Below are 72089 nucleotides of genomic sequence, written 5' to 3'. Positions count from 1 at the left end.
TGATTTTTTTTCTGTTTTTTAAATCTTTATTTTATTTATTTCCTCCATAATCTTTATTATTTCTTTCCTTCTGCTAACTTTAGGTTTTGTTTGTTCTCTTTTTTCCTAATGCTTTTAGATGGTAAGTTAAGCTGTGTGTCTGAAGTTTTTCTTGTGTGGTTTTTTTTTTTGTTGTTATTGTTTGTTTGTTTGTAAGGCCTGTACCACTATGAACTTCCTGCTTAGGACTGCTTTTGCTGCATCCCACAGATTTTGTATGGTTATGTTTCATTGTTGTTTATCTCAAGGTACTTAAAAATTTTCTCTTTGATTTCATCATAGACCCATTGGTTTTTTAGTAGCATGTGGTTTAGTCTCCATAGAGCCCCCCCCTCCCCTTTTTTTTCTCTTTCATTTTTTTTTCTCATTTTTTTTTTCTTCTGGGCTTGAATTCTAGTGTCATGCTGCTGTGGTCAGAAAAGATGCTTGAAATAATTTTTATCTTCTTAAATTTTTGAGGCTTTATTTCTGTCCTAGTATGTCATCTATTCTAAAGAATGTTCCATGTGCACTTGAAAAGAATGTATATTCTGTTATTTTTTTTAGCTGCAGCGACCTCAGTATATCAATTAAGTCTAACTGGTCTATTGCATCATTTAGGATCTCCATTGCTTTGTTGATTCTCTGTCAGAAAAATCTGTCCATTGAGGTTAGTGGGATGTTAAAATCTCATACTATTATTGTATTCCCATCAATTTCTTCCTTTATGTGTGTTGGTATTTGTTTTGTGTATTTAGATGCTAATATATTGCGTGCGTATATGTTAATAAGTGTAATATCCTCTTCTTATATTGCTCCTTTGATCATTAAATTGTGTCCTCCTTTATTTTTCTTTACGGCTTTTGTTTTAAAGGCTACTTTGTCTGATATGAGTATTGTTTCCTCTGCTTTCTTGTTATTTCCACTTGCATGAAATATCTTTCTCCATCTCTTCACTTTCAATCTATGTGTGTCTTTCACCCTAAAAGTAGGTCTCTGGAAGGCAGCGTTTTGTAGATTCATTTTATTACCCAGTCTACTACTCTATTTCTTTTTATTGGAACATTTATTCCATGGACATTTATGGTAATTATTAATAAATATGTTTCTAATGCCATTTTAAGCCTTATTTTCCAGTTGATTTTGTATTTCTTCTTTATTCCTTTCTTGTACTTTCTGTTTTACCTTTTGTGGTTTGCTAATTTTTTTTTTTTGTATTATGCTTGAGTTCCTTTCTTTTTGATTTTTGTGAATCTATTGTAAGATTTTAATTTATTGTTACCCTGTTTTTCAAGTATATTAACACTTTATTGTAGTTACTTGAGTGATAATCACATAGGCATAAACTCATTTTTAGATGAGGAAAAAATCTACATTTTCCACTCCTTTCCTTCACATTTTATGATTTTGATGTCTTCTTTTACATCTTCATGTTTATTATTTTGTTCTTCATTATAGTTATTATTACATGTCCAATTGCGGTTTTCTTTTTTCTATAGATTCTTGAGTCTTTTCTATTTAAAAAAGATCTTTTAATATTTCTTTTAGGATAGGTTTAGTATTGTTGTATTCCTTCAGTTTTTGTTTGAGAAAATCTTTATGTCTTCTTTTATTCTCCACGTTAACCTTGCTGGGCAGAGTATCCTAGGCTGCAAGATTTTCCCATTCAGGACTTTGACTATATCTTGCCAGGACCTTATAGCCTGCAACATTTCTGTAGAGAAATCAGCTAATAGCCTTATGGGGGTTCCTTTGTAACTAACTTTTTGTTTCTCTCTTATTGCCTTTAGAATCCTCTCTGTATCTTTAACTCTTAAAATTTTGATTATAATATGTTTTAGTTTAGGTCTCTTTGGGTTCATCTTGTTTGCGGCCCTCTGTGCTTCCTGTACCTGGATATTCGTTTCCATTCGTAGGTTTGGGAAACTTTCAGCCATAATTTCTTCGGATACATTTTCAATCCCCTTTTCTCTTTCTTCTCTTTCTAGGACCCCCATTATGTGTAGATTGGCATGGATTTTATTATCCCATAGGTCTCATATTGCTTTCATTTTTAAAATTTCTCTTTCTATCTGCTGTTCTGATTGGGTGATTCCCATTATTCTATCTTCCTGATAACTCATTCATTGTTCTGCTTTATTTAGTTTGATATTTATTGTCTTAGCTTGACTTTTGTCTCAGCAAATAAGTTTTTTTTTAATTGGTTCCTCTTTATAGTTTCTAATTCCTTCTTACAGTGATCTGCATTTCTATTGATAATCTTTCTTACTTCCATCAATATTTTCATTACCTTCTTTTTAAACCCTGGATGTGGTATACTGGAGAGGTCCGTTTCATTGTTTGTTCATTCAGGGAATTTCTCTGGTTCTTTAATTGGGAGTGATTCCTCTACTTTTTGTTTTACTTACATTTCTCTGACTCTATGAATTTAGGAGTAACAGTTATTGACTGTGTTCTTGAAAGCTGCTTTTATGTGGGAGTACTCCTGTACAGCCTGAGTCTAATGTTTTTGTTGCTAGGGTGGTTTTTAGTATGAATGCCTGCCATATCTTTCCTCCATGTGTGTTGGTTATTATCCCCTTGATAGAGGGTGTGATTGGTGTTGTGTTGACCAGAGCCTGCACTGGATGTTGAGTGGGACCTCTTCTTTACTCTATGGTTTTCACACCCCTGTGAAACGCAGGCAATCTGCCCAAGTGTCCTCAGGCACTGTGCTCATAAAGCCACCAGGGCAGATCCAGTGGAGTCAAGCACCAGGACCTGCCGTATTCATGTGTAGTCATTCACCTGGACCTCCTGTGAAAGCTACAGAGTCAACCCAAACACCTGCCCCACCTTTGCATGCACATGCCTGCTGCTAATGCTGGACTTGCCCCAGCCATGCACCAGTATCCTGCTTGGATATCTCACAGGTGGTGAACTGAAAGGCACTGGCAGCATAAATTGGCCAAAGCTCCCTGGGACATGACTCAGATTTCAGCCCTGCTTCTGAAGTCATGCAGCCCCGAGAATGGACTCATACTTTAGCCCCATCTTTGCTTGTTGGCAACCTGCCAGTGCTTTTGTGTTTTCAGAGCTCATAGAGGCAGAGCCGTACTGGCTGTGAGCAGGCTGAGAAGGAAGTCGCTATGACAGGACCCTGTTCACCCCTTTCACACATGTTAACAATGGAACTTTCTATGGAGGACTCAGGCTCCATTGCACACACTCCAGGTGTGCTTGTACCATGCTCCAGCCCCTTCAGGCTGTCTCCATGCAGCCAACCCCAGTCCTCTTCCCAAGGTCTGTCCTCTAAAGCTTAAGTTTCAGCACCCAGCCCCTGCATGCACTGGCAGACATGTGTCTTGAGCTGGGGAGTGTAATGAGGTAACAGGGACCCTCTGTCAGCACATCCTCTATTTCTTTCTGTTTCACCTGCTGCAAACTGGCTGCTGGGCTCTCCTCTGGAATCTGAAACTCCCTATCTGTCCTGGCTGATCTCTTTGCTGGTAAAAGGTGCTTCTAGGGTAAAGGAATTTTTCTTCTTTCACAGCTCCTTCCCAGGGGCACAGGTCCCACTCTGATTACTTTTTTCCCAGCCTATCCAGTTATGCAGTGATTTTTCTTGTAGTTTTGTTTAAGACCTTCTGCTAGAGTTCAGTAGGTTTACTGTGAAAATTATTCCACATGAAGATGTACTTTTGATGTTCTTGTGAGAGCAGGTGTGCCCCACATCCTTCTGTCCCATCATCTTGAAGGCTCCTTGAATGCTATTTTATTTTAATAAGTGTCATTAGCTTTCACTCAGTATGACTTGGGAAATGTCATATGGAGTCAGTGAATCTTTACTGGGACTTTCCTACCCCTAAAATGTATATAAATGCATCAATTATTCCTAATTGAAACAACACTTTTCAATATACATCCCTGAGGTCAAATTATCATCTTAGAGTTAATTGGTGGTATTTTGGAAATACATATGCATAAATGCAGCTGCCGGGTGTGTTGATTTTGTTTTTCTTTTTCAGAAATGCAGTCTTGCTAATCACTACTTCAGGACTAAAATGTAAAAGGGACTTTTGATGTCAATTATCTTATTATTTGACCACTAGGTAAACTCTCTTAGATTATGTCCATTTTCAGCTAGCAATATAATTTATTGTTTTATTACCATCTGATCATTTTAAGCTGAGCACCTTACATAAGTGATACCTAAGGCTCCTAGAAGGAAAGCTGGCATGAAGATTTTATGAATAAAGTGAATATTCATTAATTCAGCTGAACCATTTTATCCTATTGCTTAAAACAACCCTATGATTTTTGAAGCACCTGCTCAATCTTTATTCAGTTTACTTAATACATTAGAGTTCTTTAAAAATATTTTATATACTGGATGAAATAAAGAAAAAGTCTACTGTAAGTTTTAAATTTTATGTCAAGAATTAATATAAGTACATTTTTATTATGACAGCTATTTCTATTTAGAATTATTACCTGCTCTCAAGTACAGTATTAACATTTCCATAAACTAACAAGAGGGCTGGCTAATATCCCTGGGGTTTTTCAGCTTTCATTACATGACTGGAACAGATTTCTTTAGGGGGAAAAAAACCTCCATTTTAAGATGACTATTACCCATTGTGGCAAACTATTTCTTACTCTGCTATTATTGGTACGAGTTAGTGAATAACCTTATTGCTCTACAGGTACAAATTTTGATAAAATAAGTTAGATCAGTGATTTATAAGTATGACTGTGCATCAAAATAACCTGTGAGTTTTGTTTAATTCTGAATTTTAGATATATAAAATGGAATCTCTAGCTCCCAGAGAGGTTCTCACACAGTAATCCCAGTATTAATCCACAAACAGATAAGTGCTTAAGAACCCTGATCAACTTAAACCCATCTCATTAGTATTTCCCACAAAAAGGATTCAATTATACTTTCAGGAAGCCATGCTGCTGAAACAGTCAGCATAGTCTAGTGGTCAAGGGCAAGTAGGCTGAAACGAGATGACCTGGAATCTAACTTGAGCACTGTCTTTCTCTAGCTGTGGCAAATAACTTAACCACCTTCCTTTTGCCTTGTGCCTTACCTTTCTTGTCAGAAAAATGGGTTTACGTGCAGACTGAATGAGTTAATATACCTGGTATTAGTTTAAGGTTACATAAATGTTTGTTAGACAGCAAATCTAGCAAGTTCATTTACAAAGATGCAGAAATACATTATTTTTAATGGCATACTTTGACCTCTTTAGAGAATATAGCCTTATACCAACAACTTCTGTTTCTAGTGACAAAATGGCACACACTGATGAAGAGTTGGTCAGCCAGAAACGGAGCTAGTATTTTTTCTTATTTGCATTGATACAACAATCACACACCAATTATAAAAAGACACACTGGTATAGGTGCCAAATACAAGAATAAGGAACACTTTCTATATTCAAGAAATAAATAATTTAGTTGGGGTGCTGGCATGTAAATGAATAATTTCAGTATGATAGGACAAGTGAGGATAATGGGTACAAAAAGGTGGCAATCAAGAAACATAGAAACATTTGAGTTGAGTTTTGAAAGACTTGAAAGAACCCCAGAAGAGCAGTGTGTGGAAGTCATTGCTGCTAGCCATATATACATAGTTTTTTCTTCCTCTTTGGGACATACTTTCCCCCTCCTTCTGTCTATTAGGGCAGACAGGGATTGGACCAGTTCTGCCCAGTAAGCTGATCTCTTCCTTTTCTCTTTGGCTCTGTGACCAGTAACACTCAAAATGGCGGCTACTCTGCCTGCTCATTCCCTGATACCCACGCCCTAATGTAGTGAATGTGGATTGTACACAAGAAATGAGACCTTGCTGGATGAACTCCATAAGATATTAGAGTTTTTTTTTTTTAATTATTTACCATAGAATAATTCAGCACAGAAAGATAGAGATAAATGGTGGGATGGAAGTGTGATCCAGGGTATCTGAGGAAATTATTTAATAGTTTGTTGGAGTAGAGGATGAATTGTGAATGCTGGGGTTCATGCAGGACCAGCTCATTAATAAGTTCTTTAGAGAATTTATACATTAGGAAATGAGATTTCAAAAAATGGTTTTCATTTGTGGAACAAAACCTGAGATTGTACCACTGATAATTATTTTAATCTTAATTTAACCTTCTAATAATTCTTTAGAATAAGAAACTGTACTAAAGCCATAGAAAAATATCAAATAAAAAACCTAATAGCTTGAGAGTAATATGTGCAAAAGTTATTATTCATAAATTAATTTTAAGCTGCTTTTAAGTTATCTATGCTTTTGTTTTCAAACTGTTATGGATGCAAACCCATTAAATCTGTTCAGATAAGTTGCAATTATCACTCTAGTTTAGCACACATGTTGTCAAAAGATCACAGGACTGGGAGTCAGACTACCAATTTATATGCAAATCTTACCTTTACAGCTGTGTTTCTTAGCCCAAGATGTGCATTAGAATCACCTAGGAACTTCTAAAAACCACTGATGCCCAGGACCTGCACTAGAATTTCTAGATCAGGCTCAGACAATGATAATTTTTCAGAATTCTCCCTATGAATCTACTGCACAGCCAGAATGGAGAATATCTGTTCCATGGCAGACTGGTAAATGCCAATGAATAACTGTCAATACAGCTAACTTTTTTTTTTTTTTTAGTGTGAATTTTACCTGTCTAAAAATAGGAATAATTATCTCTACTTAACTGACTATTAAAAAAAATTAAATATTCATTCTTCAAAACTTAGCACCACTTTAAATATATATATAATGTGTCTATCACAGTGCCTTATTTTCCCATAATCAACTGGTTACTTGCCTCAGTAGCATTTACAAATAAGACCAAAAAAATTGCTGTTTGGTCGATAAGTGGTTTAGAAATGATGATGAATATGAGAACCTGTTAATGCATTGCCTATTCAACAATGAAGTGGTTTGAAGCCAAATCTTAGGTGGAGATAAAAGGAACCTCACTTAGGGAGGCTATCTGCAGGTCTTACTTTATTTTAAACTGCATATTTTGATATAACTTCAAATTCACAGAAAAGTTGCCAAAGCGGTCCGCGAAATCCCTGCATATGCTCTTCACAGACTCCGTCATTGTTCGTGCGCTGTCGCATTTGCTTTAGAACTGATCATACATTTGTATTTTTTTCTGACACCTTTTAAAGTAAGCTGAGGGTATTGTAGCCTTTTACCATTAAATATTCAAGCTTGTATATTCTGAAAACAGGGACATTCTCTTACAGAACCATCTAAATCAAGACATTATCTAAATCAAGAAATTTAAGGGGGGGGTATAGCTCAAGTCGTAGAGTGCACGCTTAGCGAGCATGAGGTCCCGGGTTCCATCCCCAGTGCCTTCTCTAAAAAGAATAAATAAATAAATAAATAAATAAATAAATAAATAAATAAATAACCTAATTACCTCCCCCACCAAAAAAAAAAAAAAAAAAAAAAAGAAAGAAAAAAGAAATTTAATATTTATAAAAAGGAATAGCTAATCAATATTCAAATTTCATCAACTGTGCCAATATTAGGTCCATTTTAAAATGCTTTCTAGCTACGAATTTTCCTTGACAGTGCATTTCGGCATATATAAAATGGGGTCATGAAATATAGTGCCCTTAAAAGTTATGATCGTCCCCCAAGTTAATGAGGCTTCTCTGGGACATAAACAGGATCAGAAAGGACGTCTGTCTGTGTCCAAACAAACTTCTGTGCTTTAGTCCGCTTCCTCCAAAAACTTGGGTGGTTCTAGATCTTCCGTCTGACCAAGCGCAGCTGAGTGCCTACAGCAACTTTATCCTGCGTGTGGGCCACTGGCACAGAGAGTCTCAGCAATTGCTTGTCAGTAGAATAAGTGGAAAAAGGAAAAAGCCGTATCTTCCACTATCAGTAACGACCCCCTCCCTCCTCTCTATACATTCAAAATATATTTCTCTGTTGATTTGCTAATTACTTTTAAATAATTCATTCAGCAAATAGCTATTACATTCTGTGACAAACTGTGGAGTAAGGGTTAGGAATACAATAGTAAAGACAGATAAATGCTTGAGTCTCATGCTTTTTATTCTAGCGAAGGGCAAGTTGTGCCTCTGTGGGTTTTCTTTTCCTGGCCACGCATTTGGATATTGGCATTTGAATATCTACGTTTCAGCGTCTCACACTGTTGGCTTTATCACACATCTCTCATTGGTCTGTTTGTGTATTTTGTCTTTAGGGAGTTGATACAGCGTAGTGGTGAAAAGTCCAAGGTTTCAGGCCTTGTAGCCTGGGAATAGGTCCTGCTCTGTTACTTTCTACGTGTGACATAGAGAACATGTTTCTTTATCATTACAAGCTTCCCAGGAGTAGCAGCAGGGGACCAATGTCATAGGGTTAAGAGGGTGATTCTTGCAAAGCACTCAGCAGAGTGGCAACCACGTAGTGAACATTCATTAACTATTGTTAAGATTAACTATAAAGTCTGAGGTCCAGAATTTCCACTAATACTATTTTTTTTAATGTCCCATAACAATTAGAATGGTGCTGGGTTCACAGTAAGGTAATAGTAAGTTCCCTTGGAAAACATAATAATGACTTAAACATGCACAAATCAAGTTGAAAGTGATTTTGTGAGAAGATTTGCATTTGCTTGTCTGCTTACTAAGAGCATGATGAGGGAAGCAGGGCAGGATACTCAGGCTCAGAGCAATTCTATCAGAGGAAGTGATAAATGAAGGGGAGAGGGTAGCTGAAAACAAAGGTCCCAAAGTAAAGCCACACTCTACACTTAGCTACTTTACCATCTGCTAATGGTCAGTCTTAAGTGGAGGATTCCACATAATTTTTTAAAGTATTTTCAGAATTGAAACTCTGTATTGATGGCTCTTCCTCTCCCTGGGGGAAGCCAGAGAAAAGGAGATAGAGAATGGGGTCTCTTTGAAAAGTGTTTCTCTCTTCCTTGAAATGGCAGTTTTCAGACCCAATAGGGCAATGTGTTGGAGAGGCAAGTAAATTGTGGCCCAAAGATGTTGCGTACCCTGCTTCACTAACAAGCCAGGGGCCTAGAAATGACTGCTTGGGTTTCCTGATCTATCCAGAAAGTCTGATGGGTTACTCTGAAGGCCAATAACCATTCACTCTATGATAACAGAGATCTGAGTTCAGTTGCGGCAAACTCAAAGAGGAGTCGATTATTCCCTTGGAAGGTTGGGGCTCTCACCTAGGGTGAGCAGCCTGTCTGGGATTGTAACTCTGGGGAGATGTGACAATGACGGGGCAGCCCTCCTTGTTGGGTCTGAGTGATGTCTTGCACTTTGTACACTCTTGCAGTCAGCAAGACGCTTAGCCAGGAACAGAGAATCCTCCTTGTACCAAGTTTCTCTTTTCTTCATACTCTTCTCTTTAGAGTGTTCTGAGCTGCACTGGACTGATGGAGATTTGCTGTTTATCGCATCAGACAGCCTTCTCTCTAGACACAGGTCTTCTGGGAGTTTGACTGATTTTAGATGGAAGTCTTCATGTGCCACAGCCAAATTGGGGATGAAAAATTGAGGGACGTGATCAGGAATCATCCCTTCTTGGAAAATGTCCTTGACCTTCCTTGTTAGTCTTCTTTTTGCTGTGGGCTTTCTCAGTCAGAAGCCAGTCCAAGCAAACATGGTTTCAATAGCATGCTTCATGGTAAGTTAAGATGATTTCAACATGAGAGTGGATTAAGTCCCAGACTGTGAGCTGATTGAAATCTCTCTCCTCAAATACCGAAGGGGACTGTCTTTTCTTAAACCAGACAATGTCTATTACGTCGTGTCATGGTAAGACATCATTGGCAAGGCAAGAGAAGATAAACAACCTGCTAAACTCCAGCTCAGACTCATCCAGTGACTCGTGGCAGCTCCATTACCTTAATGTAGCTCAAAGTATTTTGTATAAAAAAGATTTCTTAAATCTCACCTGAGTGCCAATTTGAAAAAGAAAATGGAATAATGTAAAATTATTCAGTAAATTTATTATGAAAAATGCATTTATTCTGATGTGCAAAGTCTGCTGCTAAAATATGAACAGGATTGGCAAAAAAAGTTTGTCAATGTATCAAACATGCGCAAAAGGATTTAGATATGGTTGGATTCACTAGAGGGGGCTTTGTGTGTAATTTACAGTGTCTTTTTATTGATGACATTTATGTTTATTCATGTTTAGAGCAAAGCCTTTTCCACTTCCAGAAGCAGCTTGAAAATGCCACGTGATATTTATAAAAGGGTAAGGAACAGATAATTTTATAGGGCAAGAGAACAAATTTATGTATAGTTTGTGCATATGCAATGCTTGATAACACATGAATCTGTCACTTTATATTAAGTATGTCCTAGTGACCTAGTCACATGCTAATTCACCTGGAAGAACTGATAAAACGTAAACCCGTACCTGCAGGAACATACCCTGTGGGTACATTTTCTCCAAAAAATGGCATAGTGGAAGAACAGTATAAATTAAAACTCACTTTGTGTCATTTAGATGATATTTGTGATTCTTAGAAGTATGTGGTGTAGACATTAAGGAAACTGGATAATATAACATGAAAATTCATTTTTAGGAGAAAAAGAGGAAGAGGGCATGGAGCGTAGCATGGGAGCAAGGGGGAGAACCCACCTTGGCTCATGCGCAACTGTCAGTTTGGACCACTAAGGAGGGGGACAGTGAGTAAGGAGGTAGGAGCAGACACCTGGACAGCTCTTGAAAGATGAAAAGAGAATGATAAAAATGAATATGCTAGGAAATCAGGAGATACCATTGCACGGAGAATGTAATTGCAGGTCAAAGACTCCACACCGCCTTTCCATGCACTTGATGAATCCTGCACTCGAGTTCATGAGACTGAAGCTTTCTGTTTTGGAGCCAGTTGCTGCTTTGCACGTCCCAGGATGTTTGAAGTCTTGCCCAGTCATCACTAACTATTCTGCCATCATTTGCTGTATTCAGCTGCCCTAGATCCCGGGGTTCTATCAACCTATCTGGTTTCCATGACTACAGATCTACTGGAACAGCTGAAGGTGTGCTTCAGTGGGACGGAGGTGTCTTCAGTCCTCCCTACCCAACAAACAAAATGAGACTTGGCAGAATCTGCTTTGCTTTTCATTCATTTGCATGGTAATAAAGCAAAACCGTATCTTTGGAGGAGGCTATAATTTTGATCTGCTTGTATCCCAGGAGGCTTTGTTATATTACTTTTATCACTTACCACTGGAGGCAGCCGGCTGAGTGAGGGCCAGTCTCTGCAGCCTGCTGCTGGTCTTGCTAACAAACTGGGGAGCTGTGGTGCAGTGGGAAGCTAAACGGCCACTGATGCAGGAGACCCCATTGTCTTCATGATGTGGATCTGCCTGAGGGCAACTCTTTTGGAGGTCTGACTCCTGTCATCAGGTGAAATAGAACAACTTCTATAAAATATGTTATAGTCACAAAAGGCTAAATATTTGCTTATCAATAAAGAAACTCACATGTCTCTGCAAATCCACAATTAAATATCTCCCTAGGACTCATGCTTACCTTTGGGGATACCAAGATAAAAGGATTGATATGTTTCTCCCTCTCATGGAATTTCTAACCTGGTAAATTAGGGATTTGGGTGATGGGGAAAATGTCATTGAACTAGGAAGAAAGAGGAAGAACATGACAGATGCTAGGCTAAAAAGAACGGAAACAATAATTAGTACATACATGTAAACTAAAAAAAATGCAGTATACTGCATATACGTATTTACATGTAATATAATGTGCATGTGCAGCTGAACTGTAAGAATTCTACCTAATAAAAGGGAAAAAGGGGTGAAAAAAAAACCCGGGATTTAGGTACCTTAACTAAACTGGAGATTATAATTTTTCTACATGGAATAAAATGCAGCAGGGCCTACATTTTCTTGTTCATGGTCTCTTATTTCCTTTTCTCTAACACCAGCCCTGGTCATGCCATACAAGACCTGCTGAAATTCTATCACTGTCTGTTCCTTATCATATCCCAGAAGAGGCAGACACACTACCTGTCCTTAGAAACTCCATTTGCTGTTCTGGCAACTTTGGAATCTTCTCAGGATGTTGGATTGGGGGGAAAAAAGGGATTCAGATATCAGGAAAGAACAAAGAAACAGAGAGGAGGAATTAAGGCAACAAGAAAAGAAAAGAAAAAATAAAAGTGAAAAAGAAAAGGAAAAGAAAGTGAAAAAGGAAGAAAGAAAAAGTAAACATGGGGCTGGAGGAAAAAAAATGACTAAAATCTTGGCATTCTTGTGTCCTTTGTCTTTAACAGCTCCCAGTAATATTTTCATTCTTTTAGCTTTTGTTGTACTTTGTATCACTATCACGAAATACAGCATTCAGTCATAGTCATTTATCCAGTTATGACTACAGTTATTAGAAACAAACCTGATTTGAATTAAATTAAGCTAATACTAAAAATAGTGATAGTGATTTATTCTGATCTGCAAAGTTGGCACGCAGAACTAAAAGGCAGAGTTATAGCCGGGTTCAGGAGAATAAAAGCAGAAAATGCAAACTATTGTAACTCTCTTTTTGACTCCTGGGTTTGCCTCTCCCTGCATAATTGTTTTAATTGTTTTTTCTTTTCTTTTCTTTTTTTTTTTTTTTAGCTTTTCCTACATAGCAACTCTCTGTTGTAGACTTCGTTTCTGGGATGCAGATGATGAAATTTATCTGGGGATGCAAGATATTTATCAGCAGTCATTACGAAGGAAAGGGGGAGAAAACAGAATTGGGTAGAGGAAAAGGCAAATCATGGTGCATGCCAGACCAGCCCTCCACTAACTTGGCAGAACCCTGGAGTGAGGATTGCCTGTTAGGGCTGTACCCTACTGGGCTGAAGAGGGGGCAGACTTATATCTTTGGGATGCCTCTTGTCAGACACAGGATTTGGGTTGCCTTGGAAGAGGTGAGGAGAACATGACTTCAGGGAAAGCGGGGTCTGGCTGCATGGAGCTTAGCAGGGGCTGACAGGACACTGTCTGCTGACTACACTTCTCACAACTGGGAGCTAAGCTTCCCTCAAAGGTGATCTAAGTGGTGCATCTCCATGTTGATCACACTTTGACGCTCTTGTTCTCATGGTGTTACCGAGTCCAAACTCATTCTGCTCGCTGCACGACAGGCCAGTAAATTGGGAGACGAGGTGTTGGGGTAAGGAATAGTGAATTTATTTGGAAAGCTGGCAGACCAATGTTTTGGAGAACCATCATGCTCCAGTCAGAAAACAAGCTCCTTTTATACAAAAAAAAAAAAAAAAAAAAAAAAAAAAAGAGAGAGAGCGAGCGCGAGTGGGTGGGGTTCATTGTTGCAAACTTCTTGCTGCAGGAATTCTTTGTTCTTGCAGCTGTCCATGTGGGTCAGGCCTTGGTGTCCCTGTAAACCTCCAACAAAACAAAGGTTATTCTCTATTTTGCAACTTGCCATCTCTGCAGAAGTGCTGACATCCTTAAAGGTCAGGGCCGGGAGAATAGGCTCTCCTGTCTATTTCAGGCCAAAGGCAACATTGTTTCCCAAAAGGTGCAGGGCTGGCAAGACTGAGCCTGGGAAACAGGGCACAGTGGTCAAAACTAAAGGAACAGACCAATATGGAGTCAGATTTGTTCTCTGTTGCAATTGAAGTGCGGTCATGTCATTCCACTGTGGCTGAGTTTCATTCAGTTGGTTTCTGTCCAACCAACACATTTTAAAAGGCAGCAATGTCCTTTTCCACTTGTGAATTCCCCACACGAGCCTGAGTAATTAGAAATGAGACACCCAGGTCACCACCCACTACAAGAGGTACTATGCTCAGAAAGCTCCAGTGAGATTCTTGGTTGGTTTCTGAGGAGGACAAACATAGACAAAATTAGAAATTTTTATAGTTTGGTGGGACAGAAAGAAAGGATTCTGGTGAGATGAAATAATAGAACTGAGGAACTGTGTGCAACTTCTTTTCCTAGAGAATATTAATAGCATTTTAATAGTATTTTTAAAATAGTATTTAAAAAATAGTACATAGTATTTTAAAAATATGTATAAGAGTTAGTGTTGGCAACTTTAGTTTCTGCCTTAATTTTATTACTAATTATATATTGACATTGTCCAAGGCACTTAGATTTTTCTGAGATCCTGTTTTTTAACCTGTTAAATGAAGGGTTTTGATGAGATGCAACTTTTATTATACTATGCAATCTATAAGAACATAGCTGGTGACGTGCTGGGTCATCCTGGGTGTTTGAGCTATTTTCCACTGAAGAAATAGATGTCTGTCTCAAGGATTACTTGTTTTATTTTTCCTAATTTAGGACTTTTCTAATATAAAATGAAGGCTCAGAGGATAAATGAATAAAGAAAGAATAGAAAGAAGAGGACACAACATGGAGAAGACAAGATGAAATAGGGCAATTTATGGTTGGCATGGATCACCACAATAGAAGCGTTGTTTGAATAGAGCAACTTTTGCAACAGATAAACTTGAGTTGGAATTGATCTTCTGTCACTGATTAGCTCAGTGACTGTGATTAGACCACTTAAACTCACTGAACCATTTCCTATGCCATTTATAAGAGATATGAATAATATCTAACATATGCACCTCAAGAAAATATTGCAAGGTTATAATCAGATAATACATGGGGAAAGGTGCTTTTTAAAATGCAAAGATTTATACATACTTTAGTAATGTAGCTATAATTCCTTCATCTTAGATAACAGATGTGATAGTTTAAAGAAGGTTAACCATGAGCAGCTCCAAGTGGGTGAATTTAAAATACTATTTTTACTGTATAGCACAGGGAAATATGTTCAAGATCTTGTAGTAGCTCATGGAGAAAAAGAATATGAAAATGAATAAATGTATATTCATGTGTGACTGAAAAGTTGCACTGCACACCAGAAATTGACACAACATTGCAACTGACTATAACTCAATAAAAAAATACTACTTTTCATAATGGTGTGGAAATTTGGGATAATTTGAGGCATTAAACAACTGAACAAGAGATGGGGATGATAAAAGTAGAGTAGGAGTTAGGGTGGAACGTATAAACTGACTTCCAGTATTTCTGTGATCTAGCATGTCATCTGACTTGACATGTCGTCTCTGTCCCAAGTCTGTCATTTCTTACTACTTCTTGATAGAGATATTTCCTCATTAAGATAAAATGTAACTCATGAGACAAATGAAGGAAAGTTTGGCTCTTAAAAAGAAATAGTCAGCCATAAAACGAAAGCCCTCCTCAAACCATAAACTTCATTGAAGACAGTCCTTTCAATTAAAACTCGCTTGAAGCGTCCGTGATGTTTTCTCAGTCAGCAAGCTTTTCCATGGAGCAGGCAGGCATAAAGTTAGCAACTGGATAAATTGTCCTGTGATTAATAAAAGACTTGTGAAATCATTATTTTTAGTCACTGTAGTTTTATGCATAGGAAATCGTACAATAATGGTAATGATAATGTTTACAATCTCCTCACTTCCTACTTGCCCAATACTGACCAATTTTGTCTCATTATAGTAGACTATGTGTGAATAAAATTGATATAAATAAGCATTTATGAGCATGCTTTCTCAAGGAAATCCTTTGTAAAACAAACAATAATTTTGTGAAGTGAAGGATTGGTTCATAGCTATGTGTCTTTGGATAATCAGCTCTCAGGATTTTTAGAAATTAATTATTTCTCAGTCCCTATCAATAGCCAATCACTTAACTCTGGCAAGAATAGTTTAAATTACCTTGCCTAACCTTTTAAAATTTTTTTTGGAGCATACATTTAAGACCCTGGAAATTGAGGAAATCTGCCCCAAACTCACAGCCCTTTATTAGCAGAGCCTGAGCCTGAACTCACACTTCTGATGCCAAGACTTGCACAAAGACGTTGTGACCCGAGCCCTCCAAGCCCTTGGCGTGAGCCGTCATTTCCAAGGGTTTCTGGATTCACCAAAATTGATCATTGTTTCCACTGGAAGTCATCTTCTTAGTTCTTGGTCCTCCAATATTAGTGACTGGTGCAGGACGTCTGTATTGGGTACACGTAACTCCAGAGATAGACTCCAAGAATCATAGTAAAAGGAGACTTTAGAAAACATTTATTACTCTTTATTCCATGTGTGACTCCTTCAAAGTGGCCATATAATCCCTGCAGAAGCACATCCAAAGACAGAAACTTAACTGCTTTATGTCTCATTGTAGACCATTTTAAGCATTAGTCATCTGTTTAAAACTATAATAGTCTGGCTCAAATGTGAAGATATTTGAGGTAGCCATTTTTCTTCATATATGTTCTCCTTTCCAGGTAAACATAAAGCATTAAACCATGTGCTGACACATCATTGTATCTACTAAAACTCTCTAATCCCAAAATTGAATAGGTCATTCAATCATTCCACAAACATTTAAGAACTTAAAAATGCATGGCATCAGAGGTGAGATAAATCAATTTATAAATTATATTATCATAATGAGCTCATAGGCCGGTGGAGGGAAAAGTTAGGCAACTAAATACTTGCAAAACTCTTATTTAACCACAATATACATTATACAATGTAACTTAAGAGCATAAATGTTTGAGGAACTGTGCCTAGAAAATGGGGAGAGGCAGAGACTTCTAAGGGGCATGGACATTTTTGTGCTTGTGGAATTAACTCAAGGACCAGAAACAGAAGTGACAATAAAGATGAATTCCAATTTGCTAATTTTAGGGATGGAGAAATCCCAAAGAAGTGAGTTATCTAATGTTCTATAGATTTGCTGAGAAACTGGAATTTTTAACATTGTCATAAAGGACCCAGAGGGAATTCGATGAGAGGCAAAGGGTGGAAGGGCACTTTAAAGCAGCTAAGTGTGAGGTTTGAAGGTAAGACACCACAGGAGTTGCCAGGGTCTCAGCAAGCAGTTCAACATGGTGAAGCCACTGTAACACCAGGGAGGAACAAGAGAGAGAAAACATACTGTTTTTGGCATTTAAAATTTAAAAATTTCCAATGCTTTTTTTTTTTTTTTGTTATCCAGTTCCAATTTTTCCCAACCTCCACTGTCAGAGAATTATTTCCTCTTAATAACCTCTTTCACTTGTTATTATCAGTTCGAATTATAGAAAATAAGTGGATATAACTGCTCTTTGTTCATTGTTTTAGCTCAAACAAATGGTTCTTCAAATTTGTCTGACAGTTGTCCTAACTCATTCATGTAAGAAATTAGGGGAGTAGATTTCTTATGATCACTTACTTGATTTTACTTTAATCTCGACACAAGAGAAACTGGGCCAAGACATTGCAGAACCTTCCTCATCTCTTTCTCAGCCCTTTTATATGCTTGCCTTTGCTTTCCATCCATCTACCTTACTCCACTGACGTGATGGAACTACTCTTCACATCACGTAGCTGTCCCTTCTGTGGGCTTTGTTTCTTTACAGAAACTAACCTCAGGGGCTGGGATCTAAGAAGGCAGGCTTATGTAAGTCAGCATTATTAGGCTTCTTGGGCTAATGTGTACCTGATATTCGATAGAACATAAATAAATGCTACCCTCTGCTGCTTTCTATCTGTACATATGAATGAACTCAGAAAAAAATAAAAGTGAAATCCTGTCTGCTTAAAAACAAAATAGCTATATAAAGCCTTAAAAGCCTGCAATTTACCCAGGAGCTGAAACATCTGTCCTCTCCAAACAACCAAAACAAAGAAATAATCTATCTAAAAGCCATGAGCATTGCAGACTCTTAGCTTCAAATTATACCCTCCACTAAGGAGGGGAGACAGCTCTTGGGTGTGTTGTACAGATAAACAATAAATGTGTGTTTGTGTATCCTCTGGACACTTCGAGGTTGTTGTGACCTATGATTCACCGTGAGGAAGGGCAGATTCCCTCACAGAAAATGGAGATGTTGATTTCTGAGTTGACAGTTGCATCATTAGCTACAGAAAAATACATGGATTCTGGATGGGAGTAACTTGCATGTGAACCAAATGTTCATTACAGCAAGATGAGAAAATTTTTCAAGTCATATTCTGAAATAAAGAATTTGGATATTCAGATACCCTGGGGGTAAAATGTCTTTGTGGATCACTTCTCCCTTCTCCTGTGGAACCACAACCACCATCTACACACACACACACACACACACAACATAACACTATGGATTTGGGGAAGTAAATTCATAAGACAAGCCTCTCTCCCTCCAGTCTCTAATATTAAACACTAAGAGTTATAACTGTCTCCTAAGGACATTCTAGGATAACACTCTATAAACCTTGGAACTTAGGGTTTTAAAAATGAATTTATTGGTTAAATCAAGTTCCACCGTGTGTCGCAACTCGTTATCTAGAATAGCTTACAGGCTACAGGAGGAGACAGACGTGTACACAAACACTGACGAACACAGCAGAGTTGTAAATGCCGTCGTTGGGTAATTCCGGGAGGTATAGATGCGGAAGTAAGAGGAAGCTCTTCACAGAAGGCTCCCTCGCCCTTTGGGTTCTCAACCTCACCATTATTTTTCTAGCTTTGTGGCCTGCTGGCATTTTCTTCATCAGATTCCCACTGCCTCTTACTGTCCCCATCCCCAACACCACCTCCATCAGAATCTCAAAATCTGATTTATAATCTGTGCACACTGAGATATAACTGTGGAGAAGGATGCACAGGGAGAGAGGGGGCATATAAAACTCTAGGAGTATAATTTCAGGCATAATCCAATGACTAAAGAGTGTTTATGCAAGAAATATAGTGAGAGGAGGGAGGAGCAGGCACCAGGCCCTTGTCTAGGACCCTAGACAATGTGCAAAACCAGTACTGGAAGCACATAGCATGTGGCCATTCCTACTTGCGGCAAGCACAAATGGCTTTGCTGATGCAAAACCCAGTTCCTTGCCATCTTCCTCTTTCCTGAAGACTTCTCGGAGTAGTGCAAATAGTAGCTCGCGTACGCTCCAGAATCAATCACATCTGATGCTATATTTCTCCTCCACTGTTTCTGCTTTCTCTTGCTGTGAATCTTGGGGTCTCACGGATTTTCAGGAATTTCAGAAGCTAATGATGCTTCCCATAGGTTATTCTTTAATTGATGTTTATTCCATTAGGATCTAGAAAGAGATTTAAGAATCCGTCTTCATCTGTTCGGATAAAATAACCATAATTTGCAAACCAAAACATGGGATTAACAAATTTCCTCCAATAAATCATGTATTCATATTCTTATGCTTTTATTTAAAAAATTCACATTTACTTATATGATTATAGTATTAAATACTAATACAGTTACATTAAACTGATTTTTAAAATATTTACTTTAATCAATTACTGTGGCTGATACTTATAGCTTGTTGAAAACTCAATTTGGACAACAAGCATTTTTTTTGAGAGAAATGATTCAGTTTGATTCTAGTGATCATTATATTGGAATTTTCAGGGCATTTCTATGGTATATGAGGAAAAGGTAAAGATATTTGAAAATGGCAAAAACCAAACCAAACAAACAAACAAGCAAACAAACAAAAACTCCCTTACCCTAAAGTTTTCTACAGGAAGGAGGTAAGCAGAGTTGCAATGATTTCCACAGTAATAATGATCATTTAATTATTTTGTTTTGAGGTTAAGTTATTTTAGGTTAGGAAATAAACCCATTTTGCATTCCTGCTGGTATGAAACTCTAGTTAGGCAAATTTCTGCTTAATTAAACAATAGGAAAACATTTTGAAAAGTTAATCATAGTTGTTTTATTTCATTTGGGTTTTTTTGCACTGGTTTATGTGGACTTTAATATTTTATAGGTAGATTTTGATACTTACTGATTCTGCATGCAAAACTGTGTGTGTATATTTTCAGGCATTTTTCTTAGGTTTGTTAATTTTAATAAATTCTCTAAAAAACAACTCAAAAGTTACAAATCTCTATGGTATATTCTCTGATTTTTTTAAAATAATTAATATAACATTCTTGATAATCTCATTTTTCTTTACATAGAATATCTCTGTTCTCATTCTGTAACACCTCACAATAAAATTTAAATTCTTTAAGCTGTAATTCAAAGCTCTCAAAGATACAGCTTCATCATGTTCTCACCTTATTAGAGTCATATATGAGTATCTATAATTAAAGTTCTATTTAGCAATGGGAAATGATAGTATTTCAACAAATGGTGCTGAATCAATTGATTAGCTATTTCCAGATAAATGAAATTTAATCCTTAACTCATATCATACACAAAATTTAGCTCAAAGTGGAATATAGATCAATATGTGAGAGTTAAAATTCTAAATTTTTTTAGAAACAAAGGAGAATTAAATAGGGGAAATATTTTAATAGACACTTTCCAAAGAAGATATTTGGGTGGCAAATGTGCATATGAAAAGATGTTCAGCATCACTGGTCACTAGGTGCATGCACATTAAAACCACAACTAGAAGCTAGATATACTATAGTGACACTCGAATGACAGAAATAAAACATACTGGTGACACTAAGTGTTGGGGAAAATGTGGAGTAACTGAGACATTCTTATACTGCTGGTGGGAATGTAAAATGAGTCAATGATTTTGGAGAAGTTTTATAATTTCTTACAAGTAAAACATAAATCTTAAGTATGACTCAGCCATTTCATTATTAGGTATTAGCCTGAGATAAAAGAAACAATGTGTCCAAACAAAGACTTGAAAAAGAATATTCATCGCATCTCTATTTATAATATCATTAAACTGGAAGCAACTCAAATGATTATCAACAGGTGAATGGATAAGCAAATATCCATATAATGAAATACTACTCAATAATAAAAAGGAATAAAACATAGATATATACAGCGATGCGCTAGATTTGGCTATCAATGGCCCACAAGTTCTGATAATGTGCATCTGTTTTGTCACTGAGCAAATTTGATTTTGAGTTCAGTGACATCAGGATGGTAGCTTGAAATTAGTCATGGTGATAAATATTTACACCATGCGAATCAGCAAATTCTTCAACTGCCCTCTGCCACCAGAGAGATGATTGTTATTTACCAGCATGTCATTGGATGCACACAAAAAATACGGATGAATATAAAAGTCATTATAGTAAATGCAAGAAACCAGCCCATAAAAAAGTATGATTCTATTTATATAAAATTCCAGAAAATACAAACTAATCCATAGTTTTGCAAAATACATTGTGAATGAAAAAATGTTGCCTGCCATATCAGCCAACAAATGGTGCTGTGGCCATCAAGCCATCAGCCACTACTGCCACTTCTATGGTGAGCCTGAGGGAGCTCAGGATGGAGGGAAACCAGCCGCCCACTGCCAAGACTTCAGCCACTGCCACCCCTGATGCTGCAACCTGGGGGGCTCAGGTTGGGAAAGAGGAGGATACTGGCTCTGGAGAGCTAAGGTGCATCTCAAATGAGTATTTTTGATAAGCCCAAACTCTTGCATCTTCCCATATCTAGAAAATTTCTAAATTCATTAACTTGAGATATCTGGGTTTCTTTAATTAGCAGTAAACTTTTGATGTTGCAAACATCAAACATCTTTGTTGCAAAACTCCTATATATCCTGGCTTCCCTCTTACCCCTTTGGAGCAGTCCCTCAGAGCTATCTGAGAGGCTGCCTTGCAGGCTTGAAGTTCTCAGAAAGTCCACCGAATAACATAATTCTCAACTTTTACGTTGTGTATTTTTTTTTTTCAGTTGACAATATCACTGGCTGCATAGGGACTAGGAGAGGAGTGGATTAACAAAGCCATGAAGAAACTTTTGGAGTCAATGAATATGTTCATTACATTGATGGTGGCGATGATTTCACAGGCGTGTACAAAAGCAAAACTCATCAAATGAGTTTATTATTATGTATTTGTTTATGATTTATTGTGTGCAATTTATTGAATGTTAACAATCTCAATAATGATGAAAAATTCATTGGAGCACAAAATTATCTACTATTTATTGCCAGATTATATATTATTGCCATCATCAGCATTTTTTGTTAACTCTATTTTTTTATTCCTGGATTCTTGTCTCCCTCTCAATTTTTCTCAACATGTCCATATAAAGTCTTTTTTTTTTTTTTTTTTTTGGTGCAAAGTTGCTTTGTCACAGCAGTGGAATGTCTTCATCCAACTCTGCACCTCTGTAGTCTTGCTGCACTGCCCACACTATCTTTCAGAATCTTAATTTATCCAACCTTGCAACTATTATTAGTTTAATTTGTTGCCTAAATGTCAGTCATGATATTCAAAGAATAATAATCAGAAAACTTTGTATGGTTGTATCAAAAGAGTTTGTGTAAAAAAGTTTGGATTCATTTCCCCAGCAAAAGGGTCAGAGGATGAAATATGGCCACCCATCAGATGCAACTCTTTTTTTATTTTTTAAAAATGAAGTACGGTCAGTTACAATGGTGTACAGCACAATGCTCCAGTCATGCACATACATACATATATTTATTTTCATATTTTTTTCATTAAGGGTTATTACAAGATATTGAACATAGTTTCCTCTGATATACAGAAGAAACTTTTTAATACCTATTTTTATATATAGTGGCTAATATTTGCAAATCTCAAACTCCAAAATTTACCCCTTCCAACCCGATTTCCTAGGTAACCGTAAGACTGTTTACTAAGTCTGCGAGTGTATTTCTGTTTTGTAGGTGAGTCATAGTGTCTTTTTTTTTTTTTAATTCCACATGTGAGTGATACCATATGGTACTTTTCTTTCCCTCTGGCTTACTACACTTAGAATGTCTATCTCTAGGTCCATCCATGTTGCTGCAAATGGCATCATTTTATTCTTTTTTGTGTCTTAGTAGTATTCCATTGTATAAATATACCACAGCTTCTTTATCCAGTCATCTGTCAATGGACATTTAGGCTGCTTCCATGTCTTGGCTATTGTAAATTGTGTTGCTATGAACATTGGAGTGCCTATATCTTTTAAACTTTTCAATATAATCTCCAGATATATGCCCAGGAGTGGGATTGTTGGATCAAAGGGTAAGTCTATTTTAAGTTTTTTAAGGAAACTCCATACAGTTTTCCATAATGGCTGCACCAAACTACATTCTCACCAACAGTCTAAAAGGGTTCACTTTTCTGCACACCCCTCCAACATTTATATGAATGGTGTTTTAAAGTTTCACTCACACTTGTTTGCTGTGCCTATATCAAAATACAACTGAAGTGTTTATATTAACCTTATTACCAAATATTAACTAATGGTACCTATTAATGCTAGTCACGTATCTTTCAATTCTTCTGTATTTTCTACATATAGAACAATGTTGCCCACTTCTGAGTTTATTTTTTCATTTATTCCTGCACCGGGTAGGGCTACTAAGTTACTTTTGAGCTGCACTGGTGACAGCAGACACTTTAATTTTGTTCCTAATCTCTAAGATAAGCGTTTACCTAGTCTCAGTAGATTTAATGATCTCTAATTTTTAAGACTTTTTTTTTATTAGATTAAGACTGTTCTGTTCTATTTTTAATCAAAGCCTATGGGATTTTTTAAAATAATGACTAACTGTTGAATTTAATTAGAATTTTACATGTATTGAGATGTTTATATTATTATTATTAATGTGATGATTCACATTGTTTTTAAAGATTGATGGACTTTTTAAAAATTGAAATAGGGATTATTCAGATATTCTAATTTCTTCTTGTATCAGATTTTTAAAGTTACGTGATCTTTGAGCAAATTTTAATTATACCAAAAGAAATTTCATATTTATTGTCATATAGGTATTTATATTCTATGCTTATCTATTAAAGTTTTTAAGAATCTATAGTGATGTACACTTTTTGAGATTTTCTTTTGCACCTTGTTTTTTATGCAATAGATTTTTGTTCTTTTGTTTATTTTTCCTTCCTTCTACTTTTATTTGTGCTGTATTTGTTATATTTTTAAAAAGTTTCTTTAGGTAAATCCTTATAATTTTCAAATAGATCTTTGAAACAATAATTTCTCTGGAAGTAATTCATTAACTGCATGCCACAAGTTTTGATATATCTCATTTTCTGTATTAATCATAAATTAATATTTAACATATTTTCTAATTTTATTTGCTTTTCTTTACCATCAGAGTATTTAGAATTGTGTTTTCTTTTTTAAACATTTAGAAATTTTAATTTTCAAACATTTATTTTTAGTTTCTATTTTGATTAATTACAATGAAAATATTCTGCATATTTTAATTTGCTTTATACTTTATTTGCTTTATGATCCAGCACATTGTCCATTATTGTAAAAGCTCCATGGTTAATTAAAATGTACTCTGCATTTTTTGATTTAACTAGCTCATTTTGATAATAGTGTTTTTCAGTTCTCTATAAGTCTACTGATTTCTTGTCAGTTGTCTACCAGTTTGTAAAGACAGCTTTTTTTTTTTAATTAAAACACTTTAATGATTACTGTTTAGACATTAACAGTGTGGATGTGTCCCGATGAGCTGAGGCACACTGATCGCACACTACTGAATGTTACAGTTTCTGTACTGAAATACGTAAAGCCGTTCGCAAACTAGTACTTGGGGAGACAACACATTTACAAACATACACATTCTAGATCGGATAAGGTAAGTGTAAACAGAGGCCGTAACCCCTTCCAAACAGAAAACCCACAAGACGCATTAGGACCAACTGTCTCCCTATAATATGAATGTGCAAAATTAAAGCATGGTGAACTGATATTTACATAAATATCAAACCAACAATTCGTTTCTACATTGTCAGTGACCTTCTCAGATGTGTCACAAGTGGTTTTTCAATCCCCTCAATGAAGAATGTGGTTCGGAGGCTAAATTCCAACACTTTAAAATGACACACACAACAGTCCTTATCTGTCCGACCACTGCCTCAAGGGCATGAGACATGATTTTATGATCAGCAGTCTTATTTTTAAATAAGCAGTTCTAAACAAATCTTTATGGCTTCTAAGTAAGAAAGAAAAAAAATTACAGGTGCTATTATATTTACACTGAACAAATGATCCAGTTCCCCAGTTCTCCTGTGCTGTAGCTGTCTGTTTAATTTTACCTTAAAGTTTTCTAAGGTTCCTTCCCCTCCCTTTATTCATTTTGGTAAGCTAGGCACATTTTAAAAGGAAGTTTGTGTTAAAACAGATTAGCAGGACAGAAAGTAGCCCAAAATTGGACCCTGGCAACCAGTTTACCAGCACTCATCTATGGGACTCTGTCGAACAGTAAATATTCAATCCTCTCTCTTGAAAAGTATGTATCTTCTCTCACAAGTGGAAAGCAGGACGGCCTCTGTTTTCCATATAAACACTTAGCACTTCTGAAATTTAAAGCAGCCTACTCAACCCACACACTTCCTAAAATCTTGAAGACAAAGAATATACATTTAAGTTCCATCGAGACGGCTTTAGAACCTCCCCCCACCTTGCTTTTTACATTAATAATAGTGGCACTCAAAATAAAAAAAAAAGACCTGTTAAAAAGTTAAACTGTTCCACTAGATTTGAGACTGCCTGATATAAAGCCAATATTACAAAACCAAAGGTGCCGACTTCACACGTACAAGTCACTTGACATTATGGGTCACAAGGTAGTTTTGTAAATCACGGTCTTTGGTTTTTCTGGATGGAGCTATTGAGAAAGGAATGAAAACCTGAAATATACCCTAATTGAAACTAATAAGCTTTGGGCCCTACTTTTTAAATTTTAAGGCCATGTGTGTTTCTCTACTGTAACATTATACAAATTTACAACCACATGAATGATCTACAGGTTGGAAAAAAAAAAGTGATTTGGATTACAGTGTTCTTCAGTTGTGAATCACAATTCAGCACCCATCATGTTACAACGGATAAAGCAACAGCAGTGTCCGGTACTACGATAACACTGCCTCCAGTCTAGCGCTGGGGTCGGGGAGACACCACTTAAAAATCTTCTGCCCGCTTGGGTGATCTGCCCACGTTTCCTAGGGGTTTGGAGCTGATGGAAGAGGTCCCACGCGAGTCACGCTATGGAGGCCGGCTAGTGACAGCAGCTGTGAACGAGCAACGGGCACAAGTCGGGCTGTGCTTACCATCCGACCACGTGGTTCCGTCTGGGTTCTGCGCTGGGACCTCAGTCCTTCCGCTGCCTCCTCGGCTTCACTTTGTTTTCCAGGGAAGAAAAGCTGCCGCTGTGGCCGTTCACGGTGGCCACGAGCCGTTCTGGTGGTCCCGCTGCGCTCTCCTCCGTAAGTCCCCCTTCTTCTTGTAGGTCTGAACGTAGAAGTTTGTGAAGAGGGCAATCGGAGAAATCATGCATCCGATCTGGAAATACAGCCACCCAAAAGGGAAGCTCACGGCCAGAGGACCCCGCAGCTGGTCTGGGTGACAGGCGGCACAGACTGAAGCAGCGGCCCCTGAGTGAGGGCCTTCATCCCGCAGAGGCACGGCCGCGTGGACGGACGGACGGCAGGACGTAGTGCCAGTGCAAGAGGATGTGGATGAGCTGTTAAGGGCAGCACCAAAATAGGAGTGGCCACGGGGCCCCCAGTTCACCGCGAACCCCAGATGCTGAGCTGGTGGCGTGCTGGTAGATGTGCAGGCCGGCGATCTGGTGGGGGTTCTTGCGCAGGATGGAGAAGAAGGTGTCCATGAACTCAGGGAGCTTGGAGAAGCCCCCCCACCAGAGCACGCCGATGGTCTTCGTAACTGCTTCTCCCGCGCTGTGTGTGCGCTGACGGAAGAAGTTACATTTGCCTTCCCACACTCCTGTCACGGACTCACAGAACATACGGAGAGACAGCAGTGTGAGTCCGAGGTCGCACAGCCCCCGCAAGAGAGCTGGCTGCCTGTTCTTAATGGGTTTTGGTCCCAGCCATACAATCAGCAAGTACAGGATGGAGCAGACTTTGGTAGGGATGTAACTGTCTAGGAGAAACCATCCTTTTACTCTGGGACCTCGGGCCTAGCCATGCCTTGAAATAGGTACTGAGTGAAGCATCCAAGTGTTGCATGTTAACACCTCTTAGCCGGAGGGCGGCGGCGGCGGCGGCGGCGGCGGCGGCGGCGGCGGCGGCGGCGGCGGCGGCGGCGGCGGCGGCGGCGGCGGCGGCGGCGGCGGCGGCGGCGGCGGCGGCGGCGGCGGCGGCGGCGGCGGCTCCCAGAGCAGCCAAGCAGGCAGAAGAAAGACAGCTGTTTTTAAGCCTTTCACTGTGACTTAGAATTTTCTATTTATCCTTTTATTTCTGTCATTCTTTTATATTTTGAGAACATACAAATTTATGATAATAATATCTTTCCCATTGAATCACTTATTATTGTTAAATGTTCCTCCTTATCTCTGGTGATAATTCTTGTCTGTTTAGTCAATACGTTTAGCTACACAAGTTTCAGTTATTATTTGCATGGGATATGTTTTTGATTGTTTTAATTTTAATCTTTTGTATCATTGTATTTAAGATGTGCTCTCTGAAGAATCAAATATTGTTTGTTTCTTTTTGGTCTGTTGGAGTGTTTATTTTTATTCAGTCTGATAATCTCTGTGCTTTAATTGGACTACTTAAGTTTATTTCTACTAAATTTAATCACTGATATATTTGGGCTTATGTCTGTAATCTTTCTGTTTGTTTTTTTTTTAATCCCATCACTTTGTTTTCTGCTTATTTCTTCCATTGGCTTAATTTATATCTGTATAATTGCCTTATTTGGTTTATATTATTTAGCCTAATATTTATGCGTTCAATTTCTCTTTTTGACTTTTAAATTTTATCCTATGGCTTATCTTAGTTTACTGGATTCTTCATAAAATTAATACTTTTAGTATTTCATGAATAATACAAGGGTATTATAATACTTTAAATTCATTTACTTCCCTACTAACTGCTGCTGTATATTTTGATTCCAAATATATTTTAAACACACAGGACATTGTAAGCAGTCAATATTCATTTAGAGTTTCCTTTACATTTACCACTGTTCTTCATTAAACCTACACTACCATGGCTCACGTATGATCATTATCAATCTACCTAAAACACACATTTATGATTAATTTTAGTACTTGTATGCTGGCAAAAAAAAAAAAAACCTCTCAGTCACTATTAATTAATTAATCAATTTAATTTTTGAGTGACACATTAGCTGGCTAAAAAAATTCTATGTTTTGAGTTTCAGCATTTCAATTATTCCATGCCTATTTCTGGTTTACCTCTTTTCTATTGAAAAGTCAGCTTTCAGTATCTAGTTTCTCCTTTGAAAGTAATGTACTGTTCGGCAGCTTTCAAGATTTCTTTTTGTTTCTGTTAGCAGATTTTCTATGATGTAACTAAGTATAGGTTTCTTATTTTTTTTAAACTTTGTTTATTTCTTAGAGTTTCATACAATTCTTAAATATTTGGCTTGTACTTTTCCCCTCAGTCTTGGAAAATTCATATCCAGCATTGCTTTAAATACTGGTCCTGCCCGCTTCCTCTTCCTTTTCATCTGTGATTCTGCAAAGACAAAGTTTGGGTTGAATCAAGTTCACAGCTTAAAGTCTAAAGTGCTTACCTGGGCCTCTTTTTGGGTGGGAACTTGAATCTAATTTTTAATCTTCCCGGAACAAGACTGCAGCATTCTCTGCTTAGGTCTTAAGTTCTTTAGAAGCTACTTGCTGTTGGATTTCACTGTGCTTTGTCCTGTGTGCTTGGGTTAGAAATCAGCAAATGCCTTGAAAGATCCATGTGCACAGAATTTTGGGCTCTGAAGCTCTCTTTTCCCACGAAATGTTGACCCCTCGTGTTCTGATTGCTAAATAGCCCTGAACTCTATTTTTGTGGGACTGCTCTATTGATCTTTTTACCTTCAGGAAATTGACAAATGTCCAAAGAAGCAGCAGCAACAGAGAATTCAAGATTAATTTCAGTCTTTTCCCGTCTTCGTGGGATCTTAGTTTTATCAGTTCTGAATGTGTTGGTTGTTCCCCAGTGCTTTTGAGAAGGTGTTGTATATCTACAGTGTCCAGCTTTTATAATTACTCTCAGTGGGATAGTCTAATGCCAGCTATTCTGGTACAGCCAGCAACAGAAGTCACCTCTCTTCTTTTATAAAAGTAACATCAGTTGACAAAAATATAGTGCTTTGCATTTCAATATATTGAGGAAATATCTCAGCAAAAGTGTCACAAAGAAGGATATTCCTCTAAATGCCATGAACTGTTGGGATGATAATTTAATCATAATTATCACTTTTCACAGGAATTGATAATATGATAGAAGCAATTAATGTTATATCTTTTTCTACTGCTTACATTTTAACCAATAATTGACTTTATCACCATTTTTTTTTTTTGCCTGCCACAATTAAAGGAGCAAAATAGAAATATATTTGGACTCTAATATATGAGTAACCAAGATCCATTTTTGGGTAACAATCATTGAATTCAACAGAACGTGCAAAATTGGCCCAAGCAAATGATGTGGGCTCAAGGATTATGGATCACTATGTTACTTACCATCAGAGCAGAAATCTCTGCTAACTTTTTCTGGGGTTACCTCTGGGAGATGTTCCATAGCTGTTCCATCAATAAAACATGAAGAAAGCAATCAAATGGGGAATCGATGTGAATCTCTTCAAGCCATCAAAAACGGAATTCTTTTTATTGATGTATCTTTCACTTTCCTAAAATAGGTGTCTCCCTCTTCCTTACTTGCACATGACAATCTGTTATTTTAGTTTTGGATGAAAGTATAAAAAGAGAAACAATTCCATGAGGTCTAGAGGGGAAAATACAGTTTAGATACTGTTTTGGGGTCGGGGAAACGACAGCCTGCCCACTAAATATTGCCCATTTCTGTTAAGTTTTCTGGCACACAGCCACATTCCTTCATTTATATATTGTGTAGGGCTGCTTTCAAACTGTAACTGGAAGATTGAATAGTTGTGGTAGAGAGAGTGCGTAGCATGCAAAGCCAAAATATTTCTTATCAGGTCCTTCACAGAGAAAGTTGGCTGACTCCTAGTTTAGATACTAATATTGGTCCTTAATCCTATAATTTAAATATAAGAATGGACACCCCATGGCAAAGTTAGGAGACGGAATTCCTAGGTTCAAGAGGAACAGTTGAACACAAAAACACAAAAATAGAAGAAGAATCTGCTTCCTCATGATTGTTTTTCGAATATGTAATCCAACCCACAGTGCAAGTTGTATGGCTTACCATCCCCAAGACTTAACAGCCTCAACTATAAATGGGAAGAATGATACCATTTGCTTCATGGGGTTATTGTGATGATTAAGAAAACTATTACCTGTAAGACACGTAGCCCAGTGTCTAGCAGAGCAAATGCTCAATAACTTCGTATTTTCTCTTATTTTTCAAAATCTTCTCAGAGGACACAAAGGAAACTTTCCTAGGGAGAGAGATAATAAATGATTTTAATTAGTTAAATTTGACTTAGAGACAAACTCTCTTCTAGCATCCCGTCAAAACCCTTTGCTTCCTAAGCCCTGCTTTAAGGTTCTTACTGATTAGTAGATAAGGATTCATCTCTTTCATTCTTCAGGTCAAGCAGGAAAAAAAAAAAGTTATGTTGCAAAAGGATTTGTCCTAAAACACATAATCAGTTCTAAATATAATTTAATCAGAAGGATTTAATATTTTAAATATCACGGAATTTTACAATTCTCCATAATTGAGTGAACATTCAGAAATCTCCTCCATTTAATTCTACAAGTGAAAAAAACTGAGACCCAGAGGCTATGAGTGATTTTTGTCATAGATCGTGAGGGAGTTGGGGTAATAACTGGGCATGTGACCCAAATCTCATGATTCTTGGGCCCTTATTTACTCTTCTGACTCTGCTGTATTTCAAATGCAGCAAAATTCTCAAGATTTCTTCTTGGCTTTGTTTTAAAAAATTAATTTTTTTCTGATGTAGTCTTACCAATTACCCTTGGGATTCATGAGGATTTTGTTTAGAAACAAACCATCACATTTTGATTGCTATTTGTTTGTTTGAATTCAATAATGCTTTCAAAATAAGTCTTTCAAAATTCAACTTTTCCATTTCAATTGGTTTAGTTCATCACTGAGTACAGTTATTCATTTTTATTGAGAGAAACTAAAATAAGAGATGTGATTACATTCTCCACTGCAATGTCATGGCATTTATTTGATTATTCCTAAGTGGTTTTTTTTTTTTTCTCTCTTCTATGTAGGATTCTTACTGGGCCACTGTGAGAATTACTGATAAACTGGATCACAGGATGGCTGAGGGCTGGGGAGAAAATTGCCATATATGTGTAAAACATTACTAGCTTTCTGCTCTGATGCTTGTTAACTGAGTTTTTACAAGTCTCTCAGCAGAGCAAGTCAGTTTAGTCTTCTAGTGGGTCATTGGTTGCTCTCACTGTCCTGCAGGTCACAGGGCGCTGTCCTTCTAGAATGGAGCTAGCATCTTGCCTACTCTTGCTTTTGTACCCGGAGGGTCATAGTAGAAGCTGCTCATTAGGGTGGGGACACACCAAAGGAGCAGACAAAGAGCAACTGCAATTCAAAATGAGCAGGGTGCAGTTTTGTACTCTTATCCTGTGTCTCCAACCCATTAGTCAGAAGCATGTTATACAGAGGTCCCTCGTGGGCTCTGAAGTCAACAGCCTACGTTCTAGACCCAGCTACTCCTAGCTGGATGAGAGGCAGTGGGGAAATCACTAGAGGGGGAGCTTCTCTCATGGATACATCAGTAACTGCCTAAGAGAGACTCATCAAGACTGAGTAGGAAACAGATGTAAAGCCCTCAGCCAGACCTTGGCCTACGGTCATCACTCAGGGCATGTTAGTTATAATAATGATGATGAAGATAATTGTCATTATCACTGTTAATAATGATACGTCCACTTTGGTCATCTTTTCTGCCACAGAATCATACAGTGGGGAAAGACCTTTAGAGTCAAGCACACACTCAGTAAGCAGATAGGGGTAGACACTTGGCTAGACACCATGAATATACAGATGATGACACATGACGGCCAAGACACATCAACTTTATCAATACAGAACAGCCTTCTGAGGCATTTGAGACAGACAGACATTTAGTCTCAGCCTGCAAGCCTCTGGTGATGGGGAAATGACAATCTCCTGACCTAGCATAACTTATTACTGAACAGATTTTACTTTAAAATTTCAAACCCATTTCGCCTAAGCAGTTATAACAGCAGCAACAGGAATGATTACGACAGTGAACACCAGCAAGCAAAGAAACAGCAATCCCACGCGGCCGAAATTGATGGTAGTTCCAGTTATTATCACCACATGCAGACTACCCGAGACGTAGCGATTTAGAACAACGTTTGTTAGGTTATGGATCCTTTGGTTCAAACATTAAGGGAGAAAATGCAGAAGATGTGGCTTTTCTCTTTACAATGTCTGGGAACTCAACTTGGAAGGCTTAATGGCTAGAGACGAATGACTGCAGGCTTGAGTCATCTGAAGGTTAATTCACTGCAGTGTCTGGTTAATTGTTACTCATTGTTGGCTGAGGCCTGAGCGAAGCCTGTTGGGGGGAACACCTACACGTGGCCTCATCCTGCGGCTATGTGAACTTCATCACAGCATGACAGTTGGTTTTTAAGAGAACATATTAAGAAAATCTGATGGAAACTGTATCACCTTTTACGACCTCCCCTTGAAACTCACATAAGATGGTTTTTACTGTGAACAAAGCCCACCAGAAAGAACCAAGGGCAGGGGCGGTAGACCCTGCTTCGCAATGAGAAACTGCCAAAGTCACATTTTAAGAAAAGTAGGTGGGATGAGAAATATTGCTGCAACTGGTTTTGAAAAATGCAATCTGTCTTAATGGTGAGGAAATGCCATTAATATGATCGTAAACTGTGAACAGGTTTTGGAGTTAATCTAATCCAGTATGCTGATGAAGACACAGGCTAGAGAGATAAAGTGATGGTATTTGATCAGAAAATCTTGATATTGTTCACATTTGGAAATTGTTCTTTAACCCTTTCCCCACTTATTCTATTCAGCCTGCCACAGCAAAATGCTACAGAGTGAGTAGCTTAAACAACAGAAATTTATTTCTTACAATTCTAGAGGTTGGGAAGTTTAAGAGCAAAGTGCCAATAAGGTGAACTTCATTCTGAGGTCTCTTCCCCTGACTTGTAGACAGGTACCATCTCATGGTACCCGCGTATGACATCTTTGTGTGTTCCTCCAGAAAGTGAATTCTCTGTTCTCTCTTTTTATAAGGACACAATTCTTATTCAATCAGGGACACACCTAACCTTCCTTAAGGACCTATGTTCAAATATACCCTGGGGATTAGGGCTTCAGCATAAAAATTTAGAGGTGTGCAGTCATTCACTCCATCCGTCCTTCAAAAATGTTATTAGCAGAAGCCAGTGATATTTGTAAAGTTATCTTTTATGTTCAAAGTTACCCTGTAGTCATTTCTAGAAAAGCCTCCACTAATCCTAATTATTCCCCCCACCCTGGCCTGTTATTTCCCAGGAATTTTGTTTTTCCAGGACTTCAGCTGACGACACAGTTTTTGATATCAGCAGGCTATCATCACTTCTGCTGTTAATATATATCTACTATAATTGACTTTATCCCTGTCTACTTGTCACATTTCTATAATTAATACTAAAGATCTGAACAAACTGAATATTTTTAAGCACAAAAACTGGCTATTTTTAACTGTCAAAGCCCATGCCAGACATGATTAACATAAAATATAACATTGCGTATGAACAAGAAATTAAAATCAAAACTGAAAAAATAAAAATATCTTAAATGTCAAAGCATAAAGACTACAGGAGGTTTTCCTTTTTATAAACTTGACTGTATAACTGTATAATTGAGACTTAAGGTTGATTGTATAATTCTTTTGAAATATTGGAAACAGAATCTATGAGATGGGCCTAGAATGGTCAATTTTAAGACAGTTGAAAGTACCAACTTGTTATCTGAATTAAAGGAATGCTACATTCTCATTTTAAAGTTCATTCATTGCTAGTTGAAGTTCATTTCCTTATCTACTGGGGGAAAAGCCCATCACACTGGTCTCATTGCCTAGTACAAAAATAAACATTAATTACCAACAAGTCTTAGGAGCACAAAAGCTATGAAACGACTGCATTCATGACGACCCTTTATGTAATCTGAGTGTGTACTCAGCTTTACTCTTTATCAAGCTTGCTCTCAAGCTGACATGGGGATCTTGGTGAGGAGTTTTTGACATTTAAGAAAATAAACTGGGCCTCTCAATATAGGAGGAAAAAAAAATCTTCATGTAAGTCATTAATCTAAGATCTATCTCCAAGGCCTGACTTGGCATGGCCAGGGGATTATTTTCATTGAGCACCTGTGTTTCCTTTTGTTGCTACTGATGGGCTGGGGGACGCTCTAACCACATAGTCACCACTTCCAGTGATTAGAAAGCATGAAGATTTCTGAATCATTTCCAACCTATTAAGTACAGAAGGATTCAGACCAGCAGGGGAAATTTGCATCTTAGAGTGGGCCAGGAATGTTCAATCTCTGAGTGGAAATGTATAATTTATAACCCAGGAGTAGTGTTTCCTCCTTCTATATGAGTCTTTTTGCTCCCTTTTTCCTCACCAAGATCAAATCCAATTTCATTTCAGTTATTTGACTGTGCAGGGCCGAGTGCCAAATGCAATGAGGCATAATGAGGTTTATAGGGAAACAGTGTGTGATGGGACGGAGCTTGATGCCTAGAGTAGAAAGTAGTCAAGTGCCTAAATATAAAGGGCAGAACATGGTAAGCTCCACAAAGAAGTAAAAGCCACATTTCCCATTTCGGGAGCTTAAAGAAGATGTGATGCTTGAGACTAAAGGATGGTGCACTTTCAATATGAAGAAATGTCAAAGGGGGCATATGAAGTAGGTGGAAGTTCATGAACAAAGTACGGAGGTGCAGAAAGATGTTTTTGTCTGAAGATGCTCCTTATGCCTACAACTATACCACGGCTTTGAATTTCTATTCTGCCTTCATCAATGCCTATTATTTTTAAAACAAAGATTACAATGGTTCATTATGCCTTCAGTTATGCTTTTATGTATGTCCAGATACGAATTATGCAGACCTAAGTAAAAGAAAGGAAGCACACATAATTTATGCCTTTGGCTGAAGATGGGTGAGAATTCCTTGGGAAGGCAAAGTCACATGAGCTCTGCTGGGCTACCCAAGGGCAACGTGGAGTCCTCTGGGCCAAGGAAAGCGGGGAGTGCCAAAAGGGGAACGCCACCAGGCACGAGGGAGAGGAAGGGCAATCAAGAAACTATACAGACTTCCATCACAAAGTGAAAATGACTTGATTGAAGTAATTTGTTGAACCAAACTTCCAAGCTTCATCTGTCTTTTCAATCTTCCTAATTGTGTGCCCTGCTGACTTTTAAGTCCCTTCACATCCAACTCTCTGGGTTTCTGCAAACGAGGAATGTGGTCAGTCTCGTAGCACATATTTATTCCCTGATTCTTTGTCCTGAAATGGTTGGCACATACTTTCTTCCATCCAAGTACTAACCAGGCTCGACCCTGCGTAGCTTCCGAGATCACATGAGATCGGGCGCGCACAGGGTGGTGTGGTTGTAGACTGGCACATACTTGCTAACTTAGAAAACTTACTAATTTTCCAAACTCAACTCACAACTTAATTTTCCTGTGAAATACTCTCTACTCTCTTTCATTATAGTCTATCATTATTTATTTAGAGTTAACTTAATCCACTCTGCCTAGGATCTCTTAAATAAATTGGAACATTAAATTACAGTTACTTGTCTATATCCCTGTCTCCCTCACCATACTTGGCTTTGTGAGTTTAGAAGCTGAGCCTATTTATTTTTCCACTTCTGTGATCCAGCACACAGTAAACCACACGAATATTTTCTACTCTATAAAACGTGGGGGATGAATAAACAAGAATACACAAAAGTGCAGATGACTGTCACATTTTGATAAACGTGACTTCAGCAATATACCATCCTTTCTGCTATTTCTCACTCTTTTTCTCCCTCCCTCTCTTAGGTTATTTCTATTCACTAAATAACTTGCAATAAGGTGTACCAATTTTATTTTGATTGTCCTTTGCTTTCAAAGTCTATCACTACAGTCTAGGCAAAGCTACAGTAAATAGGACTTACTGTAAACACTTAGCAAACCATTAAGGCATGCCTAATTCCAGAAGAATCAAGTCTGGCCTCTATCAATTGTATCATTTCCATTGTTTGTAGGCATAAGAGGCATGGGTGAGAATGGACTTTTTCTGTGACTTAGTGGTTATTTCAATCAATCATTTAACAGCTATTCCAGGAACAGTGAAGACATGTTGGCCAATACTCATTTGTCCTTTTAAAATGCACCCCATAACAATTTGGATCATTGGCCATCCTGGCTGATTCAGAGCCTGGTGGAATAACCTCACTCCCCAGCATAACTATTCAGATTTCTCAGGATAGGTGGGCATGTGTGATTCCCTGCACTCATAGCCCTTACTCTCAAATTAAGGATTTTAATCAAGGAATGTATCGTTATCAGCAGATAGATGCATTAGATGCATTACTTCACCTAGGATATACAACACCGTGGGAGCTATTCAGGAAATCTTACATGGAACAAACAAATCTAGTTGGCTTCTCTGAATGTTGTCTTCTTTCCTTCTTCCTTCCATCGTTCCTTCTCTCTCTCCCACCTTTCCTCCTTTCTTGTAAAGTTTCAGACGCTCACATTGAGCACAGTTCATTCTAAGCCTTTTAGTTTCTAGGAGTTTAAGAAAAATAAGTCTGTTGCTTTAGTGTCCTAAAATTAGTATTTTTTCATTGACAGATTAAATTGTTCAGATAATTTTAAGGTTTAATTTAAATTTCTCATCTTGCTGTAGCCCACTGTCATTCTTTTTTATGATAAACGTATAGAAACTGAGATCGCTATTTGGCAATGCACCATCGGCTATAAGGATCATCAGTTTTGTCTCCTGTATATTAATAGTTTTCACATTTATTCCTTGAATATGTATCAGAAACATTTAGTGTGTTTTACATACTGTATGAAATATCAGACATCTAAAAAGTGCTGGGATGATTTAATGCAGCTGGCTGGGTTCACGCATTAGTGACTTACACACAGGAAGAAATGAAATATAAAATGCTGAGGTAAGATTACACATTTCTTTGGGGATACCGGAGACAGAAAATGGAGACCATAAAAGAAAAGATTGATATATTTAGTTAAAAAATAAAAGTACTCTACACACACACACACACAAAATGTCAATTTATGAACTGAGAAAAATTTATAAGGAAAACAATCATCAATATTTTTTTATATATTAAGAAATACTGTAAATCTTTTAGAAATAAGTATGGACACTATTCTATGTCTGCAGAATACATCAATGAATAAAAAGGACAAAGATCTATGCCCTAACTGCACTTAAGGTCTAGCAGAGGGGAGAAGACAAAATGCATTTAAAAAATAAGTTAATTCTATGATGGTCTTATCTTCTGAATGTGGTCTGGATCTTCTTAAACTACAGTATTGAAATAAGGCTGTCACTTGCTCAGAGCAGGAGATTTTAGTTAGGGTAGGGAAGTGGAACAGAGAGGTGAGAGTTATTTTGTTGCAGAAAGATAGAAAATGACTATCTTTGTCCTAAAGAACATTAACCATAGCTAATGGTCTGAGAGATAGGTACTCATTATATCTGTATTGTGTCAGTTTCTAATTCTTTGAAAAATGGCAGTCTGCAAATGATATTACACAGTAAGTTTCAGTTAACCAAACCCAAAATTTTGTGGATAAATGAGCGATGAAAATAACGTTTTGTGCCTCAATCTGTTTAGTTCAACAGCTAAAACACACAGTCTCAGTAGGTCCTTGTTGTTTACCTACTTTATATATTGTAGCGTGTGTCTGTTAATCCCAAATTCCAAATTTATCCTGCCAATCTGTCACTGTTGATTTGCACATTTTTCTATGTATTTGTGCATTAATCTCATCAGAGAAGCCTATCTAAATCTCTTGACTTCATAAAGGTGTTTCTTTGCCTTGTACATTGCTGTACGAAAATAAGGCAGGGATTTTAAAGAAGATAAAGGCTTTCTATAGTTCCTGACTGAGATATTATGCATTTGCTTAATAGGTTATTATTTTTTACATATTTTATCAATTTATATATATTTTAGAATATTTTGCATTGTCTTTTTCAAGTACACCATTTATAGTAAACTAAATATTATATTTGGGGCTAGGAATAAACCCTGATATGATTCCTTAAAGAAACACACACACACACACACACACACACACACACACACACACACACACACACACACACACAATCTCCACCAAAGCAAAAATTCTCTTGACCCAAAAATGAAATTCCAAGTTTAAAAAAAAAGATGCAAATGATGTCATTTTTGTTATGCTATGTCAATATTTTACTAAATCAGTGCCATCTAAGGAATCTATATAACAGGCTGGCTGGGAACACTTCACTGTAGCTATGCCAAGCAAAAGCAGATATGGGAAAGATCTGTCTCAGCCTGAAACTTAAATAACCATTGCAAGAATGTAGAATCCAACTCTATGATATTTCTAAGGTGGCAATATGGAATCTTTTTATAAAATGACTGATCAATATTTCAAAGCAAATTTCTTCTCTTGAAATCTGAGCAGAGTCCTTTGAGGCTTTTCACAAGTACAGCATATGAAATATTAATACTCTTCCAACAACTCTGTGTTTTACTCCAGTCAGATGCAGACATTTTCATTTCAGCGGCATCAGCCAAGTTTTAAAGACAAGCAGGTGATTTTCTTTTTGACATATTTAGGTTGATTCAAAGTCCTCTCCTCACTGCTAGGTGAAATAGATGTTAGAATCTTTTTCATACGAACATCAGATTCAGTTCTAAACACCCTCTGGCAAAGCTCAGAGTCCAGAAATGTGTTGAATTTATCAATGTTTATAACTATGATAATATTTTAATGGGGTAAGAAAATATGATGAGTCTACTTCCATTTGGTTAACACACATTTCTGCAGAAAAGAACCAAGGCTTCTAGAAGTATGCCTTTTTTTTTCTACTTTTTTATTGAAAAGTAATGGAATAGGATCGAATGGAATAGAATACAACACAAAGAACAGAATAGAATGGAAGAGAACAGAATAGATCAGAACTGATCATACAAACAGAGGTCACATGATATACGTATGTGTGATATAGATGTGACATGATAGAGATATAAAATATGTGTGGCGGGGAATGACACATAGATTCCTAACTGTTTTCAGGAGACAAGTATTTATTAAAAAGTGATGGATACAAGCTTAAGAACAAGTTTATTTCTATATACTCCAAGACACAGTAGTATTTTATTTTTAATTTATTTTTTATTGAAGTCTAGTTGATTTGCAATATTAAATTAGTTTCAAGTACACAACATAGTGATTTAGTATTTTTATAGATGATACACTGTTTAAAGTTATTAAAATAATGACTACATTCCCCTGTGCTGTATAATATGTCACTGTTACCAAGTTTTTTTTGATATGTATGTATTTTTATTAAAGTATAGTTAGTTTAAAATATTGTGTCAATTTCTGGTGTACAGCACAATGCTTCAGCCATACATGAACATACATATATTCATTTTCATGTCCTTTTTCACCATGAGTAACTACAAGATACTGAATATAGTTCCCTGTGCTGTACCATATGAGCTTGCTGTTTGTCTATTTTATATATATCTCAAACTCCTAATTTATCCCTTCCCAACCCTTTTCCTCCACCGGTAACCATACGTTTATTTTCTATGTCTGTGAGCCTGTTTTTGTTTTGTAAATAAGTTCATTTGTCTTTTTTTCATTCCACATACAAGTCATATCACATGGTATTTTTCTTTCTCTTTCTGGCTAACTTCACTTAGAATGACAGTCTCCAGGTCTATCCATGTTACTGCAAATGGTGTTATTTTATTCCTTTTTATAGCTGAGTAGTATTTAATTATATAAACATACCACAAATTCAAATTCTTATCAAAGATGGAATCTCCTTGAAATTTGCAGTATTTGCTTCCATAACATACTCCCTTTTACCTTTCCCTGAATATATCCCAAATATGTTCTGCTTCCTTAATAGCTGCCTGGAAAAAAAAAAATCTAACATGTTCTTAAGATCACATTAAATCTATTCTATCAGAAAACCTTTGCCTCGTCTTCCCAGTGAAATTAGTGACTGCTCATCATGTTTCTTTAGCACTTGTCTGTTTCTTCCAATGCAAGATCATGAATAGGATTCAAAGTTTCTTTGGTAGAAACTAACTTATATTCACAATTCTGTGTGTATATGTATTTTCAGTTGTAAATATTTCATCAGTATCTTAAAAATTCCGTGACTTCAAAAGTGGGTAAGACTCAATGATCTATGAGAGAATTTACTTGCATGGCTCCGTTCAAATTACTTGACTGTATTTTTGTTCAGATCAGAATCTCCTAGACAACAAAATCTGAGTCTGTTATCTTTGTAGTCACTTCAGAATTTGGCTTAAAGTGTAAGAATGATCTGGAAGCAAATGGGAATTGAGTTAGTCTATAAAATATTATTTGCAATGTATGGCTTAAATAATATGTAACTTCTCTCTAGATAGAGATTATGTATGTACAAGAATGAGGTGGCCAGGCCAAGTGAGCAATGTCATACAGGATTTTTTTTTTAAAGAAATAATAAGTTAAGTAAACTTAGAGACTTTTTTTCCAGGAACAAGCAGCTGACTATAAAAATAATAGTGGAATTCAGCATCAAAAGGGTAAGAATTCTTAAGGAAACAAAGGACTCTGTCGGGTGAGAAGAAATATGAGAGTATTTTATTTTCCTGTCTGTATTTCTCTAACACATAATCCAGTTCCTTGAGGTGATTTTTACTTAATATAAATTTATGGATTGTATGATTAACCAAGTAAATGAGAAGTATGTAAGTGAAACATATACACAGAGTGGAAGTAAGCCACTGAGACTGGCAACCTGGTGAGTTTATCTTATCTGTCATAAAAGGAGCTGTGCCTTAGTAAAGAAACATTTGGAAATGATTTCCCTCGGCCCCCAGCACATAAGAAATCAGTGAGAGAAAGAGTGTATACAGATTGTGAACTATTGCAGTGAAAAGTACTGGAAAAAAAATTAGTAATATCCCAGATGTATTAATGGCTGAAGTTCAAGTCCATTTGATATCAGTTTATCCGGGCTGTATTACTCGTGGGTTGTCATATAGCATAGGTGGCAATTGTGGGTAAAAATCAGACAAGAATGTGAGAAATGACCTTTCAATCAATGTTTGATTTCTAACCTAATGTGACCTTCTAATTCTTCCAACATTCTTCAATTGATAAAGCAAAAGAAGAAGAGTGTTGTGAGCTTAAATTTCTCACAATGATTCTGAATGTTAACCTAATGTCAGAATAGGTAAAAGCAAGTTTTATGACAATGCTGGGTGTCCAGGATAACTGCTTACCATTGTTCACGTTTCTAGGTGAAAACAGTAAAACAGTACAATTAACAGGGTATTTTGAATTGGAGCTTTGAAACTGCAGTCTTCCACCAACAGACACCATGATGAGGGAATGAGAACATGAAAATTTCCAAAGCTAAAAAGTGTTCATCACACATTTCTTGTTCTTCAAATGTGCACAGTACTTCCAGTGTTTGAGTTGCCCATAAGCTTATCGCTGCTGAGTAGAAATGAGTCCAGGATCCCACCAGGAGGAGAAGCATCTTAAAGAACGTTCTAAAGAGGAGAAAAACCACTCTGGATTCTTGGTTTGGTGCGACATTTGGCATAGTTTCAGAGCAAATAATCTGCTAACTGCTCTAGAACATTTCTTACAGAGGTGAAGTTGGAGAGTTTCATGCAGCCACAGGGGAACACCTTTGTCCTAGTGAGAGCGGTCATCTGATTACAGGAACGGCAGGAAGATGGTTTCCAACAGGGCTTGTGATGTTAATTTTCAAAAGGCCAGAGAACCCTGAGGGTCCAGTAGCCTGCAATTGATCATTCCAAACAAGGCAGGCTCTGCTCAGACCCAGGGCCTGTTAATATCTGCCATCATTCCACCCTTTCAGATGTTTGAGACAAGTAATTCCTCTCATTTGCAGTGGGATAAATAACTATTTTTCCCCTAGTCCTTTATGATTGTCTTGAGATGCAGTATAGGCAGATGTTCACGGTTGCTGTTAAAAGTATTTTGTGTTTGGTTGTTTCTACCTAAATTTGCCATAAATTGACATTTTCTCTGAGGTACAGTGCACTATGGAAACCTTCAGTGCTGCAGGGAAAGAGCATGGGTCTGGGTAAAGGCAGCATTTGTCAAACATGAGCACGTGTCAGAGTCACCTGGGGATGACTTATGAGAACAGATGTTACTGGACCCCACCACCAGTGTATCGGCTTCACAGGATTTGGAGTAGGGCCTGGAGTAGGAACAGGCGAGCCCAACCCTGCTTGTCCAGGGACCACACTTCTAAGAACCACTAATGTGTGGGAGTATGGATCATGCTTAAAGAAGACAGTACAATTGTGAGGAAACTCATGCCATTTCTAAGGTATCATGTTAGTTTTTATACATCAAGTTCATGATGTTTTCCACAGATGTGCTTTTGTGTTCTCTTCTCCATCTGTGTGGGTTTATCTTCCACGAGAGGAATAGGGTTTTTGTTTTTGTTTTGTTTTGTTTTTAATGTAGCCACTCTCTTCATCCCTCCTTTTCCTGCCCGTGGCAGTGGTTAAGAATCGTCTAAAATGCAATCAACTGCTTTGCCTGAAACTGATTCAGGGGGAACAAGAACTTAGTGAAGAATGTTTTCCACTATTTTCAACTCAAGGTGATACAAAGTATGAATGTTTTATCCTCTTATATTTTAAAAGAGACTAGTGATCATTTTCCTGTTTCTCCTTTTCTTTCTTTTATTTTAACATTTGGATTGACAAGTTCAGCATTTCAGAATGTAGAATAGATAAACAGGATTATACTGTATAGCGCAGGGAAATATGTACAAGATCTTGTGGTAGCTCACAGCAAAAAAAAAAAGTGACAATGAATATATATATATGTTCATGTATAACTGAAAAATTGTGCTCTACACTGGAATTTGACACAACATTGTAAAATGACTATAACTCAATAAAAAATTGTTAAAAAAAAGGTCTTCATTACCTTTCTTAGCATTTGTCCATAGGTAGCACTCTGTGAGATATATTCCTAGATCACGGTCTTAGGGTAAATAATAGAAGGACTTCAACTTTAGGCTAGCCATGTGAATAACAATATACACACACGCACACACACACACGCACATACACAAATGCCTGTGCGTGCATATACACAGAGTCACTGAAAATCACCCTCAAAGAGAAAAACAGAAATTTAATCTGTCTAATGCTTAAGTAAACATAACTCCATTTTTCAGTTCACATTTAATTAGCATGTTCCTTTGGGGAAGACACCATTTATTTTGGTTAAATCTTATGTTCTGTCACTTGCATGACTCCAGAGAGTTCAGGTTAGCATCTCAAGCTCTTGAAACTTATTACTACTTAATTAAGGCTATGCCAACTTAGGGTAAAGTTACAGTGACCATGTATGTTTATAGCCTACTCCTGAAGAAATATAGTACTGTTTACTTCCTTTGCCTTCAGACTCTCCTTTCTGAAACTACTAAAAAAATAACAGCACACACCTGCATACATATCAAATATATTTTTCCTGAAATAGATTATTTCTTACTTGTTCCATTTAAAATTCTTTTTGACAAAGAAATTATTTTCTCTGGAGGGGAAAGTTATTTCCACCTGGAGTTTACGCGGACGCTGGATTGGCCTCTGATGGTTAGGATTGCCAGTTTATTAATGAAGCATGCAGGCTGGAACAAGACAAGCTGGGTCAAGCATTTGAAGATGCTTTTGAAGTACTGAGGCAAAATTCACCTGGAGATCTTCAGTACTCCTCAGATTACAAAAATTACCTGGCTTTCATCAACCACCGTTCTCATGTCAAAGGAAACTTCAGCAGCTGTGGTGTGCTGCCTACAGAGGAACCCATCTATAATTGGAGAATAGTAATAGAAGGAAGAATCTCCGACTGTTTGAACACCTTCATGAATCCCTGTGAAATCCTGAGATGGCGTCTTGTGTTCAGTGGACAGATGAAACCAAAGGCATCTTTCAGTTTGTATCAAAAAACAAAGAAAAACTTGCCCTACTTTGGGGGAAAAGGAAAGGCAACCGGAAGACCATGACTTACGAGAAAATGGCCAGAGCCCTGAGGAATGATGGAAGAACTGGGGAAATCATCAAAGTCCAGAGAAAGTTAATTTACCAATTCAGTGAGGCCATTCTCCAGAGACTTTCTCCATCTTATTTCTTGGAAAAAGATATCTTCTACTCACAGTATGTTCAACCCGATCAAGGGTGTCTCAGTTTAAATAACTGGAATACAAATTATAATTATACATATGCAAATTACCCTGAGCTAAGTCACCCTGATTGCTAAATGCACTCTTATATTTCAATTTTCTAGCATTGGAAATTCCTACAAATTTTAGGATTTTTCACTTAAAGCAAATACTGAAGAAAAAACTAACTTTATTATTGCTGACTTTTGTGAACTAGTGTGTAATCTCTACTAATTTGAGAAATTTTGTCAGTGAACAACTTTAAAATGATCAAGTCCCATTTGAAAGTATAGACTAAATGTCCTTCCTCTAACCATTGTCTTTGCAATGCTTCCTTCTAGATTAATAATGCCAGTAGAGATTATTTGATTTATATATTGATTTAAACATTGTTTTCCTGTCATAAACTCAGACAAACAAATCACTGTAATACATATAACCAACAGCTTTAGCAACAAAACAAAAAATGATTGCCTGTGATAGTGTTCGGGCTAAATAACATTCATAGCTTTAAAAACTTCAGTGGCTAAAAATAGAGCTGCCATATCCAGCAATTCCATTTCTGGGTATAAATCCAAAGAAAATGAAAACACTAATTCAAAAAGATAATGCACCCCAATGTTCATAGCAGCATTATTTATAATAGCCAAGATATGGAAGCAACCTAAGTGCCCATTGACAGATGAATGGATAAAGAAGATGTAATATATTAAATATAAGAAGATATTATATATGGATTATTATTTAGCCATAAAAAAGAATGAAATTTTCCTTTTGCAATAATGTGATGGACCTAGAAAGTATTATACTTAGTGAAATAAGTCAGATGGAGAAAGACAAATATTGTACATTATCACTTATATGTGGAATCAAAAAATGGAAACAAATGAATATAGCAAATAAATGAATATAGCAAGATAGAAACAGACTCAAAGACAGAGAACAAGCTAGTTACTTGTGGGGAGGGGGGAAAGGGAGGGCAAGATAGGGGTAGAGGATTAAGAGGTACTGGCCACTATGTATAAAATAAATAAAATACAAGAATGCAACGTACCTCATAGGGAATATAGTCAATATTTTATGATAGTTTTAAATGGAGCATAATATAGAAAAATATTGAATCACTATGTAGTATACCTGAAACTAACATAATATTGTACATCTGGAACTAATATTGTAAATTGACTATATTTTTAAAAACTAAATAAATAAACATTTTTAAATGAAAAAAAAGAAATTATTTTCTCTCATTTACTTGGCTTATTCAGTTGAGCTAGGATAAATTTAAACATATTCCTTTTAATAAGATTAAGGTTCACATTTGCTTAGTATGCATAGATAATAATTTGTAAATCTCAGTATGCAGCAAAAAAATGTATTCTTAAAAAAATGTTGTAGAAGAACACATTTTTAATATGGACAGGAAATGAATGTGGGCAAGGTTTTACTTTTTTTCTTATAAATAATTTACATTTTAGAGGTTTAATGTGGTGGATTATAAAATTTGGATTATCCAATTTGGCATGTGTATTCTGCATGTTAAGTAATTGCATTTTGACTTATAATATTCCAACTGAATTGCTGTAGGCACAGAAAAATTTTTTAAATTTAAAAACCTTTTTTATTTGTTAGGATCCAAAACAAAAACAAAAACAAAAACAAAATACTTAATGGGTATGAATGCGTTAATAGTCTGGTATCAAGAACTAACATAATTTAAAGTATAGAAAGTCTTTGGGCCAATTGTGCTGAGAGCTAGAGCTGTAAGTCACAGTGAACAAAGAACTAAATTGGAAAACCCCAAAAGGATGAACATAAAATGTTAACAGTGGTTTTGTTGTGGTTTTTTTGTTTATTTTGGGGGGTAACAGAATTATTTTTTTGTTTCACTTCACTTTACCTACTTGTATTTGATAAATATAATACAGGGGATACATGTTGCATTTATAGCCTTTTTTAAGGAAAGTCAATGATTAAAAACATCCTGATTATAAAGATTATTGAGTATACTGACATTGAATTTTTACCTTTATTGAAACTATTAGTAGAGACTGGGGTATTTTTGGCTTTGGAGGTCAAAATGTAACTTTCTTCCAGAAAGTAAGAATGGCAACATTTTTTTTGTAGATCTGGGATCTATGTCTCTATTATTAAAACAGACGAGACACACAACAGGTGCCTGTTAACTTGTTGGTTTAGCAACCTTAGATTTATCAATTTTGGGTCAAGCTGGGTTTAAAAGATGTCAGATAACTGTTAATGGCTGTTAATTAACTCCTTGAATTGGCAGGACTCTAGCGTATTCTGTAGATATACTTCCAAATTCTTCCTGACTCCTGTTTCTAAATTAGGGTCAATCATGACATATTTGTAAAGATGATAATGTATTTATGACAGTGTCCTTTTTACTTTCCATGCTCATCTATCTTTTCACACATATGCTTCCATTTCCCCACTATCATTTCCCTTACTTCTCTTGTTTGAAGACAATATTTATAGCTTCCTTACTGGTCACCCCCCTTACTCAGTTTTTTATCCTTTTTAATCAATTCTACACATTGAAACCATATTAAATATATGAAAGAATGAATTTCTAGCTTAGACTTCAAAATACTCTATGAATTACCCTTAAGTGTTTTCAAATTAATCTACTGCTAAATCTCTTTCATGTACTTTGGCTGAGTCTAAATATTCTTCCTTTCCCTAAGCATCCTTTCATCTGCACTTGTGTATGTATAGGAAAAGCGCTTTTTACAAGGTGGCCCAGAGAAGATGCTCAGAAAATGCTATCCTTTTTTCCTCTTTAGTGGTCCCTATTCTCTTTATACCTACCATGATCAACAGTCCTGAAAAAATGCCACTGCACTCATGCATGCTTCCCGAAAGTAACCTTACTGAAACTCACCTGCACCACCAGATGGCTTTGATAACTGTGACATATGACAATTACCTTTTCTCCCCTGTGGCGTAGAAATTTCTGTATTTCCCTTTATTGAACTAAATGCCCCTCAAGTTAGTATGGTTTCAGTCTCACCAGGATCACCTCCTGTAAACTTCCACATAGTAGGTGCTCAGTAAATATCTGTTTAATTATGAAATAAAACCTGCAGCCCCTTGGAGAGCCTTAGTGGGTTCTCTTATTGAACTGAATAGCAATCCTTTTTCCTGATGTTTTCTTGCAAAAATTCACAGCTCATTCTTCTGAAATGGTGGTCTCAGGAAAGGTAATTTAAAACTCACCACCAAAAAGCAAAAAGCCTGACCTTAGGGGGAAAATTCTGTTATATCTCGGTACATATAAATATGTATATAATATAAATAAATAATATATGTACCGAAATATGAACAACTTTCTTCATATTCTCTATATAATGACCACTGTGAAAGGGTCTGGTCTGGCAGGAAGAGAAATGAAAGGTAATTGAGATGTAAATTTCAGGGAAATACACCAAAAGGGTAAGTTCCTTGGACTGCTGTGGAAAGCTTTCAGTACGGCCTTCAGAATATGCCAAAATATTCCATTCCCAGAAAAACAAATTTAACCACATTTCTACCTTCCAATACTTGGTTTCATTCACTTCCCAAGAATGACCTGGCAAATGTAATATATTTGGGGAAGTGAAGTGCTGATTAAATTTCCTCAGAAGGGTTTTTACTGAGAAACTAATTGTTGTAATTTTTACATTCACATAGTCTTAGTTTCTTGACTATGCCAACTATGTATTAACAAGTCTTTTATATAAGTTAATATTTTGGAAAAAATCATACTTTAGCTTTTAAAAAATTAATATGAACATTAAAGCCAAAGGTTCCTATTTGATTATAATTAGCAATAGTGCTGTTTTTCTTAAGAAAATGCTTTCATTGGTTAATAACTATTTACCGTTTTGTATTTTCCAAATCCCCACCTCCATCTTCCGCTCTGAAACTCATACGTCATGCATCACTGTCCTAAAACTAGGTTTGGAAAATTAAAACTATTTAAAATTAGTCTTTTATTGTTTCTCCAATGGAGCACTGAGCCACTTCATCATATCACTAAAGTCCTTATTTTATAAGCAAAATTCTAAGCAGTGGACCTATGAAAACCCAGACCCACAGAATTTGAGGTAGTGGAGATTGTGATTCTATATTTTAATAAGCTCCAGAGGGTTTTTTTTCCAAGCCAGATCCTGAGAATTGCAGATTTAATGGATAATTTCTCTTGAAGAAGAGTGACCTTTTAAAAGCTATTTTAAAATTACCAGCTCTCCTTTTTTGAGGTAAGACTAAAATTAGTACATAAGTGTATATAAATTTCAGGTGTACAACATTGTAATCAGGCATCTGTATGTGTTGCAAACTGATACAACTTCTAAATGAAGCGTTAAGGCCGCCAACATTAGCTTAAGCCTCGAGTGTTCTGAAAGGGTCACGTGCTGGTTCTCAGGGGCTGACCTGTTCCTTACAGACACTAACCCTGCCCCTTCCACTCTGGAAAGGCACCTTCTGTTCTCTAGCCATGTGGGACTCCTAGAGGGAGAATTCAGGAGTCTGGAGATAAGTTAAAATAAAAATTTGATTATTCCTTGGCTGTAGAAAAATAGCTGGAGCCAGAAAGTCTGCTTGCTCCTTGGGGAGAATTAACAGTGGAAGACAAGTAGGTAGACATGAAGAGGAACTCAGAAAAGTAAAATAAAAGGCACAAGATGATATTTGCTTGTGCCATTTTATTTCATGTGCCCAAGTGGTTTCCAACTACATAATTTGATCCTTCATTCATTAAACCTGTTTTTTAATGATGCCATTATATGTTCTTAGATTAACAAAATAACAAGCTTACGGTAGTTCCTTAAGGGGTCTCTGAGAACAATGAAAAGGCAAGGAAGCTATGCAAAATTTATGTTATTCACATTGACCTCCCATGCCATAACATAAAGGGAAGTTTATGCCATTTTGCTCAGTTGAGAGAAGAGCAATTTCCAGGTGCTAACAAAGAGAAAATGATGATCCAAATTTGAGCAAGCTAGTAGAGAATCCCTGTGCCTTGGATTCCTCTGATCATCATTGCCAGCGGTTCACTGCACACCAGCACACTGATAGGTGTTGGGCATGTCCTAAGTGTCACGGACAGGAGTAGTCAACAAAGATATTACAGTAAATAGGTGAGCGAGCAAATGGATTCTACAAGCTGCAGCAGTAATAAACAGGGAACGGACAGGTATGAACAGTGATAATAGTAAAAAATGAATTCAGAGTGTGGTCAGAAAAGACCTTTTTAAAATTTTTGTATTGTTATTTTTTTCTTTTTCTTTTCTTTTCTTTTATTGAATTATAGTCAGTTTACAATGTTTTGTCAGTTTCCAGTGTAGAGCAGACTTTTTCAGTCATACACGAACATACATATATTCATTGTCGCATTCTTTTTCTCTGTGAGCTACCATAGATCTTGTATATATTTCCCTGTGCTGTACAGTATAATACTGTTTACCTATTCTATATATGCCTGTCAGTATCTACAAATTTTGAACTCCCGGTCTGTCCCTTCCCACCCTCCTCCCCCTGGCAACCGCAAGTTTATATTCTATGTCTATGAGTGTTTTTCTATTTTGTATTTGTGTTCATTTGTCTTTTTCTTGTCTTGTCTTTTCTTTTTTTTAGATTCCACATGTGAGCGATCTCATATGGTATTTTTCTTTCTCTTTCTGGCTTACTTCACTTAGAATGACATTCTGCAGGGACTCCATGTTGCTGCAAATGGCATTATGTTGTCATTTTTACAGCTGAATAGTATTCCATTGTATAAATATACCACATCTTCTTTATCCAGTCATCTGTCAATGGACACAGAAAAGACCTTTCTGACAAGATGACATCTCCAGTTTAAACAGTGGAGAGTAGAATATATACTTTGTTGTTTTTATATATCTATGTGCTCTTAGATTAGCACATACATTTATATACTTTATTTACTTGTATATCACTTTTTTGGGGAAATATTAAGTTGATACAATGGATACAGTTTTCCAGAAATTCATTATTGCTGACATTTGAAACCCAAAGCACGGTAACATGATATATAGAGATGGCTCTTTTTTATGAGATCTCTAATTTCTCCTCTGCTATGATATTATTCAGTACCCTTCTCCCATGTCCTAGTGACCCTTGCATTTCCCAACCGTGTTCCTTCATGTCTATGTGCCTTTGTAGGTCTGTTAACTTTACATGGAGGGATGGCCCTTCGTGATCTTGGTCACCCCTACCCTAGGCCATCTGGCTAACTTGTATTTGTCCCATAATTCTCTGCTAAAATGTCTCCTTCTTTATGCCTCCCTCTTTTGTATGAAATTTATTTCTTTTCCATAATGCCCCATTCAAGTCTCCACTTCAACAGTGTTTTACATGCATTATGATTAATTGTTGCTTTTCTTTTTTGCTTCTCTTACAAAAATGTGACCCCCTGAAAAGAAGTACTGTACATTTGAGAGAGGTGACTAGGCAGGCTTACTGATCCTGGCTGATTAACCACAAGGGAAAGAAAGTGCCAGGCTGTTAAAAAACAGATTGCTTCTCTTATCCTGCAACTGGCTTCTTGATTCCACTGACGTAGCCATACAATAAGACATTTTATGTCCCACAACTGCTGCATTGATCCCAATGACATAGCCCAGGACCTTTTTCTTTGTTCCTTTTTTTCCCCACAGAAGTTTCTGCTTTAGGGCTGGACTCCACAGGAGGAAAGAGCCAGGAATAGAAGGAGACTGGCACCAGAATGAAGATAACAGTGGCAGAGTCTTCCATTAGATACCTGGCTGGGAGCTGGGGCCATCTCAACCAGCAATCTGGCCAACAGCTCCCTGTCCCAGTTTTTGTTTCCTTCTCTCTCTGAGTAATAAAGCAGCATTATTTTTCACATTGTCCCTCTGCCTCTATTGAGAATTCTTTCTCAGTTGGTGGGCAGGGATCCACACATCTGGGGTGGGTGGGGGGCTTGCCTACATGTTTGGTGGGTTTTGCCAATTTGAGGGTCTGTCTGCTAACACATTCTCCAGATTGCCCACGTAATCCACAGTAATTGGCTTAAAGCAGATCTCCAATGAATGTCAGGTCAATGAAGGTAGGAATGAATTGACTATATAATTGCTATTTAATTCCTGTTCTCTCAGGTCACATCAGACTGTGGTTAAAAATAAGTAACATTTCTGACAAGATGAAGTAGACACATCTTCCCACATTCTTCCTGCCAAGTACAGCTGAAACCTCTGGACATTCAATACAAAACAATCACAAGATGATGCTGGCGGTGGAGGCGATCTGACCTGGTGACTAGTTCCCCGGGCTTTCATTTTGTTGCGTGTGCACTCGACTTGGAGCTGGAGGAGCCAGCGGACCTGGAAACAATGACAGGCACAGACAAATGAAGCCCTTAAAAAGCCTGCTCTCTTCAGAGAAAGAACCAGAAAAGCGGCAGCTTAGCAAGACAGAAAACTTTTAGATAAAATTTATGTAAAGTTTACTTTAGGTAAATAACAATTCTACTTCAGCCAAACACCACCCCCAAGCACTGCGACCCTAACTCTACCACGAGCGAGTGGAGAGCTAAGACATCCATCTTGCCACGGTGTACCAGAGCATCCCGTACCCCTGTTAGAGCACTACCAGACAAGACCAACTAGGTACTAGAGCTTTCATTCTCATTAGCCAGCAATGGTCCCCTTGCTCAAAGCCCGTGGAGACCATGCCAAGTGACCGCCCTTGCACACCCACCCGTCAGTAACAAGGCGGCCCTTATCCATCCCACTAAATTGGTGTCTCCGTTACCCTCCCTGCTGGGGAGGTGTCAAAGGAGGCCAGGTGGAGAGTCAGGACTTTCACGGCTGCCCAATGGCAAAAGAGCACGTCTTCCCTGGTGTTAGGGGAGGCCAAGAGGAGAGCACTAAGGAGAATTCCCTGCTCCTCACAGCCAGGGCGGTACCAGTAAAAGTCTAGTGGGATCTAGAAAGTTCCACCTCCATCAAGCAGCAGTGAGGGCTCTTCCCCAGGGGTATGTCAGCACAGAGGTTGGAATGAAGAACCTGGAGTTATTCCACACCTGGCTGTAATCTCCCGCCCCTGCCTTTGCTGGAGCAATGTTACAAAAAGCCAGCTAAGGCAGAAGGTTTAACAAGACCCAGTATCTCCTTACATAATACTCAAAATGTCCAGGTTTTAAATGAAAAGCACTTATCATACTACAAAACAGGAAGATCTCAAACTGAACAGAAAAAAGGCTCTCTAAATTCTAAAAAATAAGAAAAAGTCAGGTACAGGAAGACAGGGGAAAAAGAAATATTTTAAAAAAGAGGAAATAATGGAAAGCAAAAAGTAAACTTGCACAAGTTTAAGCCCTAAAAAATCAATAATCATTTTAAACATAAACTGTTTAAATGCATCAATTAAAAGAGGCACAAATTTTGTGTATGAATATGTGCTACATAATGACATAAATGAACTACAGTGGTGTATTTTACAGAACAGGGAGTATAGCCAATATTTTACAATGACTATGAATGGAGTATAATCTTTAAAACTTATGAATCACTATGATGTACACTTGGAACTTGTGTAATATTGTAAAACAACTAGTAGTTCAATAAAAAATTAGAGATTGGCAGAGTTTTTAAAATATCACCCACCTATATTCTATCTATAAGAAACATACATTAAATCTAATGCTATAAGCAGTTCTAACATAAAATATGCATGTCATGTAAATTTTAATAAAGAGAGCCAGAGTGGCTACATTAGTATCAGATAAAGTAGACTTTAGAGCAAAGAAAATTGCTAGAGACAAAGATGCATGTTATATAATGATAACAAAGGTTAATATACTAAGAAGACTTTACAATCTTAGATGTGTATGTCCAAAAATAGAACTGATAACTATGTGAAGCAAAAACTGATTGAACTGAAAGAAGATATAAAAAAATTAGCAATTATAATGGAAAGTATGAATAGCCCTTTGTCATGCAATTGATAAAATGAGCACAGAAAATCTGCAGGGATCTAGAAGAACCCCAGAATGTTATCAATCAACACTATCTGAGATTTATTCATCTAACAACAGCAGACTATATGTTCTTTTTCAAGGGCCTATGAAACATATACCAAGTTTGACCATATATTGGGTTATAATATAAACCTCAATAATATTAACAGAATTAAAATTATATAGAGTGTGTCCTCAAACTATGCTGGTATCAAACAGATGTAACAGAAAAAGAAACTGGTATAAACTGATAACTATACTGGTATCAAACAGATATAACAGAAAAATATTTTACTACTTAAAAACTAAACAAAAGACTTTAAAATAACCATAAGCCAAAGGAGAAATTTTAAGGGAAATCAAAAATATATTGAACTGAATGAAAATTGAACATATCACGATTTGTGAGGGACAGCTAAAGCAGTACTGAGAGGAAAATTTATAATACTAAATACATCTTTAGAAAAGTCAAATGTCTCAAATTAATAATGTAATCTCCTATCTTAAGAACTTAGAAAAATAAGAGCAAAACAAACACAAAGGAAGCAAAAGGAAAGGGATAGAAATCAATGAATTTTAAAAAATGGAACAATAGAGAAAATCAGTAAGACAAAAAGCTATCTCATGAAAGATGAATGAAATCGACAAACTTCTACTGTCTGACAAACAAAAAAATCCTACCACAACTCACCCAAATGACATAGACAATTTGAATAGCTTTATAAGTACTAAGGAAATTAGATTTACAGTTTAAAACCCTCCCCAAGGAGAAATATTTAGGCTGAAGTGGTTTCAATGGGGAATTCAACCAAACATTTAAAATACCATGGGAAGAATTGACATCAAATATGTAAATATAACTGGAGGGAATACATCTCAATGTACTTTATGAAACTAGGACTACATGGATACCAAACCTAGGAAAAGACTGTACAAAAAAAAGAAAACTAAAGAATAATATTCCTGATTTGGGGGAAATGGTGGTGTAGGAAGACCCTGAGCTCACCTCCACCCATGGGTACACCAAAACAACAACTATTTGCAGAGCAACTATTAAGATAAAAAAAAACTTGAGGACTAGCAGAAGAGATTTTCTGTAACTGAAGACATAAAGAAGGAACCACAAGATGGGGAGGAGGGGAGGAGATGCAGTAGAGTCAAGATCTGCATCCCTGGGTAGGCAACCCACAAACGGGAGAATAATCACAACTGTAGAGCTTCTCCACAAGGAGTGAGGGGTTCAGGCCCCACATTGGGCTCCACAGTGAGAGGAGTCCTTTACTGGGAAGAGGAGCCCCTAGAACAATTGGATTTTGAAGGCCAGCAGGGCTTGTGTATGGTGGGCTGTAGGAAATGGAAACTCTGTTCTTAAAAGGCACATGTGAAATCTTATGAACTCAGGGTTGATGCAGTAATTTGAGAAGAGCAATGGTCCAAACCCACCTGCTGATCTTGGAGAAGACTCCCAGAGAGGCAGGAGGCAATTGAGATTGCCCCTGGGGATTTTTACAAGCTTATTCTACCACAAGGACACTGGTGCTAACATGTGTCATGTTGGAGTCCTCTGTCTTGACTATTAGAGGTGAGACTTGGCCTTGCCCATCAGTCAGTTGGCATCTGTCCTAGGATCACCCAGGTTGAGGAGCTAGTCTCATGAGCATCAAGCTCCACCCCTCAGTGATCCAGCACTATGCTAGAATGAATCCCTTCACCCTGCAACCAGTCATACTGGAAATAGGTCCAGTCAACAGCAGGCTGGCACCAGCCCCCAGAAACCTCCAGGCCCAAGCCCCAGAGCCAGCTGCCCTGGGACCTGGCACTATTTACAAGAGGGGCTGCACCAGCTCCAGAATGACCAGACCCACTGCCAGCCATGCCAGGAACCAGCACCACCCACCAGCAGGATGGTTCATGGGGCTAGACATGCCAGGACCCAATATTGCTTAACTGCAGCCAGTAGCCTCTGCAAAAGGCAGGGCCTTGCAACCAACAGAGCCAAGATCAGCCCCCCCCACCAGCATTCCCATAGTAGTTGGCCCCAATAAAACAGAAAGGCCCACTCAGTCCACCTAGGGGGCACCCCTAAGCATGTAGCTAGGGTGGTCAGAGAGGAGTCCCATAAGCTCCTACTTCCAAGATCACTTCTCCAAGACGTGTAAATGTAGCCAGCCAACCTAACCATATAAATAAACACAGAGAATTAGACAGAATGAGATAACAAAGAAGTATGTTCCAAATGAAGAAATAGGATAAAGTGCCTAAAGAATGACTAATTAGCACAATCTACTTAGTAAAGATAAGCAATCTACTCAGTACAGAGCTCAGTGTGATGATCATAAAGATGCTCAATGAACTTGGGAGAAGGATGGATAAACATAAGTTTAACAAGAGTTAAATAATATGAAGAACCATGCAGAACTAAAAAATATAATACTAAAATTTAACAAATAAATAAATACATAAATGCATAAATAAGTCAATACATAAACTAAAAGGAATCCACAGTAGATCTGACGATACAGAGGAATGGATCAGAAAAGTGGAATACGGAGTAGTGGAAATCACCCAAGCTGAACATGAAAAAGAATAAAGAATTCTTAAAAATGAGGACAGTTTTAAGTGATCTCTGAGACAACATCAAGAGCACTAGCATTTGTCTTTTGAGGAATCTCCATACTGTTTTCCACAATGACTGCAATGACCCAGCAATTCCACTCCTGGGCATATATCCAGAAGGAACCCTAATTCAAAGAGACACCTGCACCCCAATGTTCATAGCAGCACTATTTACAATAGCCAGACATGCAAACAACCTAAATGTCCATCGACAAATGACTGGATAAAGAAGTTGCAGTGTATTTATACAATGGAATACTACTCAGCCATAAAAACCGACAACATAATGCCATTTGCAGCAACATGGATGCTCCTGGAGAATGTCATTCTAAGTGAAGTAAGCCAGAAAGAGAAAGAAAAATACCATATGAGATCGCTCATATGTGGAATCTAAAAAACAAAAACAAAAACAAACAAACAAACAAACAAAAACAAAGCGTAAATACAGGACAGAAATAGACTCATAGACAGAGAATACAGACTTGTGGTTACCAGGGGGGTGGAGGGTGGGAAGGGATAGACTGGGATTTCAAAATTGTAGAATAGACTACACTGTAGAGCACAGGGAAATATACACAAAATGTTATGATAACTCACAGAGAAAAAAAATGTGCCAATGAGTGTGTATATGTCCATGAATGACTGAAACATTGTGCTGAACACTGGAATTTGACACAACATTGTAGAGTGATTATAAATCAATAAAAAATGTTAAAAAAAAAAAAAAAAAAGAATTCCCTACCCAGCACGGTTATCACCCAGAAGCAAAGGAGGGACAAAGAGTTACACAGACAAGCAAAGCTGAAAGAGTTTAGTGCCACCAAAACAGCTTCACAATGCACAGTACAGCGACTTCTCTAAGTAAAAAGGAAATGGCCACAACTAGAAATACAAAAATTATCAAAGAGACTCACTTCCGATCTGAAAGTGAGAGGATGGAAAAGGTATTCTATTCAAATGAAACTGAAGAGACCTTGAGTAACTACACTTATATCACACAAAATGGACTTTAAAACAGACTATAACAAGAGACAAAGAAGGACATTACCTAATGATCAAGGGATTGATCCAACGAGAAGATATGACAATTATAAATTTATGTACCCAACAAAGGAGCACCTAAATATATAAAGCAAATATTAACAGACATAAAGAGAGAAATTGACAATAACTCAGTAATAGCAGGTGGCTTTAACACCCCACTTACCTTCATGGAGAGGTTATCCAATAGATAGAATAAATTGGAAAACACTGGCCTTCATAACACATGCGCGTGGGTGAACTTAATAAATATACAAAGAAATATTCCACCCCAAAGCAGCAGAATACATATTCTTTTCAAGTGCACTCAGAACAGTCTCACACATGTATCTCATTTCTCACGTATGTATTTGATATATCTCAAAACTATCACATACTAGTCCACAAAACAAGTCGCAATAAATTTAAGAGATTGACATTATATCAAGCATCCACTGACCAAAGCACTATAAGCCTAGAAATAAACTATAAGGAAAACAAAACTGCAAAAAATACAATTACACGGAGGCTAAACAGTGTGTTAGTGAACAATCAGTGAGTCACTGAGGAAGTCAAAGAGGAAATTAAAAAAATAATCTACAAAAAACTGAAACAGAAACACAAAGATCCAAAATCTATAGAACACAACAGAAACAGTTTTAAGAGGAAAGTTTATAGTGATTACGTACTAACTCAGAAAACAAGAACAATCTCAAACAACTTAACCTTGAATCTACAGGAACTAGAAAAAGACGAACAAATAGCAAGTGTTGGCAAGGATGCGGGGGTAAAGAAACCCACGTGTGTTGCTGAAGGGAATCTTAATTGGTGTGGCCACTACGGAAATAGTATGGAGGTTTCTTAAAAGTGAAAAATAGATCTACCATATAATCCAGTAATTCCAGTTTAGGGAGTTTTTCCAAAGAAAACAAAAACAGAAATTAGAAAAGATATATGCACACCTATGTTCATTACAGCATTATTCATAACATAAGGAAGCTACTTAAGTGCCCATGGACAGATTAATGGCTAAAGAGCTGGGACACGTGTGTACACACACACACACACACACACACACACGCACACACACATTTTGGGATAACATGGATGGACCTAAAGGGTACTACACTAAGTGAAAAAGTCAGACAGGCTAAGACAAATACCATATAATTTCATTTACATGTGGAATCTAAGAAACAAAACAAATGAACAAACATAATAAAACAGAAACAGACTCAGAGATACAGAGGACAGACATGATACTGCCAGAGAGGAGGAGAGTGGGGGGCATGAGTGAAATAGATGTAGGAAATTAAGCAGTATAAATCCCAGTTAGAAACAAATGTCATGAGGACGATATGTGCAGACTGAGAAATAAAGCCAATAATAATATAATATCTTTGTATGGTGATGAAGGTGGTCAAAATGCACAACCTTCTACTTATAAGTAAGCACTAGGGATACAGGAGGCAACAGACTTATAATACTGCTGTATGTTATACGAAAGATGTTAAGAGAGTAAATCCTCAGAGTTCACATCACCAAGAAATTAAAAAAAAAATTTCTTTTATTTTGTATCTATATGAAATGATAGATATTCAGTGAACTTACTGTGGTAATCATTTCATGATGGCGGCAAGTCAAATTACTAGGTTGTACACCTTATACTCATATAGTGTAGTATGTCAATACAGCTCAATAAAAGTGGAAGAAAAAGGAGTTAAAAACCATTTCAGGTCATTTTAAAAGCAATATTTTTCATGAATATAGATGCAAAAATCTTTGTCAAAATACTAGCAAAATGAATTCCACACCATGACCAATTAAAGATTATTCCAGGCATGCAAGAGTGGTTCAATATTTGAAAATCAAGTATTGGCATCTATCATATTAATAAGCTAGAGAAGTGAAATTACAAGATCATATAAATCTATGTAGAAAAAGCAAGTGACAACATTTAACACACTTATGGTATTAAAACTGTGTAGTTTGACAAATAAATAGGTAGAAACTTATCAGTTAAACAGAAGGCACAACCTGAAAGTAGACTCAAATACACGCAGCTGATTTTTGACAGAAGGGCAAAAGCAATTCAGTGGAGGAAAGAGAGCTTTTTCAGCAAATTGTGCTAGAGAAATTCAAAATTTATTAACAAACAAAAAAATCTTGATATAAGTCTCATATCTTATACAAACAGTAACTCAAAATGGATCAATGTAAAATGTAAACCTATAAAACTTTTAGAAAAATAAGTAGGAGAATTTTTTTTGATGTAGTGGGCAAAGAATTCTTAGACTTGATAACAAAAGCACAATCTATAAGAGGAAAAAAACTGATAAATTGTAGTTGATCAATATTAAAAAATTTCACTCTGCCAAATACATTAACCATATAAATCAATAAACCAGTAAGGCAAATATTCATACCTCCAACTAAGGACTAAAATCTAGAATATTTAAAGAACTCTCAAAACTCAATAGTAGAAATGCTGGAGAGGCTGTGGAGAAAAGGGAACCCTCCTTCACTGCTGGTGGGAATGCAGTTTGGTGCAGCCACTGTGGAAGATTCCTCAAAAGACTAGGAATAGACTTACCATAGTGATCCAGGAATCACACTCCTGGGCCTATATCCAGAAGGAACCCTACTTCAGGATGACACCTGCACCCCAATGTTCATAGCAGCACTATTTACCATAGCCAAGACGTGGAAACAGCCTAAATGTCCATCAATAGATGACTGGATAAAGAAGATGTGGTATATTTATACAATGAAATACTACTCAGCCACAAAACTCGACAACACAACAGCCATTTGCAGCAACATGGATGCTCCTGGAGAATGTCATTCTAAGTGAAGTAAGCCAGAAAGAGAAAGAAAAATACCATATGAGATCGCTCATATGTGGAATCTAAAAGAACAAACAAACAAAAAAACAAAGCATAAATACAAAACAGAAATAGACTCACAGGCATAGAATACAGACTTGTGGTTGCCAACGGGGTGGGGGGTGGGAAGAGATAGACTGGGATTTCAAAATTGTAGACTAGATAACAAGATTATACTGTATAGCACAGGGAAATATATACAAGATCTTATGGCATGCTCACAGAGAAAAAAATGTGACAATGAATGTATATATGTTCATGTATAACTGAAAAATTGTGCTCTACACTGGAATTTGACACAACATTGTAAAATGATTATAAATCAATAAAAAATGTTTTAAAAAAACTCAATAGTAGAAAACAAATGAAATAATCCAATTAGAAAGTGGGCAAAAACCATGAAGAGACACTTCGCCAAAGTGAACATACAGATTGGCAAATACACTGGAAAATATTTTCAACATCAGCCGTTAGGTAAATGAATTTTAACACAGCAGTAAGATACCACTATACAGCCATCAGAATGACCAAAATGAGTAATCATAACACTACCAAATGCTGGTGTGGATCCTGTGAAACTGAGGCATATTTAGTTAAAAATATAAACTTGGACATCATCTGGAAGACAGTTGGGCAGTTTTTAAAATAAATTGAACATGTAACTATCATAAAATCCAGGGTCCACTGGTGGCCGTGATAAAAGCAGCAGGCATGAAATACCTTCCTTGGTTTCTTACTTAATCTCAGTGGAAATTGTTCCACCTTAATTCTTTTTCTGAGGCAAGCTGATAATTTTGCCGAATAGAAGAAAGTCTTTTCCTCCACTGTATTTTTCCAAAAGCAGTGTTGCCTTGTCCTGCCAACTCATAGATATTTTAAGGTTTCCTTTATTCATTATATAATTTTCATTGTACTACTTCCCTGCAACAACCTAAGAAAATTCTAACAGGGTTGCAAGGATTTTCTGCTGCGCAATTAACCCAAGTTGACTACATTGCTCTCACCATGGAGAATTTTGCCTCTCTTCCTTTTTCTTTGACCAAAGCTTGGGCTCTCTACCAGCTCTAACCTTGTGTTGTTTTTCATAATCTATTTATATGTGAGAATGTGAGACCAGCCCTGCCCACATTCCCAAGCCAGTAAGAACCCAGGGTAAACAGGCTTTTGCCTCCAATTTGTATTGCCTTCTACAAAGGGGCCAGACCACAGAAGATTGCCACCATAAACTGAAGGACTAAAGCTTGTTCCTTTGTCAGGCACCACTGCATTTTACTCCATGAAAGAGCCAGGAGTTTCTGTTCTCTTCTGACAAGTATAAAAACAAGAGTGGGTAACACCAACACTAATTGCCACATAACCTTTATCCAGAACTATCCTATCAGAAATGGAAATTGCCATCCCAAACCCGTCTAAAAGATATTCATAAGCTATATTAATTACCAAAGATGGCAAGCAACAGCAAGTAAGAATTTGCCCACCCAATTAAAACTTAAAATATTTCAGTTATAACAAGCTATTGAACATATAAATGCAATGAACCTTGTAATACCGATGAAACATGTTCTGGCCACGCGCAACATGATCACAGTGTCTCCACTTGTTAGAGTCGAGAGCACCCCATTTATTAAGGGCTGTCAATGTAAATGCTAAAGGGCTGTTGGAGTAAATGCACACACAGCCCTTACCAACAGTATATGGCCTCCTAGGTCATTTACTCCTTTGCCCACTACCTCTTCATCATGTTCCAGTATCCACGGCATCTGTGAGGAGAAGGAACTTCTCGCTTCTTTCCTTCCTGAATTTAACCAATGACTAGACAATGGTTATTGCAAGTCTGAGAGATCCATTTGACCCTTGTGTTACTTCCGGTCACTCTGACATCAGTTCTCCTTGCTTTTTTAATCAGAGCATCCCTTGAAAATTTCAGCCCACTTATCATGAAGATCAACTTTCTGAGAATTTATGCGAGAACTGGATATACATCTATTCAATTATTCAATGCATTTCTGTATGTGTGATCCATCCTTTTTTTCCCATATTCTTTTTCACATTTTAGGTTTATTTTCTGTTATATGATAAGATGTAACTTCTCACTTGCTGTACTATACTTCAGAATTAGCATAGTGCATTATCCTTCGGACAGGCTCAGACTGGAAAGGGGCATGCATGGCAATGGTGAAGAATTGTTACTGGTAACAAGTGTGTGGCATGTGGCAGAGTATACCTCCCACAATATACCATTCTGGCATCAGTATTATTTTAAGCTAAAGACACTTGAAAAACAGCTGATGTGACAAAAGTATTCTAAGGGTCTTCCCCTTTCTTCCTAAACACTGGAGATAAAATCTGCCGATGAGAAAGACAAAAGAAATATCCTTCTATGAGGAGTCATAGCTGAGAGAATTCTGTACAAATAGGCCTTATTAAAATAACTCTTATCTTCAGCTTAGCCTCCCCTCATAGTTAAGTTACTCTTCCACAGTTGCATCTCTTTGTTCAACTTAATATAAAAGCATTTAGGTTTTGGCATGTCATTGGATCTGCATTTCCTTATGAGGGCTCCCGTGTCATACAAAACTTACATACATTTTTATCTTATAAATATGTTTCATATCAGTTTAATTCTCTGGCCAAATGAAAGCCCCTAAATTTTGCCTCCCCTACATGTGTAAAGAGAAAAGTATTATGTACTCCTATACACTCCCCAGAGAACACCACATTACATACGATAGTCCAATGTTTTATTTCTTCCACAAAATGCTTTGGTTTACAGTCATTATTCCCCAAATAATTTCTTGCTCAGATGGGGCTAGTCCTAGCCTACAGTATATACCCTTCTGCTCAAGAAAACTGTTATGAAGCAAACCCTACCATCAAAGATTAGGGGTGTGTGTGTGTGTGTGTGTGTGTGTGTGTAAGGGGTTTACTCAGTGGCTTGTAGACCTGCAGTATCAACATCATCGTAGCCCGCCCTAGAACTACTGAATTTGAATCTCTTGTGTGGGGCTCAGCAATCTGTGTTTTAAAAATCTCTCTAGGTAATTGTTATGCACCCTAAAGTTTGAGAAATCCTGCTTTGATTGCGCTTTGTATCATGGACTCCATCAGGAAATATTTTTTGAGCATCTTCCAATATCAAGGAAGTAGACTTTAAGAGGCTACATCATTTAACAGAGATAACAACTTGTGTAGATAAGGCTATGGTTGAAGGGGATATTATCATAAGAAATTCAGACAAAACATTATGCACAACTACATGAGATGGAGATTCTTTCCAACTGAAACATTTTGTAAAATGCTATAGAAAAGTGGGATTACAGGGGTCAGAGATCAAGATGGTGGAGTAGAAGGATGTGGAGCTCACCTCCCCCCACAAACACATTGAAAATACATCTACAGGTGGAACAATTCTCACAGAATGCCTACTGAACTCTGGTAAAAGATCTCACACAATCAAAGCCACAAGAAATATTACCACATAACTGGATAGGGCAAAAAAAAAAAAAAAAAAAAAAAAGAATCAGGATGGGATGTATGGAATGTACACCTCTGGGAGGAAGCTATAAATCAGAAAAAGTTCCCTCACATTGAGAACCCCCTTCAATGGCTGGGAGATCAGCTGGGACAGAGAGGCAGCTTCAGAGGCTGGGAGGACAGTGCAGTAGCTGGCTTGCAACAGGCAGAACAGAGAGACCAGCACAGACAGCCTTTGCCATCTCTCTGCATTGCCCAGCCCCAGACACTAGTCCACGGGTATGCATGGAGGCTGGAAGGCAGACTTTAGCAAACAGACCATGGAAGAGGACTGGGCTGACAGAGCAAAGACAACCTGAAGGGGCTGGAGTGCAGCTCAGACCACAACTGGGACTGTGCACAATGGAGCCCAGGTCTGCCATAAAAGCCCCATTGTTAACTCTTGTGTGAAGGGACAGGCAGGGCCCCTTGTAGCAGCCTCATTCTCTGCATGCTCACAGCAATGGTGGTGCAGCCTCTGTGTGAGATCTGGGAGCGCACGGGCCAGTGGGTTGCCCCTCACTCAGAGGCGGGCCGAAATCTGAGCCGATCCCCAGGAGCCACACAATTTCAGAAACAGGGCTGAAATTTGAGCTGTGTTCTGAGACATCAGCAGGTTTATGCCACCAGTGCCTTTGTAAGCTTCGCACCTTCAGGACATCTGTGTGAAATGCTGGTGCCTCCATGGCTGGCTGGGGTCCAGCGTTAGTGGTTGTGGAAGCATGTGTGCAGAGGCAGGGCTGGGGCCTGAGCTGAGTCCTTAACTCCCATGGCAGGTCCAGGAGCCTGACTTTAGGGATCAGCACTTATGTCTTTGTGAGCACAGCACCTGAGGGACTTCTGGGCAAATGGCCTGCATCCCTGTGGCTGAGGTGGGGCTGAGGTGGGGCTGAGGGCAGCAGAAGCAACCGTGTACTTTGTGACCACACACAATCGGTGACAGGAAACACCACAAGCACACTTCGCAGTCAACAGTTCCTGCAGAGCAATACTCAGTTGCTCCTCTCCCAGCAGAAGTGCTCCTGTTGGGCCTACCTCACACCACAGCTCAGAAACTAATCTGAGGGCTTCTGCACCAACAACTTGGGAGCAGACCTGGCATCTGACAAGGCTGTGAAAATGAGAGAGAAAAGAGGAGGCCTTGGTCAACATTCAGTATTGGCTTTGGTCACCACATGAATCACCGCCTCTATCAAGGGGAGAGTGGTCAGCACACATGGAGGGATGAGGTGATAGGCATCTATGCTAAAAACAGCTCTCACAAAAAGAATTAAACCCACACAGGCTACACAGGGAGTCTCTGATGTAAAAACACCCCTTCAAGAGGGCGTAGATAATTGTTACTCCTAAATTCATAGAGTCAGAATAACATAAGTACAATGAAGAAGCAGAGGACAACTCCCAAATAAAAGAACAAGAGAAACTTTGTAAAGGAGCAATGAAACAGAACCCTCTAGTGTACCAAATTCCAAGTTTAAAAAGAAGGTAACAAAAATACTAAAGGAATTAAAAAAGGGTTCTCAACAGAAAAGCAGATTACTGTAATAAGAAACTAGAAACTAAAGAGGAGCCGATTAAAATTATGAAACTCATTTGCCGAGATGAAAATTGACCAAAAGGCAATAAATAGCAGACTAAATAGTGCAGAAGAAGGAATGAGTGATCTGGAAAAATGAATGATGGGAATCACCTTATTAGCAGAAAGACAAATTAAAAAAAAATAAAAGCAATAGAGGAGACCTATGTGATAATGCAAAGCGTGCCAATCTTGGCATGATAGGAATCCCAGAAGGAGAAGAAAGAGAAAAGGGGATGGAAACAGTATTTGAAGAAATCAAGACCGAAATCTTTCCAAACCTAAAGAAGGAAACAGATATCCAGGTACAGGAAGCACAGAGGGTCCTAAACAAGAAGAACCCAATGAAACCTACACTAAGAGATATAATTAAAATGGCAAAATTTAAAGAGAGGATTCTAAAGGCAGGAAGAGAAAAACATAGTTAGTATGAAGGGAACTCCCATAAAGCTGTCAGCTGATTTCTCTACAGGTTGCAGGCCAGAAGAAGTCAGAAACATACAATGAGTTCACAAGAATTAAAAAGAAGAGAACTCAGTCATAATACAAAAAGCACAAAGCTAAAGGAATAATTCTCCCAGCCTTCAGCCAATACTACACTAATCAAAACAGCATGATATTCTCACAAAAACAGACAAATGGATCAATGGAATTGAACAGAGAGCCCAGAATTAAACCTACAAATCTCTGGTCAATTAATCTTTGGCAAAGGGGGTAAGAATATACAATGCAGAAAAGACACCTTCTTCTGCAAGTGGTGTTGGGGAAGATGGACAGCTGCATGTAAATCAATGAAGTTGGAACACTCCCTCATAGCATACACAAAAATAAACTCAAAATGACTTAAAGGCTTAAATATAATACAGGACATCAAGAAACGTCTAGAAAAGAACATAGGCAAAACATTCTCTGACATAAATTATACCAATATTTTCCTAGGTCAGTCTCCCAAGGTAATAGAAATATAAACACAAATACACAAATGGGACCTAGTCTATCTTACAAGCTATTACACAGCCAAGAAAACTATAAACAAAATGAAAAGACAACCTATGTACTGGGAGGAGATATTTGCAAGCAATGCAACTGACAAGAGCTTAACTAAAAACAGCTCATGCAACTCAATGACCACAACAACAATAAAAAAAAAATTAAAAAAATGGCAGAAGATCTCAATAGACTTTTCCAAAGACATTCAGATGGCCAATAGGCACATGAAAAGATGCTCCACATCACTAATTATCAGAGAAATGCAAATCAAAACTACAATGAAATATCATCTCACACCAGTCAGAGTGGCCCTCATTAAATAGTCAACAAACAATAAAGGCTGGAGAAGGTGTGGAGAAAAGGAAACCCTCCTACACTGCTGGTGAGAATGTAATTTGTTGCAGTCACTATGGAGAACTGTACGGAAGTTCCTTAAAAAACTAAAAATAGAGTTACTGTATGATCCAGCAATCCCACTCCTGGGCATATATCTGAGGAAAACTCTAATTCAAACAGATACATAAAGCTCAGTGTTCATAGCAGCAGTATTTACAACAGCCAAGACATGGATACAACCTAAATGTCCATCAACATATGAAAGGATATTGAAGATGTGGTATATGTATAGAATGAAATACTACTCAGCCATAAAAAAGAATGCAATGTGCCATTTACTGCAACATGGATGGGCCTAGGGATTATCATACTAAGTGAAGTAAGTCAGACAAAGAGAAAGAGAAATATTATGTGCTATCACTTACATGTGGAATCTAAAATATTATACAAATGAACTTATTTACAAAACAGAAACAGACTCGCAGACATAGAAAACAAGCTTATGGTTACCAAACATTATATGGGGGGAGGGATAAATTAGCAGTTTGGGATTAGCAGATACAAACTAATATATATAAAATAGTTAAGCATCAAGGTCCTAACTGTATAGCACAGGGAACTATATTCAATATTTTTAATAACCTATAATGAAAAAGAATATTTAAAAAAAGTATAGCTAAAACACTATGCTGTACACCAGAAATTAACACGACATTGTAAATCAACTAAACTTCAACAAAATATAAATAAAAAGAATGGGGGGCAGTGGTAGAGTGCTAAACTTAGCATTAGCATGCGGGAGGTCCTGTGGTCAATCCCTACTCCCTCTGTTAAAATAAATAAATAAACCGAATTTTCTCCCCCCCACAAATAAATAAAAACAAAAATAATTTTTTAAAAAGAGTGGGAATACGACAGGCTTTTGATGGATGGATGAATACAGAGTTATACATCCTGAAGAGGGAAAGAAAATACAAAATTAGAAGGTGGGGCCATATGGCAAGGGCAGAGAATGGAGAGTGGTTGCATCTGAGTGAAACATGAGATGTGTAAATACTAGTTTTTGGAAATAGGATTTTGAAGATAAATTAGGGCCATTTCAAAGCGGTTTTTGATAGAAAGTCTACTACCTGTTTATTCAAAATTATTTTTCTATATTTGAACTTAACCTCAGAAAAAAAGGCTCTCAGTACATGCACTATGAAAATTTCATAAAGCTTGGCATCTTTGTATCTATAGCTCCCAGAATGGTTCCTAACAGACTATAAAAATTCAGTATGTATTTTAGAGTAAATAAGCATGTCTTTATTTAGAAAGTCAAACATTTATAGCTTCCAAATAAACTAAGAGCGCACAGAATCTTTAACTTTGTATATTGCTTCACACATCTGGTTGGAAAGTTATGACTCCCAAGAGAAGTTTAGATGGTCCACTGTGTCCAAATAGTAGACATGCCATAGTACAGAGTTTGTCTAAATATTCACCTACTGTACTTTGCTGATTTATAAAAATATAACAAGATGCTTTCTGAAAAATGTTACCATATGATCTTATGTTTTCACAAGTCTAGTATCAGACTCTGCTTCACCTCTTCTGGACAATAGGCAATTATAATTTTGGTAAAATTCTAAAACTTTGGACAAAAAGAGAAGGTTGTAACGTTTTCTGGCTCAGAGGTCATGTTTATTCATCTGTCTTCCACAGTGTCTTGCACATAATAGGTGATCAGTAAATGTTTCCTTTAATTGAATAAACACACAGAGAGTAGCTTGGGGCAGCCAGATTTTAAGAGGTTTTAAAAACAGTCTCAAATAATAATAAATTTAAATATATAAACAGAAATTTCTGCATTTATAAAAGGATACATTTGCAATGGTAGATGGAGGTGGGGAGTCACTATGCAGGGAAAATACACAGTCAACTGTGCTGGGAAGTCAGACGATCAGCAGTTTAACCCATGCATATCTATAATCATAATTTTATTGTTGCTCTGGAATTTGGACAGAGAATGGAGACAGTTACGAAGACCCATTTTGTGAACAAAATGTCTCTACCGTAAAGGAACCAGAATGGTACAGTTGTGCCTCCTTCCTTCCCAGAAAGGGCTCCCATTACACTTAGGGCTCCAAGATGGAAGCCATCACTCTAATGGGACAGATCTGTTTTTTTCTTCTTTTCCAACTGTGCTTCAGCGATATAGCAGAATATGTGGCTTAATTAACCCAATATGAGTCTCCAGGGAGGGTTTCTTTTTGCAGAGCTTCCAGAAGAAATGGATAAAAGTAATGACTGTCTTACCCACTTTCTTGTTGTGAAAAATAAGAAATGAATAGTCACCTCTGCCTGTAAAGCTACTAGCAGGGAAATGTGTTTCATAAAATAGGGATAGAATTTCATAGTCTTAAAAAGAAAAATTATAGTTTTCAGGGCAAAGTGAACAAGTTCTTTCTCTCATCCATTTCTCTTTTTTCTCTTCTCTTCTAGAAATGATCAACAGTTCAATTAAGCACCTCCTTCCCTTACCAGGAAGACAAACAGTTGGTCACAGGGATGCCTCATCCCAGAAGACATTACACCTTCGTCTACCAGCCTGGATGTGCTGGAGGAAGACTGAGGAAGTCCTCTCCTCCTTTCTGAACGCAGGTACAAAATCCTGTTTTCTGCGGTGGGACTAGCTAACTCCAGAACCTCAGATCTTTTCTTCGGGACTTTGAAGTAAGCAAGAAGGGTAAAGCCTGTCATTTTGAATTGTCTGTGGGCTACAATTTAAAGTGGTGTGTCCTTTTAATGATTTGAAAACTACTTGCAATGTAGCAGCATATGAGAACACTTTGAATTTCTTAATATTGAAACACTTTTCTCCAATAATGGTCCATATTTTGATTTGAAAATATAAAACCTCATCTCTAAGTCCCTATTGTAAGTCAAAGAAAATGTTAATCAATTACATAGTTTCTCTCTCTCGCTGTCTTTAATTTTTCAGGACATTCTTTCAGTGTTAACCTTTACCTATCTAGCAGCCCACCCGCTAATTGACTACCACTTCCCAGAATATAAGCCTCAAGAGAGCAAGGGTTTTTGTCTGATTTGTCAGCATCTGCCACCTCAATGCTTGAGACCGAACTCAACACTCAATAAATGTGTTTAAAATAAATTATTCTCAAGTTATGAATAATGACCATGTGGGTTGTATCCTACACAAAGTCACAGAGCCACATGGAGCTGAATTCCATTCTGTGCTTGACGTGGGCTTGCCTCAACCCGGGGGAGGAAAATGCTCCTTTTTGTACTACTCACAAGGACACCCTAGGTGCCAGCAGGCCCTGCCCTGGGGACCCTGAGCTCAAGTGATTAGCTTAGTGTCCTAGAACTAACAAATAGTAGAGCCAGGGGTGAAAATGAGTTCTTTCTGACTCCAGCCATGCTGTCCCCATAATATCAAAAGGGGAATGTTCACTTTTTAGCCAATGGTCTGCACCCAATTCAGAGATATGTGATGGTGAGGGTGGTCATATTTCCCTTTGCAAAACTAATGGAAGCTGTGAACTCTCTCTCTCACACACACACAATTTTGTACACAACTTTTAAGGGTTCACAAGAGGACCTGAGGCAAAGATTAAGAATTCTTGCTTTACTTCACTCTTGTATAGTCATTATTCTTGCCTGCTGTGAGCCAATTTGGAAATTGCACTAGGACACCTCCATTTTCTAGTAACTCCTACATTCCCACAGTAAGCACCGAGAAGTACACTTGTCAAGGACAAATTTTATTCATCGGAGCATTGCTAATTTTTCAGGAGTCTCTCATTTTCATCTGAAGAGGCACAGCCATGAGGTCAGCATTCCAACAGTTCGTTCCAAACATAGCTAGCCAGGGAAATTCACTAATCATAAAATAGAGGGAATACACCTAATTTTAATATATACATTTAGCTTTAAATCTTGTTAGAAATGTTTAGTATTTGAAAATAAAATCTATTTATGAATACATTATCTCAGGATTGAATGTTCTGCTAGGAATCTAAATTAATATACTTATAACAAATTTTAAATAATCAGAAAACATTTATGAGCTGGACTTATGATCTTAAGAACTGACTTACTGGCCTAATAATTGCTCAGAGTATGTTTAGGCAGGGATCCTACTTTTGACCTAAAAGGAAGATAAAGTTATTTCCTACTGAACTTCACAGTTGCCAGTGAGAAAATCTGCCCCAAATGTTAAAGACATGACTAAGACGATTCTTGCTTAAAAACCCATTGGAATTTCATGCAATATCTTTTTAAAACGAGTTTGTTCATTCAAAAGAGTATGAGAGCTTTGCTTTCTGGCCAAGCAAATTTTTGTTTTAATCAGGATAAGTGATTACTTTCCTAGTGGCATTTCCTTGGTAACTTTATTAGATTCACGTGTAAGGACCATTTCCTGGACAATAGTTACTTAATTTGCTTTTATCTTAAATGGCTAATGGATTTTTCACCTCTTATTTAAATCTTTTCAATGCATATTTGAAATATAGCACATAAATGAGATGAGAGTACAGGCTTTAGCAAAATGTTTTCTGCTCACTGTAATAATCATGCACTTGTGCGCATCTGTTTATCTAAATCCTGATTGCTTTTCTACCCAGAATCTTGACACAGTAGCTCATATCTCAATGAATTTTTAATTTAAAAAAAGCATTAAAATTAAGGCATTTTAAAAACAAAAATCTGTTTTTGGTTTTTGAATAAAAAGCACCATTATTGTAATTAGGGACAGAAGTTACGGTTTTCTCATTACAAATGATAGATAAACATTGTAACTACATTGTTGACTCCTAAATGAAGTTTAATAAGCTCTGTCAGCAGAATATGGTTCTCTTTTAGATATGAAAATAAAAATTTGTTTTGCTGTTTTTAATTTCTTAACTGTTTATTATACAAGGTCTTCTTCAATCATAGTCTATAAGAGCTTCACATTATCCTGCATCCTTTGGTCCCAAAGAATCCTCCCTTCCACAAACACATAATAACTGAATAACAAAAAACCAAGTCATATTAAGAGTGTCAAAAATAAGCATAGGAGGTAATTGATTAGGAGTGGCTGTTGGTTCCATGCTTAGGACCATCTCATTTCATCTTGTTCATTGCTTGATGTATAGGGTGGAATGGTAACTGGCTTATACAGAGAAGAAATAATTCTAAAAGCAATCTCTGTTGAATTACAGTATAATTAGTCACTAATTTAAAAGTAATATCCAAACAGGTGATTCAGTCCCTGGTGTGTGGTGTGGAGACTCCACCTCTGTCATGTATCCATGGATTGTGGGTTAGGACATCTTTTCCTCTAACAAGCCCTTGAGGTTATCATGGGGTCATTGACTTTCAGTTTGCTTTTACAGCAAGATTCCTATGCCCACAAAAGGGAATTGAACTCTGTGCCTTACAGTAATTTGGTTCTTTGTGTTTGGGATCGAGGGCAGGGGAATATACTGGACTGCTTTACAATATGGTAAGGTAAAAGCTGGTTGCTATTTAATGTATAGGATGCTAGAATCTTCTTGAATTCTGGTATATGGGCAACTGGAGGAAAACTGACTAAAATTCCAACCCCACATCTTATAGGATTTCTTTATAGAGATCGAATGGCGCTTGTAGACCACATCCGAGGTACCACTGCCTCTTCGTTCTCCAATTTCTGTATCCTCTACATCCACGCACTTGTAGCCACAGTTTTCCAGGCAATATGTAGCAAACAT

General features: G+C 37.3%; 2 pseudogenes; one reads left to right on the top strand and one right to left on the bottom strand.

The window, feature by feature from the left end:
- Nucleotides 1-25951: 25951 nt before the first annotated feature.
- LOC102524411 lies at nt 25952-27019 on the bottom strand (annotated as a pseudogene).
- Nucleotides 27020-41696: 14677 nt separating this feature from the next.
- LOC116659508 lies at nt 41697-44552 on the top strand (annotated as a pseudogene).
- The last annotated feature ends 27537 nt before the right edge of the window (nt 44553-72089 follow it).

The sequence above is a fragment of the Camelus ferus genome, chromosome 24, assembly GCF_009834535.1.
Source record: "Camelus ferus isolate YT-003-E chromosome 24, BCGSAC_Cfer_1.0, whole genome shotgun sequence".
Taxonomy (NCBI): Eukaryota; Metazoa; Chordata; class Mammalia; order Artiodactyla; family Camelidae; genus Camelus; species Camelus ferus.
Note: the sequence above shows the minus strand (reverse complement) of the source record. Positions and strands in the feature narration are given on the sequence as shown.